Raw genomic sequence first — 72,089 nt, 5'->3', positions numbered from 1 at the left:
GCACCATTACAAACATGAGCACACAAGATTACTTAGAACAATAACAAAGTGTTTAAAGTCTCCCTTTTTAAAAAGGCAACATAGCAGTTCTTCTGCATTCACAGCAAAAACACTGGGAGGGTAGTTATTATAGGAAATATTAGTGTGAACCGCATACTAAAAAGTGGAATTTGCCTAGTAAGGCTAAATTCCTGGGTTGCTTCTGTAAATCTTCAGTTAAGCTTTACAAACTTGTTAATGTGAATGGTGAAGAACTGCTACATCTAAAGTAGCAAACAGGACGTAACGGTTAACATAGAAAATAATGTATGGATTTACGTCAACCGAGAAATCTTTTAAAACCAAATAAGAAATGCACCTTGAAAATTTTTATTTACCACTCTGAAAGAATTTGTAAACTGCATTGAGTTCCGTCTTAATACGTGCATCTGTAATATGTCTAACACACAGCAAAATACATTTAGCTTGTTCTGACAGAAAGACGTTCAGAATGTTCTACCAGGAAAAAAAATAAAATTACACAATTTCTAAACTCTGTCGTAAGGCACAACCATGCACATGAAACAACTATACCATGACAATTTAAGAAATTGACAATTTTTTCTTAACCGATGAGAATATGGACCTTCATATTTTTAAATGCCAAATGTGATTAATTTCAAGTCAAGTCAATTTCAACACAATAAGACCAATAAGCATCTTCACACTAGAACACTACCATCATTTCAACAACACACCTGCCTACAGCAATGTCAATGCACAACCTGAATAACATGGTTTATGATGCATTCACTATTGTCTCAATGGGGGTTAAAAATTCACATTCATCAAACAATTAATTTTTCTACACTCATTTATGATTACAAATGGAATTTACATTACATAATGCCCAATCCAAAAAGACAATACATCTTGAATTTCCATTTTTGGGGGGGGGGGCAAAAAACTGGTCAATTAGACAAGTTGTGATAAATAAGCTTGTATTTGCATAAAGCACCAAATCTGCTTTAAGTGACATATTGAATAATGAGGTTTGACCTCATATGAAGAAAATGACCCATAACATTGGCAAAATTAGCTTCAAGAAACTAGAGTACTAGTAGTATAAAAACTAGCAGCAAACCTCAAACTAAATTGACAAATCCTAATGTGCTTGAGCAAGTTACGAAATGCATAATGACTGTTAAAATACAGTGTTTCAATACACAAACCTTTCCATTAAAGTCAAATAGTTTTCAATGAAAAGCACTGGATCATATGCAGATACAAGTGCTGTTTTCTCTAACAGTGCTGGAGTTTATCACTGGTAAACAAGTATACACGTGGTGGGGGGGGATGAATAAAATTTAAGATCAGCTGTAGAAAAACAGACCATGAATAGTCACTTTGTAAGTTAAAGTCTTCACCTTTCCTGAGCACCTACCTGACCTCTGCTGGCTTACATCTAAGTATGGGAGGCGTCGTAATCCTGAAAGAAAGCAGAGACAGACAGAAACAAACAGCATACACACCTTACTCTCCAACTAACGGTGGCGATATTCCCTCTCACGCTCTCTGTCTCTCTCGCGGTCGCGTTCACGATGGCGGTCCCTCTCGCGGCTGCGCTCCCTGTAATAGTCCTCGTGACGGTCTCGGCTGCGAGATTTGTGCCGACGGCTCTTGTCACGAGAACGACTGTGGTCCCTCTCCCTCGACCTTTCCCGTCTGCTAAAAGAAACCATATTAAAAGACATTAAAATGGCATCTGGGAAAATCAAGCGATACAGACATGACATTAGGAAAGAAAACTTGAAATTTAACATCACATTTAAAGTACTCATTACCAGTATATCGAACTATTTGTATGTATAATCATAGACACCAGCAGAATGAGTCCAGACATCAGAATGTTCAGACAAAACAAGTTTTCTTCCAGTTTAGATTGGGGAATTAACTTGCGTTACGTGACTAAAATGGACATGAGTTTTATGGGAGAAGGGTTGGCACTTCTACATTACGGATGTGACAGTTGCGAAAGCAGCACTAACATGAAGGGAAAACCATCCAGAATGCTAAAACTTATAGACTTTGATCTCTGAGACATCTGTATATCCACCAAGGCTGCATGATGGATTGAAACAAGCCTAAAAAACTATATGGCATGAATACTAAACCGCAAAAGGCTGTGTTTTTAAAGTCTACATTCACCACATCAGACAGCGCTGTGCGAGCAAGTGGCGCCCTCTAGCGGAGTAAGTGGAACGCACTGAGCAGTGCAGGGAAGCATTATTAGATGATCTTTATCATATTACAATTCAAATCGCAATGTTTGTCAAAACGATCCCTTCCCAAATGCAGTCTACGAATGCAGTAGAGGTACACCGATATATCGGTTTTACAGATAAATCGGTGCCAATAGTTGCTATTTGGAAATATCGGTTATCGACAAATATCTATCCCAATAGTTTTTGCATTCCTCCGTGTTCCTCTGAAAATTATATTTTTTTAAATATAAGTGAGGGCATGTGAAGAAAAATTTGACTATATAGAAACGTCCCTCGTCACATCTTTTTTCCAACTTCATATTGTGAATAATAATATATAGGCTATAAAAAGCTTAATTTGTTAAATATTAAAGAGCAGTGTAACAGAGCCGAGTCTACATGATTTCAAAATAAGAGTCCCTGGTGTGTTTCAGGCTTGTTTACTGTTAAGTCTCATGTTATGCACCCAATCTTCTTTTCTGATTATTATTAGGATTTTGGTTGAAAAATAAACTAAATCTGGGATTTTATTCATTTTAGACTGGCCTCTACATCTGTGCAGACTAAGAATGTTGCAACATTCTATGAATCGATTTTAATAATGGGTTATCAGCCTTTTCCACCACCTAAGTTAACGTATCGGCAAAATCCAATTTCGGTCGACCCCTAAAATGCAACAGCTTGTAACAAGTAATAGATCAAAGCAAAAGTCAGCGATTTATCTGAATCACTGTGGCAAAAGAACGAGCGGTGGAGGTTTGTGACTCTCAGTATCGATATGATTTGATATGAAGCGCCTGCAATTGTCACATCTGTAATGCATTTTTATAGCTGTATAAAGTAAAAAGTAACCATTTGTTCATCATATGTAACGTTGACATTAGTTAGCTTTGTACAGAAAGTATAAACTAATGAATATTGTTTGAGTGACAAACTTAACCTCTAAAACATTACGGACGTGACAGCGCTAAAACAGCAACGAAGTGTGCATATTTTTCAGATAATATCTTGTCTTTCTGGAAAATGATTACTGTTAACAAAGTGAAACTAAGTCATTTGCCCCTCTTTTCCAAACGTAAAATATGGCTGTTTGAAAATGTTGTTTTAGAAATGGTGCACTCCTCATGTGAGGTGGATAAACAATGCCATTTCCAAAAAACAAATCCATTAAAAGCACTATAATACAGTAAAACAGACCTAAATGAACAATTCAAAAGGGGTTTTGTTCCTTTGCTTTAAACTATATTTTTCCATGGTATGGTTGACTTTTTTGTGGAATTGCCCATTTGCGACACGTAACTTCTGGAATAACAATTAAGTGAAATACTACTCAGCATGAAATAACATAAGGTACTTGATTATTTTGACCAATAATCCAAGTTCTTTATTTTGACAAATTATATTTTTTTGTCATTTGTGATTACTGAATATCTGGAAATCACAATTTTAAAACTCCCTGACATTTCCAGGTTTTCCCATGACCATAAGGATCCGGTCTAAAATCATTGGTTAGTATTTTTCCCATCCCTACATATAGAAGTACATACAGTAAATACAATCCTCCACAGCTGGTCAACAACTAAACACAACAGAATAGAAGTTTACCTGGATACAGACCCGTAGGATTTGGACTCGATTCCATGTAGACAGTCCTGCAGTGAACTGATGAGAACTTTACAGCGGTCATCAGCTGAAACCTTCGACTGCTTAATCAGAGAAATGGCCGTCACAAGAGTCTCTATAGCACTGCCATAATCAGCTGCAAACACACAAGTCACAATTATCAACCGCAGCAATACTAGGGCATTTTAATCACTTTGTGTGGCATTTTAGCCCTGTTTAATACCTGCACTAGCATCTGATACAGCCCTGGAAATGGCACTGCTGGAGATCGCTCTGTTGCGATTCATGATCTCCTCAAACTCTGCTTCGCTCAGAGGAGTGCGAGACGCATCCATGTCCCTACAAGAGAAAAAGAAATTGGGTTGAGCTGCACAAAAGTTAAATGTAGCTCAGCATTAGTCACTGCTGATCACACAAACTGAGTGAGAGAGGCCGTTAGTGCAGAATTACAATCACATCATGTGTTTTAAATTACTGCAGAGATGATGCACACTTGCTCTGTTCGCTAGTACTAACAGTACACATCACACTGTATCACTAACCCTTGATCACTTGTATTGTGTAAGTTCTGGCCAGAGTTTTTCACATCAACCAGCCCATCAACGTTTATCCAGGGCTCAAAGCCACATACTACAGGGCGTCTGAAGTTACTAAAGAAAGGCCAGATGGAAGATTCAAGGTCAGTTTTGGGCTACACCTCCACGTGCCGCAAACAGGTCACAATTCTCCAGTCAACAAGTGTTGTACACAATGTATTAGAGCACACATCCAATACAAAGTGAGTTAACGTGATTTGCCTCAGTCTGAACCTTTAAACTAATTTTTTTTTTTTTTACAGTATTATAGTTCATATAAATAGGGATGCAAAATTCCTGAGAGATCAAAAAGGCGAGAAAGTCAGGAGTATTAACTTACAGAATGATAAACACGGTGTTTGTCTCCTTACCTGCCACCAGGGCCATAATCACGGTCATATGGAGGCGGGCGTCCATACGGGTCGCCGGGTGGTGGGCCCCTGCTGTCGGAAGATGGCATGTTGTTGTTTCCGGGTGGTGGGAAAAAGGCTGGATTGACATGAGGGGCTGGTGGAGGCCCTCCAGGCGGGGGTCCCTGCATGTGAGGGGGTGGTGCGAGGCCAAGAGGGGGCCCTAAGGGACCAGGAGGGCGGGGAGGGAAGGGTCCTGGAGGGGGCGGGCCCTGTTGAGGGGGAGGGGGCCCAGGGGGAGGGCAGAATCCATGTGGGGGCGGGCCAGGAGGCATTGGACCCATTGGAGGTTGTCCAAACTGACCAGGAAACATAACTGGTGGAGGGGGGCGGTCTCCTCTGTTTGGGGGTCCGCCGAGGGGAGGCAGCAGACCCTGACCAGGTGGAGGGGGGCCAGGAGGTCCTGGAGGCCCAGGTGGACCTCCACCGGGAGGACGGGGTGGTCCTTGCATACCTAAAGCAAGCCAAAGTGTTAGTAATCTATAGAAGGGTTGGGCGGTATACTGATAATAAATGGTGCAATATCAGCTTGTTGATAATTTATGTACCATAATCCAGTATAGTGCAAACAGCTTAATTTAACAGGATGTGACCTATTATTAGATGAAATTAATGACAATTTGACAATCAAATTCAAATCCTGATATGGCCAAGTGTGATCACTGAAAAGCAGAAGGATGTCATTTCATTAAATATACAGTCTGCATGCGCTGCACGCTTCAGGATTAACAAGAGGTGCCACTGTGCTCTCTGTTATACTTTAGACACATATACAGGGTTGCTGCAGAGTTTTTAAAATCAAATTTAAGACTAAGACCTTTTTCAAGACCTGAACAAATAAAATTAATACAGTATCCCCATACCAAAACAAACCAACACAATCTCAAAATAAATCATGTATCACGGCACATATTCAGCATGGCCTTAACATTGCTTATCAGTAAAACACAGTGGGATATATGCAAATTGAAAATAAGACATGTTTTCCAAATATATATCACATTAAAATTGGTAGCCTATATTAAATGTTCCTAGTCTTTCCTTACTGTGATGGGGAGGGCTAGACAGGCTACAAGAGTCCAAACTGAATTAAATTCCACAGTCAGTTTACTGTGCAAACAAAATGCCAATAACCAGGGAGAACAAAAATAAATATCCATAGTGTGGAATTTTTACAGCTGAAATACACCGGGACTCTTATTTTGAAATCTGCTGCTCATACAAACAGATAAGGGAAATAAAATGTGCTCTCCTACAATAATCTACAACGCATTACAATATAAACAATTAAAAGAAAGCGTTGTCATATTTCATCAACACCATATCATCATCTTCAACAGTTGATCATTAGTGATCTCTATGGCCTAATGATTGTGAACTGCTCTGTAAAAGCTGGAAACACTAACAAGCCCCCGTGTGCATGAAGAAAATACAACAGTGCCACATTTTCACTCTGAAGGACTCAGCATATGCATTTAATTAAATCGTATACTTTTGTTTGATAATCACATTAGGTCGTATCACGATTCCTCTTTCCGACCCCCAAATTTAAGACCTGTTTAAATGATAATTAACACTTTTGTTGTATAATCCAAGATATTTAAGGGTGTGTTCACACTTGTAGTTTGGTTCTCTTGGTCCAGACCAAAAAAGAAAATGATACATTTAGTCCTGGTTCGCTTAGGGTTCACACTGGCATTTTTAACACCGAACCTAACGATACAAAACCATAAGGCATCAGGAAAAAGTCACAACCTGATTGGACAGCTTTTATGACGTATATTTTATGACAGAACTTGCCGATCATCCAAAACAATGCTGGCTGCTGGGCGAAAAGCACTCGTTAGATTTATATATGTATATATGATGGTATTTTTACCAGCTGAGAACAAACGAGGAGCTCATAAAATGTGTAAAGGAGTCAAAACAGCACCAGGAATCCCTCCGTTGCACACGAATTTTTCCCCTTTTTCTCCCAATTTGGAATGCCCAATTCCCAATGTGCTTTCAAGTCCTCGTGGTCGCGTAGCGATTCACCTCAGTCCGGGTGGCGGAGGATGAATCCCAGTTGCCTCCGCGTCTGAGACTGTCAATCCGCGCATCTTATCACGTGGATTGATGAGCGCGTTGCCACGGAGACATAGCGCGTGGAGGCTTCACGCCATCCACCGCGACAACTACGCTCAACTCACCACGCACCCCACTGAGAACGAACCACATTAAAGGCGACCACAAGGAGGTTACCCCATGTGACTCTACCCTCCCTAGCAACCGGGCCAATTTGGTTGCTTAGGAGACCTGGTTGGAGTCATTCAGCACGCCCTGGGATTCGAACTAGCGAACTCTAGGGGTGGTAGCCAGCGTCTTTTAGAAAGATGCCATCACTAGTATAGATTAGGGTTACCACGACACCAAAATTTTGCCCCGTTACCTCCTGTATCGATACTAAATCGATAATACAGCAACAGAGCCTCAGGTTACTGATGACATTACTCAGAAAAGGACTTGATTAAAATAACTGCATAAAGTCTTGCAGGTACAAATTCTGTGTTTTCCATTTTAATTTTACTGGATTCCATGTTTTATTCCCCAAAAAAAAAAATAAAGACAATTACAATTTTGTTTTTGGTCAAATAAAATGCTGCACCAACAGAGCTTCACAGTATACAGGAAACATTAATTAATAAAATGTCTGCTGATGTTCAGTACACTTGCATTTGTGATATTTCTTATACACAATAATAATGATAATAATAAAACCAATTGTTTTAAAATAATTGTTTTAAGTTGTGTTATTGCTATTTGAACAAAAATTCTATACAGTAGTAATATTTGTCACAGTGATTTTAATTTTATGCATCTAGTTAAACAGAGCTTTTATTTGGCGAGACTTTTAGGGTGTGTTCACACTTGGCAGGTTTGGTTAGATTAAAACAAACTCTGGTGCGATTGTTCTGTTAGTGCGTTTCATTTGAACAAGTGTGAACGCTGCCATCCGAACCTTGGTGCGCACCAAACAAGCGGACCGAGACTGCCTGAATAGTGGGTCTCGGTCCATTTCCAAACGAACTCTGGTGCGGTTCGATGAAAAATGAACACAACATGGACCAAAGATGTCTAAACGGACCAAAAACAGGAAGTCATTTGCCTAATACTGACCTCAAGCATATCTGGTTCTTCTCATCAATGGAGCTATGTTGCCCATTATAGTTCGGTACAGGCGTCAGAACCGCCGTCAGCCGTCCTTGCAGCATATCTTCGTTTGTGTGTGCAACGGAGGAATTCCTGGCGCTGTTTTGACACCTTTACACATTTTATTAGCTCTTCGTTTGTTCTCAGCTGGTAAAAATACCACCATATATACATATATAAATCTAACGAGCGCATTTCACCCAGCAGCCAGCATTGTTTTGGATGTTCGACAAGTTCCGTCATAAAAGCTGTCCAATCAGGTTGTGACTTTACCCTGATGCCTTTTGTTTTGTAGCTTTAGGTTCAGTGTTAAAAATGCCAGTGTCTGGGTAGCTCAGTGGTAAAGACGCTGGCTACCACCCCTGGAGTTCGCTAGTTTGAATCCCAGGGCGTGCTGAGTGACTCCAGCCAGGTCTCCTAAGCAACCAAATTGGCCCGGTTGCTAGGGAGAGTAGAGTCACATGGGGTAACCTCCTCATGGTCACTATAATGTGGTTTGTTCTCGGTGGGACGCGTGTTGAGTTGCGTTTGGTTGCCGCGGTGGATGGCACTGAGATTTGTCCTCCGCCGCCGAGGCGAATCACTACCCGACCACTAGGATTTAAAAGCGCATTGGGAATTGGGCATTCCAAATTTGGAGAAAAATGATGGCATCTTTAGTCACCATGAAATGGTGTTTACAACACATTCGACTTGTTCAATATGACATTTCCAAGGAACACAAAATATTCAACATGGAAAAACAGAGTGGGAATTGATTTGATCTATCCTGAATTGTGAAAAGTGGGCGTTACAAACTCATATATAAAAACACTTTCTAAATAAAAGATGACCTGTGTCAGTGTTTTAATGTGTAGTTGACTTAGGTTTGTTGTGTTTACTGTTGTAATGTTTTATGACGCCATTTGTCCAGGTCCCTCTCGAAAGGGACTAACCTGGTCAAATAAACGGTGTCCCAATAGAGACTTACCTGGAAAGTGTGGTGGAGGTCCACCAGGTCCAATCGGCCCCGGGAAACGGTCTCCTCCTGGACCAGGTGGGCCAGGAAAACGCCCTCGACCCCTGCCAGGAGGGAAACCACTGCGTAGCCCCAAACCTGGGGGCCCGGCCTTACCCTCTCCTGACATCTGCCCCGACTGTGTGCCTGTGTATGAAAACAAATCTTAATATTGCAAAGCGCAAAACACTGGTTTATCTAGAAAAAATAAAGAGTTTTCTTTTGTTAAATGGACAGAAGACATCACGTTCTCACTTTTTCGTGACTGCATCTCAAACTGGCTGAGCGACTGTTTGTTGCATGGGGTGACGATTGGGTTTTGTCCGTGCAGCTCCCGTTTAGACAGCAGATCCATCAACTTCCTTGAAGAAGCATCCGAACCCACACAGACAAGAGCAAACCTGTTAAACACAGAGAAGAGGATAAATGGTCCCAAGCCATGAAATTTCATTATTTTACACATTTTCCTCAATTCATTGATTAATTGGCCAGGCCAATCTATCGGCCTATCACTAATATGGACACCAAATGTTAATGGGGTGTAGGCACAGCTTTGTGTTCACTGACCCTTTAGACTGGCCGTTTGCTCTGTTTTCAAAAAACTTGAGCTCTAACACATCATTGATGCCTATCGAGCGAATCGCATCTGTCAAATCCTCATCTGTGGTCCACTGTAAATGGAGAAAAAACACAAAATGCCCCCAGTCTGAAGCTGAACTCTTTTTTTTTTTTTTTTTGGTTACCATGTTGCGCAAACAGGGCATGTAACCCAAACAGATTCAAATGTATATTTAATTATTTTATACCATACAGGACTAACCCATGTGAGGTTTCCTATGTACAGAGCGATCCTTTTGCCAGTGTAGGTGTAGACGACATTTGGTGGAGCCCCTTTGTTACTCTCAGCGTTCCCTGGTGTAGGCAGGTTATCCAGGTAATCGCGGTCCTCTGGTGCATCCCCATTATTGGCAGATGGTGAGATGACATCATCGTACAGGTCAATCTGCTCATGAACAGGATAATCTGATTCCTGTGACAAGAGAAAAACATGAATCAACTCGGCAGTAAAACATTATTCACACACAATGTCGACAAGCTCTAACATTTGCAATGCAAGCTACCTGCCTGGTCCAAAAAGGCCATTTATGATTAAGCTGCAAAAATATGGAGTTATACTTGTGCCACAATTCTGCGTGCACAAAATTGTAATTTGAGCGCACAAAAATGTTTCTGCATGCGCTAGAGTTGTAGCAGTATACTGGTTTCGCGGTATGAAAATTGACGGTTATCATACCATGTACATTTGCTTATCTACGGTATTGAGAAAAAAAAAAAATGCAACCGGATGGAGAATCTCACCTGCGCATCTCCTTCCCTCCTCGACTGTCAGTCAGACTCGTCAACTTGCTCCACACACACACGCAGAGGAGAAAATGTCAGAGAGAAGCGAGGCGAGGGGGTCTGACATAAGTGTGTGTGTGTGAGTTAAAGCAGTGTTTCTCAACTGACGGGTCGCAGGTCTATTCGGACTGGGTCATGGACAGCAGGGAAAGAACAATGACATGGTTCTCCCATTGAAGATATTTCGGCAGCTGTCCAAGTAATAGCCTATTTAGGACTGCCGAGGCAGATTTAATGATAATTTTTTATTTATTTTCAAAAGGGAGACTTTTATTTTTACACATACTTCAATTTTAAAAAATGGTTTCAAGTTTCAATTATAATAAAGCGTTTCTTCAACCAAAAAAACTCCTTTAAGGGTCATTGTAACTGATAATAATAATTGTGTACTACCGTATACCGTGAAACCATGAATCTCATACCGTTGCAACCCTAGCGTGCGCAAGATGATATTTTGAGCGTGCAAAAGTGGGTAGGAGGAGAAAGCAAACTTTATGAATTCTGAACAAATTCACATACAAATAATTAATTTTTAATTTAATTAATTTTAATTTAATTAATTAAATTAAATATATTCAAGCGCAAAACAGATTTTCATTCGCTAAAAATGAATTTATCTTTGCAAGATACATTACAAAATGGAGCTCAAGCACGTGCAAAATAACTTTTCGTGCTCTCAAAATATATCTTGTGTGTGCAGAAAATATTTTGTGAGCTCAAAATATCATATTGCATGTACAGAAAATTTTTGTGCGCTCAATATCATCTTGCACGTACAGAAAAAGTTTGGTGTACTCAAAATATCATATTGCACGTACAGAAAAACATATCGTGCATGCAGAAATTTTTTTGTATCATCTTGCGCGATAAGAATTTTTGTGCACTCAAAATACATCTTTGCGCATGCAGAATTGTGGCACATATATAACTCCATACAAAAACGGCTCATACGGAAATCATCATAACCATGAGCACATTTACATGACCACTAATTAGGATTATTTTCTATGAATTTTCCAAGCATGGACAGCACAATTTTAGAAGTCTTCCATGAGAGTGGAAACTCTACAGGTGGTCGGAGGGGAGGGATCTTAAAATAAGAGGGCTTGGTGACGTCAGCCGAAAAGAAAAGTCGTTTCGAAGGCAGAACAAGTTGATTTTGATGGAATATTACACAGACAAACTTGCGATTTTATTTCGAGTACTTTCGCTAACATGACGTCAGGTAGAAAAGTACAGAATGTAGTAGAACAGACTCCTATAGTAAATACAGAAAATTACATTGATGCCCTAATTTGAACCATTACTTTCGAAATTAATATGCATTTTTAATAAAATCGAAGACCAAACTGTACAAAAATAAGAGTCCTTATAAGAGTCCCTTGTTCTTCAAGAGCTGGTTGAAATCTGAAAAATTGTTGATTATAGATCCTTATTATTGATCTGTTAAGTTGATCAATCGCTAGCGGCCTGCAGGACTTGCGCGAGACAATAAACAACGAACGAGCGCACGCGATAGATTGCATTTCGCGCCACACACACACGCGAAAAATTGCTAATATTAACAATGTATGTAACATTGTCTTAGTGACTAATCATAAATAAACCGGATTACTATTATAACCCTAAATTTGCACGTAAACTCGGCTAGCGCAGCTAGTAGACGCCCCAACTCCCCAGACAGCATTGCATGCTAGCGCGAAGCTGCCTTTAAATGAATATGTGCACATTTAGGAGATTTAATGTGAGGTAAATAGAAGAGTTAAAAGTAAAACCAACCTGATTAAACTCTTCTTCTACATCAGCGTAAATATCGATGTGGTCAACACCGTCCGCCATTTTCAGCTTCCTCCTCCTCCTCCTCCTCTGTGCGTGTGAAGAATAGACGCCAACGCGTGAAGTAAGAAACACCAGCCAAAAACCACCGAGACGCGCCAAACGATTTCAAAATAATGGTCCGAACGTCCGTTTGAATTTTTTTATATATTTATTTTTTAAAATAGGGAGTGATTATCACCAATTACATCACCATCATCAAATAAAAATATTTCTAATAAAATATTAAATAATTACAAAATAATTATAAAATATTATTTATTTTTTTAAGGCTTTTGATTGTGTTTAAACAGTTTAGAAGTAGCATTTTGTAAATATTTTTAAAATAAAACACAAAAATAAAAAAAATAAAAAATACTTTATCAGCACCAAATCATGGATGAATATCTACAGTATTTTCTTTATATATTTATCCATTAGAGTTTTATTAGTTATTGAAGCACGATCTGTCACATTGATCGCTGCAAAAGTTCATGTTTGCATTCATATGTATAATGTTATAAGGCTTTCTTATTTATGATCAGTTTTGAGTGTTACTCTAACAAAGTAATTAATTACTAACTACTAATTACATCTTCTACAGTGTAATTAGTTTACTGTACTAATTACTCTGTCTGAAAAGTAATTGCATTACTTATTACCAATTACTTTCTAAAACCCTGATCAGCCTCAACCAGATGAAAAATACAAGGATAGACATGAAACTGTTCTTTTAATTCTTTCAAATAAATCAAATAAATTATTCATGAACTGGCCAAAGAATTTAAGGGGGCAGCATTATTTATTTAACGCAATTACGTCATAAGTAACTGTAATTAAATTACTGAAAAATTAAAAGTAATCCCTTACTTTACTTTTTTCAATGAAAAAGAAATGTAATTACAGTAATTAATTACTTAGTAATGCATTACACCCAACAATGTTTATTATATTTAATAATAACCCTTAAACGCATACCTCAGGGTCTTCAGAGACCTGGGACCTCATTCTACTCCCTTTACCTCATCCATTTTTTGGAGTTGTGCCCACACCTCTATAGCATTCCTCAATCTATCTCTCATAAATTGTGTAACACCAAAAAAATACAAAATAAATAAATGTCAAAATTGCAACAATTTATTATTATTATAATGGTTTAAGTACCAAAAGTGGTGGTGGCATAGTGGGCTAAAGCACATAACTGGTAATCAGAAGGTTGCTGGTTCAATCCCCACAGCCATCACAATTGTGTCCTTGAGCAAGACACTTAACTCCAGGTTGCTCCAGGGTGATTGTCCCTGTAATAAGTGCACTGTAAATCGCTTTGGATAAAAGCGTCTGCCAAATGCATAAATGTAAATGCAAAAGAATATTGGGTCTTTAGAGACCCGAGGTTTGTAAGGTATGTTTTTTCGCACTTCCATAAATTATATATTTCTTTATGATTATTTCATATCTATTTAAGTTTACTATCACATGATATCTATTTCTTTGTTTATAACAAGAGAAATGAGTACTATATTCATACAAATATATATTATATTACATTGATTTTTTGCACAACAATCAATTATCAACAATGGTGAATTATCAGTATTTTATATGCATGGACACGTACATATTTTACTTGTTATTTCTTACTCAAGGTGGCGCTGGTGTTTCAGTGATTGATTTGATTTACATTTGGCATTGCTAGCTGACATAGAAACAACAATTAAGTAAACTATAGCAAGTGTAACACATGAACAGTATGATATGACCTTTGTCATTTGGGTGTACTGCTGAAATAATGTAAGTTGTGTGTCTATTTAGACTCAATAAGTGTCTAAGAAAATATGTTTGTGTAACTTAGGTGTAGCTGAACTGTAGATTATGTGTAGCTCAATATGTGTTTGACAGCCAGTTTCATCTCATGAAATTTCAGAGTGAAAATAATGAATCTAGATTTGTCCTAATTTGTTGCATTATCTCTTTGAATTATGAAACATAAAACATCAAAATATATAAAAAATGATATTTTATTTTATTATTTGCTAATTGTCTTGAAAATATTTTGAAAGTGTGACATTATCTGAGCATTTTGTACATCAGTTTTTGATCTAAAGTTCCGAATATGTAAGTGTTTCGGAAAATTGCCATGCATTTTTCAAATTTTTAATTTTTACAATTTTTATTATTATTATTATTATTATTATTATTATTATTATTATTTTTTTAAGGATCCCCACACATTGTTTTAGAAAATAAATGGCATGTATTGTACGAAGCATTTTTCCTAGACTAAAATTTGTGCAGACTCTTAATTTGAAAAAACAAAACAAAACAAAAAATTCCAAACTTCCGCTAAAGAGCTTAGTGAAGATGACTTCACACCGCAACATCTGGAGGCTTTCATTGAAGAAAACACATTTTGTGCTTAATGGCAGTTAGATACAGTAATTCAGTTCAGTTCAAAACTGTACTCATTTTACAGAAACCAATACGAATATAACTCTTTATCCTCTTTATACTATGTTTAAGAGGATGGCTGAATTTGGTCCAGATTCAGGGGGACGGGTGAAGGTAGCTACAGTATCTTGTGGCTAATGTTTATGCCATTGTTTTGATGTGAAATGTTGTGGCAGAATTGATTATAGAGTCATTGATTTACAATAGCTATAATTTATTATGTAAACTTTCTCTCCAGGGAGTGACTATCGTGAAACCCATCGTGTTTGGAAACGTTGCGCGATATTTTGGCAAGAAAAGAGAAGAAGATGGTCACACTCATCAGTGGACAGTTTATGTGAAGCCCTACAGAAATGAGGTTAACAACTAACTAGTTTAATTTTAAGTGGTGCACATTAATATGAAGTCAGTAAAATAAAAATTTAAACTGATATACTGACATTTTTCCTTCTGAAATTTTCAGGACATGTCTGCTTATGTCAAAAAAATACAGTTCAAATTGCATGAAAGTTATGGGAACCCATTAAGAGGTGTGCAATTCAACATATCTAATAATTATTATTATAGTATAATCAGTGTTGGGTAAGTTACTCTAAAAAAAGTAACTAATTACTAACTAGTAATTGCATCTTCTACAGTGTAATTAGATTACTAATTACTCTTTATGAAAAGTAACTGCATAATTACTTATTACTAATTACTTTCTAAAACCCTGATCAACCTCAACCAGATGAAAAATACAAGGATTGACATGAAACTGTTCTTTAAATTCTTTCAAATAAATAAAATAAATTATTCATGAACTGGCCAAAGAATTTAAAGGGGCAGCGTTAAATTAGAAAACATATATTTTAATATTAGACGTTAAATTTCGATGTTAAACTCACTATTGTTTTAAATAGAATTGTTCTAGAGTCTATATACAGTATTTAACGCAATTACATCAGAAGTAACTGTAATTAAATTACTGAAAAATTAAGAGTAATCCCTTACTTTTTTTCTATGGAAAAAGTCATTTAATTACTTAGTAATGCATTACACCCAACACTGAGTATAATATCGTTGTACTGTCATGTTTTTGTTAATAAAACCCAGTATTCTTGTTTCAGTGGTTACAAAGCCACCGTATGAGATCACAGAGACTGGATGGGGAGAATTTGAGATCATCATAAAAATCTTCTTCATCGATCCAAATGAGAGACCGGTGAGAGGCGTTACATGACTTTCCTTCTCTCATTGAAAATGAATATAATTTCGGGCTTAACGGTCCATAAATGCAGAAGTTTGATGTTGTGCTATTGTTTTTGCAGGTCACCCTGTATCATCTTCTGAAGCTGTTCCAGTCAGACTCCAGCGCCATGCCAAAGAAGACCGTTGTATCTGAGTTCTACGACGAGATGGTGCGAAGTTGACCAGAGCAGAACAAATTGACAATACGGAGTAGCATACAATCTTAAAAGGATAGTTCACCCAAAAATGAAAATTCTCACATCAGTTACACACCCTCATGCCATTCCAGATGTGTATGACTTTCTTTCTTATGCAGAACACAAACGAAGATTTTAGAAGAATATTTCAGCTCTGTAGGTCCAAACAATGCAAGTGAATGTTGGCAAGAATTTTGAAGATCCAAAAAGCACATAAAGACAGCATAAAAGCAATCCATAAGACTCCAGTGGTTTAATCCATGTCTTCAGAAGTGACATAATAGGTGTGGGTGAGAAACAGGTCAATATTTAAGTCCTTTTTTACTATAAATTCTTCTCCTTGCCCAGTAGGTGGCGATATGCATGAAGAATGCAAACTGCCCAAAACAGAAGAAAGTGAAAGTGGAGATTTATAGTAAAAAAGGACTTATTATTGATCATATTGCTTCTGAAGATATGGATTTAACCATTGTTTGGACCTACAGAGCTCAGATATTCTTCTAAAAATCTTAGTTTGTGTTCAACAGAAGAAAGTAAGTCATACACATGTGGGATGGCATGCGGGTGAGTAAGTGATGACAACAAAATCTTTATTTTTGGGTGAACTCTCTCTTTAAATGGTGTTGGCTTTAAGGATGTATCTGTATTAAACATGGTGTACAATGACTGTTCTTTCTTTCTATGCAGATATTTCAAGATCCTACAGCCATGATGCAACAGCTTCTAAACACCACCAGACAGCTGACATTAGGCGCTTACAAACACGAGACAGAGTGTGAGTCACTTATTTACCTTTATAGCTCCTAATGGACAGCTTTAAAATGAGACAGTGTAAATACTAAGAGATGCATACCTAATAAATAGTACTTTTTTACGCTGTGACAATCATGATCTAAACATTCAACGTTCTTGCAGTTGCAGAGTTGGAATTGCGAACACGAGAAAAACTGGAAGCAGCGAAGAAGAAGACGAGTCTGGAGATCACAGAGCTGAAGGAGCGATTGAAAGCCTCCAGAGAAAACATCAACTTCCTCAAGGGAGAGATACGGAGACTGGAGGAGGACGACCAGATGAAAGAGCACTGAGGACTTTCACATCATCAAACATGTCTGTCCCGCAGCGTAACTGTGGACATAAAGAAGAAAGACTTAACCATCACTCTTGACGTTTGCGGGATTTGGTTGATAAGAGAAAACATTTGTGGGATGGATCATTTCAGTTTTGTGGTTTCAAAAAATAAATTTGTTCGTGAATGTGTCATAATATGGGATGGCCTTTTTTTAACCACAAAAACAAACTCTGAGAATTCATTGAGCCTTTGAGTTCACATCCACTTGACATAAGTTAATTTTTGTATGAATAAAACATTTTCTTTCTTATAAAAGTTGTTTTTGTTCCTTGTATTTTTCCAGTTGAATTTTTTCCTTGATTCCCAATGGGGGGGATGGGTACGTGAAAATAAATCAGAAATCAGAATGAAATTTTTTGCCAAATATGCTTACACACACACACACACACACAAGAATTTGTCATGGTGAGAGAAGCTTCCAGTGCAAATGCAACCACATATACATACAGGTGCATCTCAATAAATTAGAATGTCGTGGAAAAGTTCATTTATTTCAGCAATTCAACTCAAATTGTGAAACTCGTGTATTAAATAAATTCAGTGCACACAGACTGAAGTAGTTTAAGTCTTTGGTTCTTTTAATTGTGATGATTTTGGCTCACATTTAACAAAAACCCACCAATTCACTATCTCAAAAAATTAGAATACATCATAAGACCAATAAAAAAACATTTTTAGTGAATTGTTGGCCTTCTGGAAAGTATGTTCATTTACTGTATATGTACTCAATACTTGGTAGGGGCTCCTTTTGCTTTAATTACTGCCTCAATTCAGCGTGGCATGGAGGTGATCAGTTTGTGGCACTGCTGAGGTGGTATGGAAGCCCAGGTTTCTTTGACAGTGGCCTTCAGCTCATCTGCATTTTTTGGTCTCTTGTTTCTCATTTTCCTCTTGACAATACCCCATAGATTCTCTATGGGGTTCAGGTCTGGTGAGTTTGCTGGCCAGTCAAGCACACCAACACCATGGTCATTTAACCAACTTTTGGTGCTTTTGGCAGTGTGGGCAGGTGCCAAATCCTGCTGGAAAATGAAATCAGCATCTTTAAAAAGCTGGTCAGCAGAAGGAAGCATGAAGTGCTCCAAAATTTCTTGGTAAACGGGTGCAGTGACTTTGGTTTGCAAAAAACACAATGGACCAACACCAGCAGATGACATTGCACCCCAAATCATCACAGACTGTGGAAACTTAACACTGGACTTCAAGCAACTTGGGCTATGAGCTTCTCCACCCTTCCTCCAGACTCTAGGACCTTGGTTTCCAAATGAAATACAAAACTTGCTCTCATCTGAAAAGAGGACTTTGGACCACTGGGCAACAGTCCAGTTCTTCTTCTCCTTAGCCCAGGTAAGACGCCTCTGACGTTGTCTGTGGTTCAGGAGTGGCTTAACAAGAGGAATACGACAACTGTAGCCAAATTCCTTGACACGTCTGTGTGTGGTGGCTCTTGATGCCTTGACCCCAGCCTCAGTCCATTCCTTGTGAAGTTCATCCAAATTCTTGAATTGATTTTGCTGGACGATCATAAGGCTGCGGTTCTCTCGGTTGGTTGTGCATCTTTTTCTTCCACACTTTTCCCTTCCACTCAACTTTGTTAACATGCTTGGATACAGCACTCTGTGAACAGCCAGCTTCTTTGGCAATGAATGTTTGTGGCTTACCCTCCTTGTGAAGGGTGTCAATGATTGTCTTCTGGACAACTGTCAGATCAGCAGTCTTCCCCATGATTGTGTAGCCTAGTGAACCAAACTGAGAGACCATTTTGAAGGCTCAGGAAACCTTTGCAGGTGTTTTGAGTTGATTAGCTGATTGGCATGTCACCATATTCTAATTTTTTGAGATAGTGAATTGGTGGGTTTTTGTTAAATGTGAGCCAAAATCATCACAATTAAAAGAACCAAAGACTTAAACTACTTCAGTCTGTGTGCATTGAATTTATTTAATACACGAGTTTCACAATTTGAGTTGAATTACTGAAATAAATGAACTTTTCCACGACATTCTAATTTATTGAGATGCACCTGTACATACAAACATATGCATTTAAACATATATACACATATAGTGACATAAAAATAAGATAACAGATAAAAAAAAGAGAAATATACAGTGGAGCAATAATGTTGAATATTTTATATACAGTTATGTGCAGGTGATGTATTGAAGAAGGAGGTAGGATATGTTAAATAATATAAATGAAATATGGATATAAGTTGGAATGGATGGACTGAATATTGCACATGGTTGTATTGACAAAAGGAAAGTATTTGGGGGCAGTTTTAATTGTTCATGAGGTGGATGGCCTAATGGAAAAAACTGTTCCTGTGGATGGCTATTCTGGGGCTCAGTGATCTGTAGTGCAGGCCAGAGGGCAACAGTTCGAAGAGGAAGTGTGCTGGGTGAATGGGGTCAAGAGTGATTTTACCAGTCCTTTTCGTCACTCTGAATGTGTACAGTTCTAGCAGGGTGGGTAGGGGAGTGCCAATAATCCTCTCAGCAGTCTGAACTGTCCTTTGAAGTCTTCTGATGTCTGACTTGGTAGATGAACCAAACCAGACAGTTATAAAAGTGCAGAGGACAAACAGTAGTAGATTTTGCTATGCTGAACTGAACAAAATCACATTTATGTCCAAAAATAAAAATAATCAAATTAAGGATGGGTAAAATGATTGATTATCCAAATAATCGCGATCTACATTTGAATAATCCCAAAATCGATCTTTTACCCTATGTGATGTTTGGCACAGAGATCTTTTCACTGCATGTTGAGAGTAAAAGTTTGGTTTGATTGGTCTTGTGCAATGTGTGTCCAAAGACGAGAACCACGCAATCCATTTGTCATTGAATAATGTCTATTTTAATACCATTTCTGTTTTTATAGTTGCTGATCAAACACAAAAAAAGACATTAATAATAATCAAACATAGTAGGGATGCACTAAAGAAACAGTGCGTGTTCTCTCTTGTTAATATGTGCTCACTGGCTGAACTGCAGCTTTTCTTAAAGAAACAGTACCGTTGTAGCTCTTGTTCTACATATCAGTGAAAATACTTGTAAATTATGCATGCAAACAATAAACATGTAATAAAACATACAGTATGTATGCAATATAATATATGCAATTTCAAGACATTTTTACTGATGGAACACATGGAAGTTGTACATTTATAAAAAGCTAAATAATTATGGAAAACTAATGATAAAATGAAATTTGTAAAATTAATATTTCATAATGTACTAAGTTAGAAGGTCACCTATATAATTAACAGCATTAGCTAAGAGACAATTTCTTTAATATGCAAGCAAAATGGACATTATTACTAAAATATACTGGAAACATCAATATTCATCATAATGTGGGGTCTGGATAGCTCTGCGAGTATTGACGCTGACTACCACCCCTGGAGTCGCGAGTTTGAATCCAGGGCGTGCTGAGTGACTCCAGCCAGGTCTCCTAAGCAACCAAATTGGCCTGGTTGCTAGGGAGGGTAGAGTCACATAGGGTAACCTCCTCGTGGTCACAATTAGTGGTTCTCGTTCTCAGTGGGGCGTGTGGTAAGTTGTGCGTGAATCGTGGAGAGTAGCATGAGTCTCCACATGCTGTAAGTCTCTGCGGTGTCATGCACAACGAGTCACGTGATAAGATGTGTGGATTGACGGTCTCAGAAGCGGAGGCAACTGAGATTTGTCCTCCGCCACCCGGATTGAGGCGAGTAACCGCACCGCCACAAGGACCTACTAAGTAATGGAAATTGGGCATTCCAAATTGGAAAAAAAAAAAAAAGGGTTCTATTTAGAACCTTTTAGGGGTTCCAAATATGAAGCGAGCAATAGAACCATTTTGGGTTCTATATGGAACCTTTTCTTCTAAGAGTGTTGCCTATATGCTGGTTATGATCAGTATACACTGTTAACAGTACTGTAAGTTGCAAGACCATTTGATTACTTTCAGTCAATGTAATATTCTTAAAGGTGCAATATGCAATATGTTTTTTTTTTGGGTTTTTTTGTCAAAAAAAAAAAGAGCCCTTCTTGGACTTCCTAGGTTGCCTATTAAAGTCTGTAGACTGAAGGGAGCAGAAAATCCAAAGGATGTGACGTTTATGAGCGCTCCTGAGAGCCTTGCCTCAGTGCTTCTCTTGCGCTATTCAACAGCAACAACAAACTGCAACACTAGGTAACGTTATCTTAGAGATGAGATCCAGCAAATGTCCAGAGTAAGCCAAAAAACAAACCAAAAAAAAACATCTATCTACTGAATCCCGACAGGCTAAGCGGGAAAGTGATCGTGGTCGAGCGAAAACCAGAGTGAACATCGGCAGGGCATTTGATTCCTGGAGGGACCGTCGTTTTGATCCGAATTTTGGGGATCAAAACCGACCCTGAATTGGCGTTCTTCTTATTAGACAGGTAAATTTACATAAGTGCAAAGCATGTGAAATACTGTGCCATAAGGATTGATCTGTGTAATCCTAGCTAACTTGATCTTGCCTGCTAACGCTAACGAATTGCTACCTTGCTTCGTAACTTTCAAATAATTTCAACGAGCTTCTCTTTATACTAAAAGTCAGGTATGCAGGATAAATTTAAGCAAATACGCCGGTTTCTTGATCGTAGTACAACATATGACATACAAAACATACAATAGTGCAACATAACAGTAAACTGTCTGGTATAGATCAGTAGTATGTAGCTGTATGTGTGTATCAGTATGCTATGTTAGCTTTAGTTTAGTCTCAAAGTTTGTAGTAAAACAATCATAACTGTAATTTTAATTATGCTACCTCATCTGTCAGCATGATACCGGTGGATCACGTTCAGTCTCTTTGTACGTTACGTCATTGTTTTGGCCGATGCTCGCTCGCTCACGTCCCTATGGAGTGTGTGCATGAGCGCGAGCAACAGGCTGCAGTTCACTTAACGGCCACAGGTGTCACTGATAACAATGGTTTCTGAATCTTACATACTGCACCTTTAAGGAAACAGCTTCTCTCATTTCTTAAATAATAATCAAAAGCAACTTGTAGGTGATTTTAAAGTCAATTGGTGGCAAAATAACACCATCCCACCACAACATTAAAACCACCTGCCTAATATTGTGTAGGTCCCCCACGTGCCGCCAAAACAGCGCCAACCCGCATCTAAGAATAGCATTCTGAGATGATATTCTTCTCACCACAATTATACAGAGCAGTTATCTGAGTTACTGTAGATTTTATCAGTTCAAACCAGTCTGGCCATTCTCTGTTGACCTCTCTCATCAACAAGGCATTTCCGTCCACAGAACTGCCGCTCACTGGATGTTTTTTTGTTTTTGGCACCATTCTGAGTAAATTCTAGAGACTATTGTATGTGAAAATCCCAGGAGATCAGCAGTTACAGAAATACTCAAACCAGCCCATCTGACACCAACAATCATGCAACGGTCCAAACCACTCAGATCAAATTTTTTCCCCAATTCTGATTTATCTGTTGATGTGAACATTAACTTAAGTTCCTGATCCGTATCTGCATGATTTTATGCACTGCAGCCACATAATTAGCTGATTTGATAATCCGATGGATGATTGTTGGTGCCAGACGGGCTGGTTTGAGTATTGCACTGGTAATCGAAATGTCCCCTGAAAAATATTTGATTTAATAAAGCATGACAAAAAATTCAAGCTTCAATAAAAATAACAAAAAACACACCTACAGATTCAGTAGTAAGCATATAAAAACTAAGCATTGATATAGATTCATTGTTCACCAAATAATGATAGATTTATTAAGATATTACAAAGACAACAACGTGCTCTCCGCCATGATTGTTGTTTTGTCATTAGCCCCGCCCTAACCTCTATGGAGTTATACTTATGCCACAATTCTGCGTGCACAAAATTATATTTGAGCGCACAAAAATTGTTTACAATATTTTGAGCATGCAAAAAGGTATTTTGCACGCAGAGTGGGAGGAGAAAGCAAAATTGAAGAATTCTGAGCAAATTCACATTCAAATAAACTTTCAAGCGCAAAATTGATTTTCGTTTGCTCAAAATGAATTTATCTTTGCAAGAAGATACATTGCTTTAAAAATGGAGTTCAAGCGCACGCAAAATAACATTTTGTGCACTCAAAATATCATCTTGCGCCTGCAGAATTTTTTTGTGCACTCAAAATATCATCTTGCGCATGCAAAATAACTTTTTGTACACTCAAAATATCATCTCGTGCATGCAGACATTTTTTTGTGTGCTCAAAATATCATCGTGCGCATGCAAAAGAACTTTTTGCGTGCTCAATTTCATCTTGCGTATTGCAGAAAAAAAATTGTGCTCAAAATATCATCTTGTGAGTGCAGAAACTTTTTTGTGTGCTCAAAATATCATCTTGCATGTGCAAAATAACTTTTTGTTTGCTCAATTTCATCTTGCGCGTGCAGAAAAATGCTTGTCTGCTCCAAATATCTTCTTGTGCATGCAGACATTTTTTTTTGCACTCAAAATATCATCTTGCCCGCGCAAAATAACTTTTTGTTTGCTCAATTTCATCTTGCGCGTGCAGAACATTTTTGTGCGCTCAAAATTTCATCTTGCGCGCGCAGAATTGTGGCACATATTTAACTCCATAGCTGCTGGCCTGAAACAGCTGTGACGTATGGCTCTGCAGATGGATACTACTGAACCTTGTAGGCTTATTTTTGGTAGAGGGGTTCTGGTAATGGGGCAGCTCTCTTTCGCTCTTGGGCCTGATGAGATTCAGAACGGAGCTGCTCGAGCTCACATTGGATCTGTTGCTGTTCATCAAGCGAAATTAGAATTTATTTAGACAAAAATCACAACGAAAACAACCAGGCTTCACAAATCTGTCGGAATTACCTTTTAAAGTGTTTTCCTCTTCTTCTTTTTCCTGTTTCTGGAGTGTGAGCGATGGAGAGATGGATAAGTTTAGCTGTTTTTGGTCAGTGTGAGGGAGTTTCATACGGGCGATGAGTCCTGTGAAGAGATTTTACACATCTGACTGGAAAAACACGTTTACTGCCCTCATCTACACACATGATATGACTATAGTAAGTACGCATTTACTTCATATTTCATAACATTAAAACCGCTTTGCAGTTATTAGTTATTAGCTGGCTACGTAATTAGCATAGTAGCTTCGCTTACTATTATATAATACAAACAAACCAATACTTGGGGCTTATATCATATTTTCTCTTTTGGGTCGGTTAATTTGGTACAAAACAGAGATTAAAACTTATATTTTCTGTAGTGTAAGAAAGTACGACGCCGGCGTGTTAAAGCATGTGTGTTTCAATAAACTCAGTGAGTTACACAGATTTTATCAAAGTATACCTACAAATAATAATAATAATAATAATAAAAAAGGTTTGGTAACACTTTCTATGAAGCCTATATTTATAATGCATTGTAAAGGCATTATAATGCATTAGTAATGACTCATAATACACCTTATAACATGTTGTAGCTTCTCATAAATTACTGTAACCACCATTATAAAGCGTTATAATACTTACCTATTCATATATTATAATGCATTATAACACAAGCAACATCCAATTCTATCTGCAGAACTTATAATGTATTATATATACAGTGTTGGGTGTAATGCATTACTAAGTAATTAATTACTGTAATTAAATTACTTTTTCAGTGAGAAAAGTAAGGGATTACTCTTAATTTTTCAGTAATTTAATTATAGTTACTTCTGATGTAATTGCGTTTAATACTGTATAGACTCTAGAACAATTCTATATAAAACAATAGTGAATTTAAAATCAAAATTTAAGGTCTAATGTTAAAATATATGTTTTCTAGTTTAACGCTGCCCCTTTAAATTCTTTGGCCAGTTCATGAATAATTGATTTGATTTATTTGAAAGAATTAAAAGAACAGTTTCATGTCTATCCTTTTATTTTTCATCTGGTCGAGGTTGATCAGGGTTTTAGAAAGTAATTAGTAATAAGTAATGCAATTACTTTTCATAAAGAGTAATTAGTACAGTAATCTAATTACACTGTAGAAGATGTAACTAGTAGGTGGTAATTAATTACTTTTTTAGAGTAACTTACCCAACACTGTATGTGTATATATATATATATATATATATATATATAATAGGTATGCTTTAAGTGACAAAAGCAATGTCTTAAAAATATCTTATGGACGTTTATAAGTGGTTATAAGACATTACAAGTCATGCTGGAAGTTATATACATTACACACGCAAAAAATACAAAATATCACACATTCAATGTAAATTTTGAGACATTAAGAAAAACACTTGTAATGCTACAAGGTTCAAATATATCAGGAACTCTCATTCGAGAAAAAAAACAAAATGTGTGTGTTGATCACACATGTAGCCAATCTTCTTGGGTGTAAAACACACCCAAGAATGAAAAATAAAGAAAAATCAAATTGATTCTATACTGGACTCTATTCAATAAACTTTAATGTTTGTGCATCTTATTTTATAAATACCTTCCATTATATACATTTGACTTGTAATGTATTGTATGTTACAAGTTTATGTTATGTCTGTTTATAAGAAATTGCTTTTGTAACTTTACTTTTATATGATCACGTCATAAAGTCTTTTGACTGTTTACACAATACAGCATTTATACGATTAACTTTATTAACTTCTGCTGCGTTAAAATTGGATGTTGCATGTGTTATAATGCATTATACTCTAAAGTATAACTATGAATAGGGAAAGTCTTATAACTGTAGTTATAATTATTTATGAGAAGTTATAACTTATTATAAGGTGTTTTATAAGACATTATGAATGCAGTATAATGCCTTTACAATGCATTATACATATGGGCTTCATAGAAAGTGTTACCAAATGTTTTAACTAGTTTAGTGTAGTTAACTTGATATAGGATAAGTGATGAAGTCTGGAGTATTTCTTTATGAAATTGAGTTTATGTAGAAGATGTTTCAGAAGATCAGTATTGCTTACAAACAGAGGTTAAATAAGTCTAAAGTGATTTGGTGGTTGTATGGCATTATGGCGAATAGCTGAAGGTTTGGTGGGTTGGGTTGCCATCATAACCCACAAACATGTTTAACAGTTGTTATATTATACAGTAGTTCTGTATATTAGAGTTATGTTTAAAGGAATAGTTCATCCAAAAATTAAAATTCTCTCATCATTTACTCACTTTTTTATGACTTTTTTGCTTCTGCAGAAAACAAGATTTCTAGAAGAATATTTCAGCTCTTTAGGTCCCTTTCAATACAACTGAATGGTGGCCAGATCTTTGAAGCTCCAATAATCACATAAAGTAAGCATAAAAGTAATCAATATGACTCCAGTGGTTTCATAAATGTCTTCTGAAGCAATGCAGTCACTTTGGGTGAGAAACAAATCAACTGTTTCTACAAATCTCCACAATTATAGTAAAAAAGGACTTAAATATTGGTCTGTTTCTCACCCACACCTATGGTATCGCTTCTGAAGTTATAGCTTTAACCACTGGTGTTGTGTGGATTACTTTTATGCTGCCTTTATATGCTTTTTGGAGCTTTTAACTTTTGATCACCATTCACTTGCATTGTATGGACCTACAGACCATTCATTATCTTGCTGCTAAAAACATGTTTGCTTTTTAAAGCACAGTTCCATTCACATTAACTGGTATATACACATTTTGTTGCATTTTAGCAATCTTTTATTCAACATTTCTTTATATATGTTCCATCTAATGACATGTAACGATGCTCAGTATCAGTGTACATTTAAGTAGTACTAACAGTCAGCTTTTATCGGTGTGATTCGTAACACTCCATCACCAGCATTCATTCTCGGAGCTCCTTAAGGATTTTGTGGTTTCAAGAAACCAGCCTGAAGCCTGACAATGCTACAGTAACTGTTTAGCCGATTCTTACCTGTTGACCCAGGTGGACATGCCCCACATGACCAGGATTGTCCAGTTTTCATCCGTTCTTGGAAGTTCAGCAGCACTTTTGAGCAATGCAAATATTCAGTTTTGTGAATTCTGAGTAAATAGTGTGAAATAAGTGTTCATTTAAATTGAGCAATTTGGTGTACATCGCATTTGCACTCATTAATTTGTTTTATCTATCAGCATTATATTGGCTATCGGCTACCCTACTTTCTACATGGTGATAGCGGCATCCAACCACTAGTAATTAATACACTGACTGGAGACCTGCCCGTAAAAGAGACCTTCTTATAAGATTGATATGCTTGTCTAGATGGCATGGAGCTTATTAGTACACATTTGGCACGTTTTTAATGGGTGTGGTGTATTTTAGGTCACATCTGAAGTAATGGCAGTTAACTAAAATGATTGCACTTAAGTGAAGAACCTTTGGGTGTGATGACAAAGAAAAACCACAACCTTTTTTCACACTGATATGTGCTGTTCAAGGATTCTACATGTCTGAGTAGAAACATAAAGGTAAGTGGCTTGGGGGCAACTCTTCATGCTACAAATGTGCTTGTGTTGATAGATGTGAAGATTAAGATGGAAAAGCCAGATAGCATGGCTACAGATCATAAGAGTAGTCCGTTAACAGTGTGCAGAATACACAGTGTAACACATGCTACCTCAGTCTGTGTTTGTGCTGTTTGTCCAGTGACTCAGCATTGCCTTTATGTTTCCCGTTATTACATTTGACATTTTCTCTGGCACAGTTCACATCATTTACTCTTATCAGCAGAAAGATGCTTGGAATGCATTAACTTGTCTATATTAATTTAGCTATTTGTGAACGTTAGAAGTAAATGTTTATGACTGTTAAGCATTTAGTAGTGTTGTGTGTCAATTACTGGTTGAGTGATATGGGTTTTTCAATTGCAGATACTGATATCTAGAGAGAACACTGACAAATGGTTGATGTAATGCTGACCTGTAGGCTACATAATGTTGTAATTACAGTAAATAAGATCTACACAAAATTGCTGAAATGAAACAAGCACTACAGTGGCAAGAAAAAGTATGTGAACCCTTTGGAATTAACTGCATTTATATATAAATTTGTCTTAAAATATGGTTGTACATATTGAATACATCGTTCAAACATTTACAGTATAGGTTGGAAAAAGTATGAACCCCTAGGCTAATGACATCAACAAAAGCTAATTAGAATCAGGAGTTCACAAACCTGGCATCCAGTTAATAAAACGAGATTGGAGGTGTCGATTAGTTTGCTATTCACAAGAAGCATATGGTGACGTGGACCATGCCTCGCAAAAAAGAGATCTCAGAAGACCTACGATCAAGAATTGTTGCTTTGCATAAAGCTGGAAAGGGTAACAAAGTTATCTTGAAGAGCTTAGATATTCATCTGCACAGTTAGACAAATGGTCTATAAATGGAGATGATTTAGTACTATAGGTACTCTCCCTAGAAGTGGCCGTCCAGCCAAGATGACTCAAAGGGCACACCGCAGCATGCACAAAGAGGTAAAAAAGAACATAGAGTGAATGCTAAAGACTTGAAGGAATCATTGGAACTGGTTTACATCTCTGTTTATGAGTCTACCATATGGAAAACATTAAACAGGCATGGTGTTCATGGCAGGACATCACGAAGAAAGCCGCTGGTTTCCATCAAAAACATTGCTGCACGCCTGACGTTTACCTTGACACTCCACAATGCTACTGAGAAAATATTTTGTGGACTGATGAAACTAAGGTTGAATTGTTTGGGAAGAACACGCAGCATTACGTATGGCGTAAAAAGGGCACCGCATACCAACATGAAAACATCATCCCAGCGGTGAAGTACGATGGAGGGAGCATCATGATTTGGGGCTGCTTCAAGGCCTGGATCGCTTGCCATCATTGAGGGAAAAATTAATTCCCAAGTTTATCAAGATATCCAACAGGATAATGTCAGGATGGCTGTGCGTTAGCTGAAGCTCAATAGAAGTTGCAGCAGGACAATGATGAAGTAAATCCACTACAGAATGACTTCAAAAAAAGAAAATCCACCTTTTGGAGTGTCCCAGTCAGAGCCCAGACCTTAACCCAATAGAGATGCTGTGAAATGACCTCAAGAAAGCCATTCACACCAGACGTACTAAGAATATGGCTGAGCTGATCAGTTCTGTAAGGAAGAATGGTCCAAAATTCTTTCTGAACGTTGTGAAGGTCTAATCCGCAGCCACCGGAAACGCTTGGTTGAGGTTACTGCTGCCAAAGAAGGATTGACCAGTTAATAAATCCAAGGGTTCACTTACTTTATCCACAGCACTGTGAATGTTTAATGACATTCATTCTGTGAATATCCAGAGGGTTTCCATACCATTTCTTGCCACTGTATTTACTAAATATTTATTAACAATTAAAATTGAAAACAAATTATTTTCCTTTGACAATGCTGTCGATAGGCTAGATTTTGGAACTGGCACTAATAGAATAGCCACTTTGCACATGGATTGTTGCTTATGTTTTAGCGATGATGATTTTTTTTTTTTTGGTAAACGGAACTCACCAGGAACTTGTTAATGGTGATAATGTTGTGTGTGTGTATGCATGGCAGAAATATATTTTTTTCTACTCAGATTAAAATGTATCGGATTTTGAGACCATTCTGAGTTCTGTAGAATAAAGGAAGAGTTGTGAAGGGCGTCCAGGTCTTTTCAGTGGCTTCAGTTTGCAGTGAAATAGCATCATTTAGCATTTCTGTCATTCTTCGATCATAATATCCGTGTTGGAAGAATTGAGCTGAATCATCATCGGAAGAATCATTCAACAATGAGACGGAGAGCCAGAACCATTCATCACTTAACCTTCAGTTGATATCTCACACTCAACTCCTTGGAGCCTTTTAAGGGGGTACCTTAGGCTTCAGGCGTATGAAATGTGAATAACCCAGCCACAATTTACTTTACCTGGCATTAAGTTATAATGGTTCATAAATATCCTTGAGGCAATGTAACGCTTGGTATGTGCTTTCTACACTGCTCCCAGTCGTGATGTTTCGTTCGTGAACATAACAGTCTTTTTGGACAAATGTGTTAAGCAAACAAATCGTTCTTGTTCACCTCCATACACCAACTCATATTTCTCGTTCACTAACATCTCTCCCTTTTGAATTCAATGAGCTGTAGTTTGAAGCACGAGACCACTTTAGTGGCTTTTCATGCCTGTAAAGACTGACTATAGCACGAGCCAACAGCATTCGAGTGCGGGCTGTGAAGGAGCATATCATTTATTTGACCCACTTAACAACTGCACCCTTCACTGTAGGAGAGAGGATTAGGATCTGTTGACCGACTGAAGGAGAGGAGGAGATAGTCCTATGTCAATCGTTTACTTCGGTAATCTCGTTCCGGGAGAGAAAGTGGTTGGATGAATTATGAGTAAAAGTGACTGATGACTTTACAACGACATCAGGATGCAATTGATAATTATTTATAGTCTAATATTGTTGTCTTTTTGTATAGTCATGCACAGCAGTTCACAAAATCATAGCTATGCTTTGTTGTCATTTGTGGGGAAAACGCTTATGATACTTAACCACACTCTGATTTGTAGATATGCAAATTTAAAGTATAATTGGACTTGTTTCTTTTGTGAACGACTCAGTGCTTTATCAATTGTTTAATGACTCACTCAAAACACATAAAAGACGTTTATTTGATGCCAACCACTGGTGTCACTGGGGGCTGAGCCCCCCTACGACTGAGATCCTAGAATTGCTCCTGGTTTATGTTATCTATATATATATTCATGTTTAATAGAAATAATGCAAGTTATTATCTGCATTGAGGCATTTCATTATTTCATTATAAAAGCTCCCAGTAAATAAACATACACATGACAAGGCGAACATGAATAACCCAAGGTCTTTTTAAACTATTCCTCCACTAACACGCGTAAATAGGGGTCCGGCTTTGCGGGCTCATGGGCGCGCGCACAACAGTAAATATACCACTGCTGAAAAAAGTCCAACTGTGATCATTGCCACAAGATTTTGTTACAGTATTATTATATGTGTCATTCTCTGGAAATGTTTCTGCATTAAATAGCTAAAATGTTTTATTGCAGACTACAGCGTTCAGTGTAATTCGACGCTGACATCACCAAGTGGGAGTTTAAAATATGATCCTGGATTCAGTGCGGCTTAACTCTCACCGGGTCAGCTGTGAAAAGCACACAGGGTCAGCGGCTGCCCTCTTTGTCCTCAGTGACTGAGCTGAACCGTGCTTGATATCTGTATTTCAGATGGATTCTCTTGAGCAATCACTTCTCTTTATCTCTCTCTTTCTTTCCCTCCCCCTTCTCTTGTCCTCTCTTGAGAAGGATCATGCAGCGAGGTCGGCCGCTCGCTTTCTGATCTTGCGCCTCCCACACAAGCTTAAGCTTGTTTGCTATGTGAAGAGCTAATAGCCTCTATTTCATAGTTTCAACTGGGTGAATCTTACAAAAACATGTCCAGGTCACATTTCTAGGGGCTTTGAAATCGGTTTTATTTTTTTAACAAATTCCGTTTTATATTTTCCTATATTCCGTGTTTCCCTTTCTTATTTTTCTGAATTCCATGTTTTTAAGGTTTAATTTTACAATTAAAAAAATGTCTAATCAAAGGAAGGCATAATACTTAAATTAAAATAGAACATTTAAGTATAGAAATATTAATTTCCAACATAACATTGCACTATTTTTATCAAATGAAGTGCTTCTATCTAAAACACAACATTGGAGTTATTTTGCTTAAAATATAATTTTTAATGATATTATTATTACAGTGAATATTACATTTTACTATACAGTAGGATTATTGTAATTTTTCAATTTTATACGTCCATTTAAATTGAGCTTTTATTTTTGTGCAAAATCTTTCAAATTCTGTGAAATTCCGAGTTTTATAGGTAAATAAAAATTTTATGACTGGATTCTGGAAATCCGTTTTTTTCCACATTTGCCCAAAATAAAAATATAAAAAAAATACATATTTGGCATGGTGTCAGTAAAGCCAATTTTAAGGACTTTTACAATTAAAGCACATTTTCCCTCAAATTCTATTACTGTAAAGCCATTTTACTTATATATATATTTACTAATTAAATGATTGTAATAGTTATTTTTACTGTTGGATAATAATTGTTATTACTTTTTTAATTTTGGGTGAAATATAGCCTAGACATGAGATTCACCCCAAAGTTTCCTTTTAAAAATATTTTTTTTTAATTGAAGGCCTGTATTAGATGTTATTTACATTGTTTAAAATTAATATAATGGAATGCATTGGATAGTCATATTTAATTGAACAAGTTTTAAAAAAGGTAACATCTTTAAAAGGGTGAAAACTATATTAACAGGTTTGAATACAGAGATTTTTGAAAGCTATATATCGGAAGGCAAATACTTCATTGTAATACTACATTGTAGTAAAAGTTCCAAATTTCCATTTACACAAAAAAACAAAACTATTTTACCACCCCCGCTCTGACACGATGTCTCTCTTTCTGGTGAGTTAAAGTAAACTTTGGCGGGCTTGTTTGATGTGTGTGAGTCGCTCAGCATACACCAGCTGGCCATACTGGGAGTGCTGGGTTACCAGGGTGACACGACAGCGTGAGGAAGAACTCTCTCTCTTTGTGTATACCAAGAAAGCACAACATTAGTGTGCGCACTTACTGAAAAGCTCTCTGCCTCTTACCCATCCCACACACACACTCGAGTGGGATCTGCTTTTACACATATGGCTGATCATACTTGCAGTGTAATTATAGCCAAATAATGTATCATGCTGTTACTTACTAGGGTATTTCACCATCTGAAATACTGTATTGGCCCAAGTATTGTACACTAGGGCTGAACGATTATCTATAATCAGTGATCTGCAGGGTTTTGACGTCACATTTAGTATCGGCTCGGCTAGCCTGGAACCTTGACCGAGGTGGTACTAAAAAAAGTACCAGGTACCAGGTACTATCCACAGTGGAAAACCCCCCAAAAGCGAGCAGAGTCGAGTCGAGCCGTACCGTGCAGTGGAAAAGCCCCACTACATTGATTTGTTGACACGTGTTTAAAACCGGTACTGTCTCTTTAAGAGAATTCGGCATTTCTGTAAACAGTGTCTATAAATGAGCGCATTTTAATGAGAGAGACTTGAATGGCTTTATCTCATCTGTGCTATGCCTTATTACAATTAAATGTTTATTTCTCTTTACACTTGTGAAAAAAAAAAAAAAAAGGTTCTTTAGGGTTCTATATACCTGTATAACCCTAGAGTTCTTTACTCCGCTCCAAAGAACCCTTTATGCCAAAAAGGTTCTATTTACAAAGGTTTACAATAAAAAATTAGAACCCTTTTTGCACAAAAGGGTTCTTTAGGCTAACAATTGCTTAATGTGAGAATGTATGTACAGTATATGTATAATTTACATTATTAAAAGTTTTATTTATAAATAGTTTTGAGCACTATACTACAATGTACTTCTTCAGCTTTGGGTTTGATTAAAAAAAGGATAAATGACAGATGATCAGATCCCATATCCTTTCTCTTTAAGATGACTATTTATCTCAGTATCAAAATGCAGTCTATGGTACAGTCTATTCTTTTTTTTTCCAATTTGGAATGCCCAATTCCCAATGCGCTCTAAGTCCTCATGGTGGCGTAGTGACTCACCTCAATCCGGGTGGTGGAGGACGAATCTCAGTTGCCTCCGCATCTGAGACCGTCAGTCTGAGCATCTTATCACGTGGCTTGTTGAGCACGTTACCACGGAGACGTAGCGCGTGTGGAGGCTTCACTCTATTCTCCACGGCATCCACACACAACTCACCACGTGCCCCACTGAGAGAGAGAACCACATTATAGCAACCACGAGGAGATTACCCCATGTGACTCTACCTTCCCTAGCAACCGGGCCAATTTGGTTGCTTAGGAGACCTGGCTGGAGTCACTCAGCACGCCTTGGATTCGAACTCGTGACTCCAGGGGTGGTAGTTAGCATCTTTACTCGCTGAGCTACCCAGGCCCCCCCAGGTACAGTCTATTCTTGACACATAATTCAACGTTTACCAGCCAGTTGCCAAATATATTCATTTTTAGTCGCATAGTGAGAAATTTAGTTGCAAATGCGTGTGATTTAATTTATAATTTTCTTTATTTATCACACATTATACATTTGCACATATACAGTGAAATTCTTCTTTTTCACATATCCCAGCTAGGCTGGGGTCAGAGTGCAGGGTCAGCCATGATACGGTGCCCCTGGAGCAGATAGGGTCAAGGGCCTTGCTCAAGGGCCCAACAGTGGCATCTTGGCAGTGCTGGGGCTTGAACCCCCGTCCTTCTGATCAGTAACCCAGAGCCTTAACCACTGAGCTACCACTGAATTCCTCTTATTGTTGTGGTGGGTTGCACGGAGTAAAAGGTCGAGCCATGGCTTTTGAGAATCGATATTGAATCGACTAAATAAAAATAAAAAAATTATCAAAATCTTTTTTTTTGTTTTTGCCCAGCCCTAATTTCAAGTGCATTTTTTTGTCCAAACATTTTAAATAATGGAGGGATTTTGTCCCGAGCCCCCTTAATTTCTGACCCTACTATATGGGCATCCAAAAACTCCACCACCTCCCTACTTTATCCTCTGCTCTTGATAAAAACCCACTTCCATCTTTCTCTGATAATAAGAGAATGTGCCCATTTCCCCATCCACTCTGAAAGTTTATATTGAGTGTCTAATCAATAGATCAGATTTGTTTCTTTCCTCTGGTGTTTTTGAGGACAAACCCTTAGTGAGAACTAGGGCACTTAGGCAAATGCTTGTCTGGACAGTTTCTCTGTCAGAGCTATTAAAGTTTAAATAAATCTTTGTCGTAATGAGTGGGTGTGCCGTGGTGCTTATTCATCATGGAGTCAAGCTGTCTGTCATATCTACAGCCCTCCTTTGGAAATAGATGGTTTAAAGCAAGCATGAATTTCTGCATCCTATTTTTCCAAACCCCGAAAGCCCAAGAAACCAAACGTTAAATAGTGTTTACATTCCAGTGAGAAGGAAAGAAGTGTAGCTTCATTTCTGAGTTGGGACTCTGGATGTAGCGTTCCATAAGGAAGAGTGCAAGAAAGGAGTTATTGGAGGGGAGATGCAATGGGACGTGTTTTTTCCCAGGGTTGGAATGCCATGTTCAAAGGTGTGGGGTTAGCTCATGCTAATCCTCGACTCATGACTTTCTACCATTATTTGCACAGTGCATGTACAGTGCACATCCAAGTGCCACATGAAAGTGCACCGTACATCCACGTATAAAAAAATCTAGAGTTGCCACAAATACGCCACTCACAATTTTCACATGCTAAAGAGCTTTGCGGCAAACTCTTCATTGTCGGTTTGCTGCAGGTTCACTACTACCGGTGAAGAGCTTAAAACTTCTGTCAAAAATTTGTGGCGAATAATATGCTCATTTGCATGTGAAAATAATAGTGGCGAACAACCATCAAGTAATTATTTCGATAAGTCTTATAACACAGTCACAGTTCTTGGTTCATTTCGTCAGACATCACAAAATGAAAGAACCAGAGAGTCATTCCTTCAGAAGTAGCACTGTATTTTTTGCTTTGAAGATTCAAAAGTGTCATTTGTTCGTGAATCGGACTACACTGAACATTGACTACGTTTACATGGACACCAGAAAGTGGCTTATTGTGAGAAAGCAGCATTCCCCTTTACATTCACTGTATAAGTGACGTACACTTTACTCCCGTATATATGTGGCTCAGTCAGTAAGCAACTTTCTCATCAGCAACGTAACTTTCCCGTGACGCTTGTGTAAATAACAAACGTGGGATCCATAGAAGACTTCACCATTTTATTCTCCATTGCTTCGCTTTTATTTCTAGATATTCCAGAGCTGTTGCTGTGTTTGTTTCCTTAACTTTCAGTCGCCATATGCAGGGAATTGCGCTGCAATGGTGATGTTTCCTTCTTACATAAAACTCCGGGATTCCCTCATCGTACGAGCGCATATAAGCGAACGTGTGGGACTGTCGATATTTTACAGTGTGTGTGTAAATGTACAAGTATAGTTTATAGTAGAGTATGTGCTTTTCCCACTGTAGTCCCAAAAATGTTGAGTTATTTCCGCTGTGTTGACTTGTTGTTGGGCTCCATCCTGTGAAGTTTGTTCTGGGGTCTGTTCCACGCTCATGCGCACTACTCAAAAACTTCTCAAGGAGAAACCTAGGTGTGTTAAACCGCTTTCTCTTAATCCCTTAAATGGCATAAGGAAATCAGCGTTCTCATATTACATGCCATTTCAGAACGCTGCTTTCTGCAAAAACCCTGGAATAAACCATTTTCTTAAGTGCATGTAAACGTTGTCAGTGGCTACGTTTACATGTATACCAATACTCTGATTATTGCAATAATGTATGTAGAGTAGCAATATTCATGGATAGCAGTGGTATTTGGCTGAACTCGTGGTGAAGCAGCTCAGACTATGAGCCCAGGCCAGGGGCTGTCTAATTAATAATAACTTCAAAAGCATATTGCGACACCTGCTTTCTGTTAAACTGTATTTGTTGTGCTATGTCTAGCCTTTTTTAGCACAAGAATGTGATCGATCTAAAGTCATAGTATTACAGTGAGGATAAAATGTTTGAATTGAAATCAGATGCGTTTCTGATTTGTTTATACGTTTCTCTCGGCAGATATTAATTTGCTTTCTCACGTCACTAGCTTTAAATATGTAGCTAACGAATGCATAAACGTGACCAGCTGGATATAAACTAATGCGAACAGATGGTAATAGATGGTAACAATCGTGACATTTAAACATTTGGGTAGGACATGTATGTATTTTTGTCACATTGTTCTAACCGCTTGAGGTTAGCTTTAATGTTAGCATCCTCTCAGCCTTGTCGGCAAACATACTGCTGCTCTCTACTAATGCAGAATCTAGTCAACAAATTAATTACTTTATAATGATATGACAACGTGTACTGTAGTGTACTGTTTTCTTACCTTTTCATTGTTGATGTTTTAAATCCGCATCTGAAGTGTTTCCGCTCCACGTGTCAAAACAAACACCACAAGGCATCAATGAAGTGATGTATAAATCTCATATTGTATAAAGATAGCGGACCCTTCCCAGCCGATCCAGCACCGGACACAACAGGGTGGATTTTTGCCCATAACCGATAGTTCCAGAAATCTGTTATCGATGCCGATTAATCGGCAAAACCGATATATTGCTCGACCTCTAACTCGGAATACACGCGATGGATGTTGTTTTTCGCCCACGAGCACAAGCTCATTTTTAAAGATGTGTTTCCTTCCCATTATTTTGCGGCATATGATCTTTTTATCTCACCAACATTGAATTTAGACTGCAAACGGACATTCACAACTCGGGCAAAATATGTTTTCTTCTGCCATGGGGCTGTAGATGGGGGGAGCACCACCGCTGGAAAATGGTGCATGGAACCGCCATTTTACATGAAGCCCAAAAATAAGTGCTGCTTCTTATTTGTCATGAGGTTTTCAAACCTGTACTTGAATGGAACATGATTTGTCTGCAGCACTGGTGCAGGCGCACTTTGGTCAGAGTTGAAGAAATGCGATTAAAGCATTTGCATGCCAGTATAAAGCGATTAAAATATGAGTACTCCACATATCTTACTGCGATTGTCATGACTCTGATTATAAGCATAATCGCAATATCATAATCACAAAATTCTGTTTACATGAGCCACAGTTAAATCGTAGTATTGCCTTAATCGCATTATAATCGCATTATGAGGGTGCATGTAAACGTGGCCAGGGTGTGCTTCATGCTGTGGATTCAAAAGAACACATACACACACACAAAAAAAGAAAACTTCTTTGCCTGAACTTCATTCAGTCGTGGAAAGTGGTTCCACATGTTTAAAATGAGTTTCCTTAATGTAAAATTACTATATAATCTCAACACAAATACGTTGTGTAGAAAGAATCTTGCTGAATTGGATCAACTCTTATCTACAAATTTAGATGTGTCATTGTAACTCAAATAAATCTCTTTTATTTCTTTATTTACTAACTAGTGAAAGTGAATGATCGCATGCTAAATACACACTGGTTTGATGCACCATAGAGTCTAGTTTAGTAACTATGCTATGGTTACGCAGCAATTGCTCAATGAAGCCAGCAATCAATTTCATGTGCAACACCTACCTGTCCTCATCATTAGCTCAAGCTCCACTCTTCACCATGATGGTTTCCCCTTTGGCTGATTTGTTTCTTGTTCACCATGCGCCCCACCGAGAACAAACCACATTATAGCGACCACGAGGAGGTTACCCCATGTGACTCTACCCTCCCTAGCAACCGGGCCAATTTGGTTGCTTAGGAGACCTGGCTGGAGTCACTCAGCACACCCTGGGATTCGAACTAGCGAACTCCAGTGGTGGTAGCCAGCATATTTTACCACTGAGCTACCCAGGCCCCAGGCCGATTTGTTTCTTGAAGGCAAGAGAATCGCCTGCTTGCATGTGAAGCGACTGAGACATGTAAACGACCAGTCACAGTTCATTTTTTGTTATGTACCATCGTGTTACTACAATAATAGACTGGTGTGCAACACAGTCTCATTTAAATGGTCCGCATATCAGAGCTGCGGCAGATGTGTTTGATCTCATAATGTTAAAGTGCTCGCCGGTTTTATTCTCTCTCCTCTCAACAGTTCCCTGTAACTTTTTACTGTCTTGTCTAATGATAAAAAGGCAAATATCAATAAAACTAATATCATATACAGTCTGCAAATATGCTAATTTCAAGTTTAAACAGATGTAATAAACCAACCTCACAAAACTTGAGCAGATCCAGCATCCTGTGGATCTCTCATTTATTTACCTCTGAAGCACGTATTCTATCAGCCCCTCCTCATCAATTCCCTGTTAATTTTAACGTTCCTTTCTTATGATAAAAGGCAAATATCAAAAATACTCCTATTATATACCTTTGCAAATATGCAGATATCTCGTTTAAACAGATGTAATTCACGAACCTCACGAAAATCCAGCGTTTTCTTCCCGTCGAGCGCTTATCTAATATCTTCCTCCAAGCGTGTATTCTATCAGCCAGAATCAAAAACTTCAGGATGAGGATCAAAAGTTCCTCTGATTCACAAATCATGATGGTCAGTCCGTGATAATCCAAGCAGGCAATCCAGGCCTTTTAAATGGTCAGGAGATTGCTGCTCGCACTGGATCTGCACGAGCACGTGAGAGCAACTTCAAATTTAAAGCGCTTCACGTGCGCTACAAGTAAATGTCATATTCACTGTGCACTGTATGTACAATTGGTTTGATTTTGTGTTTTTTGAGAAAATGCGATTGCTAATGTGGACATGCCATCTGTGGTTGCTGGACTACTGTTTTGTGTGAAATTGAGTAAACATAGTGCTAAATAAGCTATTTTATGTTATGTTACGTTATTTACTATATTAAATTGTGTGATATATTGGCATTGTATCGGCCTATCGGCCACCCTGCTCTCTGGATATCGGCATCAGCCATTTAAAAACCCATATCGGTCGACCAGTAATGGTAATCCCCAAAACTCCAACACAACAGAAACTTAAAACAAAACATGAAACACTAACAAGTATACCCCCTCTATATTCATCATGCACAAAAACACATAAAAGTTTCATAAGTTGAACAAGCAGCAAAAATCATTTTATTTTTATTTTTCAGTGTAAGAGTCATTCATTTGGGAATTGGACTACATTGGTCACGCTGTATGTTTTGTGCTGCTGATTCAATAGTGGTGTTGCCGTGCCGGAAACACTTGTCAAAGGATTTTATCAAGGTGTTGCATCTGTTCAGAACTTGTAAATGGAACCGAAGTCATGACAAACATACGGTTCCGGTATATACTTTTTTAAAATGCTACCGGTTCAGAATAAGAACTTTCTTCAGAAAATATAAAAATCTAGTTTTTACTGGAGACACAGAATAATTTTATAGCCTCTAATTCTGCTCCTGAATTCCATGTTATTTGTGCAACAGATATAAATAGTCATGCTGGAATTTGTTATGAGTGTTTTAAAATAGGAGGCATGGCATGCATTGTAACAGCACATTGTAATGTGACACTACAATTCTCAGTAACTCATCAGAGTTGTGGGACAGCTAATAAATTTATATGTACAAGTAAAATGCAAATTGGCAAGATGTTGAACAAAATTGCATATGATGGCATCAAATGGCTGTTAATATGAGCTCTAAAGTGCTAGTTAAGAGCCTTCTCTTGACTCACTTTTTCCAGCAGAGCGTTTATACTATTAGAATTCTTTACAAATGCAGCATAACACTTCAGTGCTCCAGTGACCCCACACCGTTCCCAGAATGCAAATCCAGTGAGTCACAGATTGGCTGCTGTTTGACAAGCCTCTGCAGAACCAATAGAGAAGGAGTGGGCGAGCGAAAGAGAGAGATAGAAAGCCATTTTTTTTTTTTAACCACCTCTGTATCCACACCCTGTGCCCTGTGGAATGTGAACATTGTGCGGGGGAGAGACACAGTGGCTTCAGCCATCACACAGTTTGCAAAACACTCATAACCCTCGTCTTTGGGTGTCTGTTTAGGGTGATGATGTCAGAGGAGTGCAATCTTAACTGGGGCAATTCCCCTGTGGTTTTTAATTAAAGTGTTTGGTGAGTTGTCCATCTTTCCATGGAGGTCTTATGTACAGTACGCATGTCTCATGACTAATGGTCCCCAATATGGGAATTTTTAAGGGCCAATAGGACTGCACGAATATGACAAAAATCATAATTGTCGGTTATTTCCCTTGATATTGTAATCGCGATTATTAATGTAGATTAACAGAAGTTATATTAAATACTTATTTGTTCAACTTCATGCCATATATTTTTATGTAGGCTACACATTCAAAACAAGCTGAGATCTGTTGAGCTTAATTACGTTATGCTGTTATTTACTTATACATCAGTAAATGAACTTCTCATTGGCCAATGTAGTTGCATGACAACACTAAATTGTTATTCGTTTAGAATGCTCTCATTAAAAACTAAATTAAGCTACACTGCACAATAAATCACTATTTTACACCGTGTCCACATTTTGTTGATAATAATGGGAGCGTTGTTGTTTTGTCGCGTTGCTCGTTTGCAGTGTATTTATTTTACAGTCTACATTAAAAGTGAGCTGCGCGCCATATTACAAATCCAAAATAATTCCAAATTAGCGACTATGCTTTTCACTTTTGTTCTAAAGCTTCTTTGAGTCTTATGTGATGTCTGAGCTTTAGACTGTTTAAAACTTGCGCATTGGGATCGGTTGTCATTTCTAATAGGACTAATTGACTAATTTAAGCATCTCTGATTCGCCATTTCATTGCTGACATGTCTGGGATTGGTTAGAATACTTAACCACCGCAAAACATGTTGTGAAAAGAAACCTTTGATCCAAAAGGAGTAGACTTGATGCCAGTGCTGATACTGTTATATAGAGAGCAAGGTGGCTAATGGACAATATAATGCCAATATATCTGATTCAATTTAGCAAATACGATTTACACAAACTTGGGAAGATTGCCTTACACACTATTTACTCAATCACTAAAAATATATCTAAAAACATTAAATCTGCTTTATTCACTGGCAATAGAGCGCAACAGTTTGGTTCCGGAAGTAAAAATCCCATTCATTTATCGCATAGATGAATTGATTTTCAACGATAGCTTATAAATCATTAAAGACAGACCTACCGTGAGCTACGAGGTTGTTCATCGATGGTATATACTTCCGTTGAAGCCATCTGTCCACGTTATTTCAACTTCATTGTTTAAAAATCATGTTTGATAATGGAATACATGGTAAACAAATACATTACCCATGGTACAGCAGAGAAAGATCCACCAATCAGAGAACTACAGCCAACAAAACCCGCAAAACGTGCCTCGGAGCGACCGCACGCTCCCATGACGCACTGTGAATGACGTAATCGAGTCGATCTCCCTTCACCCTTAAACCACTTACTGTATATATTTGTACATATCGGAATATTTTGCAATAAACATAAAATAGATTATTTCTATACTTATAATTAACAGACTTAAATTAATATTTTTATTTATTCTCATCGTTTTTTATTCAATGACATCATTCGCCAGTGCTTCATGGGATTGTAGTCTGTGCCCTCATGAAAGACGGTAAGTACATAGTTTGTACCTTTGTCTTTATGTCCGATTTTCAAATATTTTTTGCCTCAAAACAAAATTTGTGTTGTTGTGATTCACCTCAGAGCTGCTTGGTTTGGTTAATGGCTCACAACTCTTTTATGAAGGATTTAATGAAAAGTCTATGGAAGAAATGAATGGGGAAAATACTTCCGGTACCCAGACATCTGAAAAAGTGGGCGGGCACTGTTGCGCTCTATTGGAATGACCATTTCTGTTAAACAACCAAGCGGGAACAATTATTGGCCAATACTGATAAACTCAAAATAGCCTAATATTAGCATCTGAAACAACTTTACTGTTAGGTATGGATGGATGATACCACTTAGTTTATTTTTGATCCAATACCAATAATTTCAAGTCCAATATCGTCCCTTGGAGAATTGGTAATATATGTACCATTTTTAAAGAAAACATGAGTGAGCAGGCAAAACACATTTCTTTTATTTCTTATGGGATTCATATTCAACTGTAGGTTATAACAGAATGGCACAATCATAAAACAAAACATGGCAACAAAGAAAAAAATGAAATGTCCCCTGTACAAAAGTCTGCATTCCCTTAGTTCTTAATACTGTGTATTGCCCCCTTTAGCATCAATGACAGCGTGCAGTCTTTTGTAATAGTTGTCTATGAGGCCCCAAATTCTTGCAGGTGGTATAGCTGCCCATTCGTCTTGGCAAAAAGCCTCCAGGTCATGCAAAGTCTTTGGTCGTCTTGCATGAACCGCACGTTTGAGATCTCTCCAGAGTGGCTCGATGATATTAAGGTCAGGAGACTGTGATGGCCACTCCAGAACCTTCACCTTTTTCTGCTGTAACCACTGGAGGGTCAACTTGGCCTTGTGCTTAGGGTCATTGTCGTGCTGGAAAGTCCAAGAGCGCCCCATGCACAGCTTTCGTGCAGAAGAATGCAAATTGTCTGCCAGTATTTTCTGATAACATGCTTCTTTCATCTTGCCATCAATTTTCACAAGATTCCCCATGCCTTTAGAGCTCACACAACCCCAAAACATCAGTGAGCCACCACCATGCTTCACAGTGGGGATGGTATTCTTTTCACTATAGGCCTTGTTGACCCCTCTCCAAACATAGCGCTTATGGTTGTGACCATAAAGCTTTATTTTGGTCTCATCACTCCAAATTACAGTGTGCCAGAAGCTGTGAGGCGTGTCAAGGTGTTGTCGGGCATATTGTAACCGGGCTTTTTTGTGGCATTGGTGCAGTAAAGGCTTCTTTCTGGCAACTCGACCATGCAGCTCATTTTTGTTCAAGTATCGTCGTATTGTGCTCCTTGAAACAACCACACCGTCTTTTTCCAGAGCAGCCTGTATTTCTCCTGAGGTTACCTGTGGGTTTTTCTTTGCATCCTGAACAATTCTTCTGTCAGTTGTGGCTGAAATCTTTCTTGGTCTACCTGACCTTGGCTTGGTATCAAGAGATCCCTGAATTTTCCACTTCTTAATTAGTGATTGAACAGTACTGATTGGCATTTTCAAGGCTTTGGATATCTTTTTATATCCTTTTCCATCTTTATAAAGTTCCATTACCTTGTTACGCAGGTCTGTTGACAGTTCTTTTCTGCTCCCCATGGCTCAGTATCTAGCCTGCTCAGTGCATCCACGTGAGAGCTAACAAACTCATTGACTATTTATACACAGACACTAATTGCAATTTAAAAAGCCACAGGTGTGGGAAATTAACCTTTAATTGCCATTTAAACCTGTGTGTGTCACCTTGTGTGTCTGTAACAAGGCCAAACATTCAAGGGTATGTAAACTTTTGATCAGGGCCATTTGGGTGATTTCTGTTATCATTATGATTTAAAAAGAAGCCAAACAACTATGTGATAATAAATGGCTTCATATGATCACTATCCTTAAATAAAAGACAGTTTTTTTGCATGATCAGTCATATTTTCAAAATCAATGCCAAAATGTCACAATTTCTGCCAGGGTATGCAAACTTTTGAGCACAACTGTATATATATATATATATATATATACAAAATTGACTCAACGGTGCCGCGGCATTGCGTTAGTAGATTGAAAAAATTCCGGGTCAAAAGACTACTCCTTGTTCTGGCGACCATACGTATCATCATCACTTATTTCAGATGGGCATACACAGAATCCTAAGAAAGATAGGTGGGCATATGGCGTGTGCCAGCGTATGCCCTGCCTAGACTACACTACTGTCCAGAAGCTGTTTCTCTGATTTTCTATCATTACCTCTACAAGGCACTGAACCCTCTTGTTTGAACGAACCTTGTGATGGTGCAAGCACTTGTCTGCTTGTGTCTTTCAGCATGCATGTTAAGATGAGCGGAAGAAGAAATAGTTCCCATCCTGCACAAGTATTTGCTAATATAGCCTAATCCTTTTTATTTCACTTTGAAGCTTATGATTATTGTTCATGGTAACCAAATAATAATATCCCTAGTTTTAAATTGTTAGAATCGATAGTTTTGATACAACATCAGTATCGAAAGTATCAATGCTTTATGATCGATCCGCCCATCCCTACTGTTAGGCAGACCGTGGACATCACAATGTCCTCATTTTTTTTAACTCGTCCCCTCCAACCACCTGTCACATAGAGACCAATCAATTCCATATGGTTAAAATGAAGTCATATCCTAAATTTTGTTCTTGTTAAATATCCTTTTTCACTTGGAAATGTTAAATTATAGAGCTGTTTCTTATTTACTTTCAAACGCTACAAATCAACATGATTTACAGACGCCATTGTACGCCTAATAATGAACTCTTATAACAGCAGCTTGGTTTCAGCGTTTTTCCTCTGTCGTTTTAAGCACAGGAGTCGTGTGACCTTTCTGAGTTTAGATTAGTGTTGTAATATGAGTCCCAGTGAGGCTGAGTCATGCTCTGTGGTTTAGCGGGATATTGTAGGCTAGTCATGACCTCCCTCATTACGTGGGGTGATAATTGCCCAAACATGCAGCAGGAATGAGTGAATCTCGACGTTCAGAGCCAGAGCCGCTGACTGATCCGACCAGATCTGCTGCCGTACGGATTCAAACACTGACTGAGTTAGGGAGGTTGTGGGAGCTCTGACTAGATGGATTTGGTGAGTTTGTGGTGGGCGTTTGCTGTGAAACTGTTGTGGGCGTGTTGATGATCGTCAGTGAAATCATAATTGGCACATTGTGAAACTGATGTTATACAAGAGTGAAGTTCAGACTACAGTAATCAGAACACATTATATCTGTAGTGCTGCCTTAAATGGATAGTTCACCCAAAAATTACAATTCTGTAATCATTTACTCACTAAACTCTTATGACTTTGTCACCCTTCACATTTATTGTATGGACAATAGATGCAATGAATGTGAATGGTTACTGAAGCTAACTTACCGAACATCTCCTTTTGTTCACAACTGAAGAGTTTAGAACATCATAAGGGTGCATACATATTTTCGGAGAACTATCCCTTAAAAGTTGGAGTCTGCTTTATTGTTTACAATAGCTAAAGTGTTCAGCCCAAAAATGGAAACAATTATTTCATCATTTAACTCTCCCTCATGTTCTTCAAAATCCGTGTGGAACCCTTAAAGGAATATTCTGGGTTTAGTACAAGTTAAGCTCAATCGACAGCATTTGTGGCATAATATTGATTACCACAAAAACTAGTTTTGACTTGCACCTCCTTTTCTTAAAAAAAAAAAGCTGGTTTACAGTGAGGCACTTACAATTAAAGTGAACTGGGCCAATCCGTAAACGTTAAAACACTCACTGTTTCAAGACGTGAACAATATGTGTGTTAACATGATTTTAGTGTGATAAAGTCACTTGCTAACCTTTTCTGTGTAAAGTTATTGCCAATTTACAACTTCGATTGCATGATGGTTTCAACTAACCCAACTGTAAAAATGACGATTTAAACAACTTTACAGCTCAAATAATACACAGATTTTAACTTTGAATTGAGTGCTTTTATAGAATTATAAGCTTCACATTTCTGCCTTTAAATCCTCCAAAAATTGGCCCCATCAACTTCCATTGCAAGTGCCTCATTGTTACCTCGATTTTTGCTTTTTTGTTTTTTTGGATTTTCTCCCCTTTTCTCCCCAATTTTGAATGCCCAATTCCCAAAGACCTCGTGGTGGCGTAGTGACTCGCCTCAGTCTGGGTGGCGGAGGATGAATCTCAGTTGCCTCCACGTCTGAGACCGTCAATCCGCACATCTTATCACGTGGCTCGTTGAGCGCGTTACCGTGGAGACCTAGTGCGTGTGCTAGGCTTCACGCTATTCTCCACGGCATCCACGTACAACTCACCACGCTCCCCACTGAGAACGAACCACATTATAGCGACCACGATGAGGTTACCCCATGTGACTCTACCTTCCCTAGCAACCGGGCCAATTGGTTGCTTTGGAGACCAGACTGGAATCACTCAGCATGCCCTGGATTTGAACTTGCGACTAGTCAGCGTCTTTATTTGCTGAGCTACCAGGCTCCACGATTTTTGCTTATTTAAAGAAAAGGACAGACTAGTCAAAATAATTTTTTTGGCTGAAGTTTATGTCATTATTCACTGAAAATCTGCAGACTATTGGAATACACACTCACCCCTCTCTTGCTCTTGTGGCCTTTCTGTACATGATATATCTGTTTGGGAGTGTTTCTATTAGTTGTTCTAATTGCTGGATGTCCAACTGCTGGAATGCAAACAATACGTGAGCTGTGGTCACATGACCTCCATGTACCTGGGCAGGTGGGACACGGCATTTACCAGTAATCGTCCCTCCACTCTTAGCCCCACATACTTCAGTCATTAAATATAGAAGAAAAATGAAGCACTGCAGGGTTAATTTTGCATAAAGGAGGTGTGACCTGTAACATGGTGTCCAGACGGAGTCGAGATAAGAAGGTCATGAAGCTCACAGACTACTTGTTGGATTTAGATATTAATTAAATAAGTTCGTTGTGACCCACCCTAACACCCCCACTGGTGAGTGGTGCTATTACAAACTCACAATGCAAAATCCGAAATTCATCTTTCTTTTTACTACATAGGGAATTGTATTTTAAGGGTATGCAGCTTTACCATGAGAATTGTGCTATTGAAATAGAAGCTGAAAAGAGAAGTATTGTAAACATGGTGACTGTGAATCATGTATTTGGGACATTGTAAATGATCTAGAAACACTGAAGATGTAATTTATGGCCCAGGTGGCCAGGTTTTAGCAACTGTAGTGTAGTCAATTATTTTATTTTTTATTTAATGTAAAACCGTAGAATTTTCCTTGGAATGTTATAAAATGGTCTGATATCTGAGTGAATCAGCGAGCCGTGTGTTTCCTGCAAACTAGAGCAGAGCTTTACTGGAGCTCATTAATTATTCATGTTTCATACTCATGAGGAGACAAAATGAACTGTGCTTTAGGTCATGCTGCAAACCCTTCTGTTGCGTTGTTTGTTACTATAAAAATAGAGTTTGACACATAAAAGAGAAATTTTTTTTTTCCCAAGTAAGGGGCCATTTACTTTAACATATTGCTGCAGAATGGAGCAGAACACAGGGGGTCTCGAGCCATATTTTTAAGCTGAACTTCTTACAACTTTACATGCAATCACAATGTTTAAAGACGTCCTTCTAGCACAGGGGTCGGCAACCTAAGGCACACGTGAACAAAACTAAACAGTATTAAAGTGTGACGAGGCTGCGGTATAGTCAGCAGAAGAGTGATTAAGCCATTCGCGCATCACGAGCCGGCGGCGCAAATCAATTCGGGCAGCGGTGAATCCCGCGAGTAGACACATCCACTTTGCTTTGGTCGTGCTGCGCAATTGAGCAGATGAAAACCTTCATTTTCGTGTTTTATTTGTTGCTTTTTGCTTTCAAAGCAACACATGATGTAAATAAGAAGACCATTATTAATCCTTGAGATTGTCAACCCTGCATACACCCTCAGTAGAGCGCAACTGTGTAGAAACAATATATTTTACGTTTATTGCAAAATATACCCATATGTACAAACAAGTAGTTTAAGGGTGAAGGAAGACCGACTCAATTACGTCATTCGCAGTGCGTCACGGTCGCTCTGAGGCACGTTTCGCAGGTTTCGTTTGCCACGGTTCTCTGATTGGTGGATCTTTCTGTGCTGGACCATGGGTAATGTAGTTGTTTACCATGAATTCCGCTATCAAACACGATTTTTAAACAACGTAGTGGCTTCAACGGAAGTATATACCATTGGATGAACAACCTCATAGCTCACGGTAGGTTTGTCTTTAAAGGTTTATAAGTTATCTTTGAAAACCAATTAGTCTATGGGATAAATTAATGGAATTTTTTACTTCCAGAACCAGACTTACCGCTAAATAAACCACATGGTGATGGTGACTCTCAAAACTACATTAAATGATTAAAAGATTAAATGTAAGCGAGTATTGATGCTGACTACCACCCCTGGAGTCACAAGTTCGAATCCAGGGCGTGCCGAGTGACTCCAGTCAGGTCTCCTAAGCAACCAAATTGGCCCGGTTGCTAGGGAGGGTAGAGTCACATGAGGTAACCTCCTCGTGGTTTCGATTAGTGGTTCTCGCTCTCAGTGTGGCGTGTGGTAAGTTGTGCGTGGATCGTGGAGAATAGCATGAGCCTCCACATGCTGAGAGTCTCCGCGGTGTCGTGCACAACGAGTCACGTGATGAGATGCGCGGATTGACGGTCTCAGAATCGGACGCAACTGAGACTTGTCCTCCACCACCCGGATTGAGGTGAGTAACCGCGCCACCACGAGGACCTACTAAGTAGTGGGAATTGGGCATTACAAATTGGGGAGAAATGGGGATAAAAATGTTTTAACGCACATCGCGGTGGGCCTAGGTAGCTCAGCAAGTAAAGATGCGACTCCAGGTATGGTAGTCAGCAAGTTCAAATCCAGGGCGTGCTGAGTGACTCCAGTCAGGCTTCCTAAGCAACCAATTGGCCCGGTTGCTAGGGTGGGTAGAGTCCTCCGCCACCCGGATTGAGGTGATAAAAATCCACAAAAAAATAAAAAAAATAAATCTGAGTCAAAATATAAATGAAACCTGGAAATAAAGTTTCAGGATTTTGAACAATTAAGGCTATGGCAGTAAATGAATAAGAAATATTTAAGATTCCACACAATTTCTTGGTCACTTCTCAAATAAACAAATTTGCGACTGTGTCAACTCGCATAGAAAAATAAGTCGACACAGCCATTAACCAGGAAAATTTTAAATGGCACTCCATGTCAAACAGGGTTGCCGACCCCTGTTTTAGTGTGTGTTTACTAGGGAGTTGTGAGACTAGTCGACTAAACGGTTCTGATGCTGATAGTCGACACTGGAATTGCGAATTGGTCAATATTTTTCCCCATTAAACTGTTCAACATTTTTCCCCATTTACGTTTGGCTTTATATTACAAAGGCTGCGCTTAAATTACCGTCATGCTAATGTTACACATTTTCAATATAATTAATAATACAAATATTATTAAAAAAGAGGATATCTGGAGCAGACGTATACAAAGTTTCATTTCACCTCAAGCTGAAAATGTCCTCTAGCAAGACCAGCAATGTAGCTATAGAAATCACCTTTGTTTTCGCATTTGAGTCTTCTTTAAATCTGTGCGTGCTTGCAAGTTATTTTCCAGTCGAGCGGGCTGTTTCAATCGCCTCAGGTGAGTGAGGTCCCATCTTTCACCAGACCATGCTGACATGTTAATTTTGTTCATCAGCTTTTTGTGTAAGTAGCCTAGAAAATGAACGTTTTAGGCTAGGTATGCCATTTTTTTATCCTGCTGATCAACAAGGCTATTTTCAAAAATGTGCCGATGGCTTAACTGGTTAAACTATCCTTTATTCTGTGTGCACGTCATGTTCAGAACAATACATTAGGTTTATTTCCACATCTTATAGCTATTTTGTTTTTTTGCACAGTAACTGTTATTGGTTAACGTTTTTAACCGAACAGCTGTTGTATTACTGTACATCATACATAGGCTAATGCAAGTCGTGAAATACGCGCAACTTTTCAGCGTATTTTTTCTCTCTCGAATATTTGGCTTACCTGTGAATTATTTTCAACAAAGTCCTGACTGTTTTATTATGTTAAGTAACTTTTACTTTTGATTACCGTTTAGAACTGGCCATTAGGGTTGCTACTGGTCCTGCACTATTCATCCAGTTGTTTTCAATACTTTTGCCTGTATTCACTAACGTTGATTCATTAAATACATGTCATGTTCTATATTTAATGTAGCCTACAGTTGTGGTAATGCAAGGCAAGCACATCGCAGGTAAATGCCCCATTTTCAGCTGAATGTTTTTTGACTGTTTTCTGAGGGATTCTTTCTTTTTAGATTAGTTGACTCCAAAGTTTTCCTTAAACGTCAGTCAGATTAGTTGTTCTGCACATCCTTAATGTTTACCTAGAACAGCAATTAAAGAATGAACATTCCCCAAGTCTGTATTGTAATTTTAAAATATATGGGGGCTATTTTTAAAGTGACATTTGTTAATTTTGTCATGCTCTTTATGCTAAATATCTTGTTTAAACCGATGAAAATGGTACTGTTATATGTTAATGTTTATAATATTGGAAGTTTTTCTTGAAATGCTAATGTAAAAGAAGTGTGTGTGTGTGAGATAGATGGTAGAATGTGTTCAAATTCAAGTGCGCATTAATTATGAAAGTGTACGGGGCAGCCGTGGGACTCCATCTCTGGACTTTTCTCACGCAGCCTTGACCCACAACTGTGGTTGATCCATGTGTCTCTGATCTTCTGTCCTTTACGGTGTAGAAACGGGTGCGTATTTGTGCTATCAATGCAAACAACAGGGAGGAACTTGAACCTAAGTTCCTAAATTCACCTGGATCTCCCTCTCTCTCTCTCTCTCTCTCTCTCTCTCTCTCTCTCTCCTACAGGAAGCTGATCTCTCTCGCTCACACAGACACACACACGCTGGAGATGTTGAGGTGTGACAGCAGTGTGTGTTGATGGCTGGACGTAGGTGAGCACTTTGCTGGCCTCTGCTGGAAGTTTAGAGTAAATGCAAATCTATAAATCGTCTATAATGTCGCTACACCTCTCCATCTCAAGCCCTTCTCTTCCCTGTCCCTCACTCCCGTTTCTAATACGCAGGGGTCCAATGGTGTGTTGAAGGCGCCATGGGGAGCTGCTGTAGCTGTCCCGAGAAAGAGATCATCCCTGACAACCATCACAATAAATTCAAGGCGAGCATCTCTCTCTCTCTCTGTCTCTCTGCACTAAGAGCTTTATCTTCCTTTCACACATATACTGTGTAAAACAGCTGGTTGATGTCATGTGCTGAAATAAAAGTTCCAGATCATTAGTGTCCTAATAAAAAACAACAAGCTGTTGTTGTGTTCTAAGAAGGTGTGACACTTACAGTACCAAAGTGTGTTTGTTACAATACTGAATACTACATACACTACTAGGGCTGTGTCGATACAATCAAACATCGATATATCGAGATACTTTTTCTCACAATATTGTATCGATACATAGATCCATGGATCGTGATATATCGTGATATTTTCAGTGCACTCAGAGACACTTCTACGAGGCACAAAAGAGACTAAAACTGATGGACATGCTGGACCTCACTCATGCGTTTGGATCTAGGGCCGGACAAAAATATTGATTTTCTACTTAATCTTCATTTGTACGATCCCAATGTCGATTCTTAAAATGCCAAGATCGCTCTTTTTTTCTATCTGAAATCCCCAACAATTTGATGTGCATAAATACTTCCCATTTGCTTCAAAAAATGTCTGTGATTAGCCACTGGCTGGTAATTTTTTAGATTTCACTCACCAGTGTTTGAGTGGCATAGAGGTTCAGCACCAAGATATTTTCCCTGCGTGCTGAGAGTAAAGGATTTGACACTTTCGGTGTAATGTGAGTCCAAAGACAAGATCCAAGCAAACCATTTGTTGTTTTATAATGTCTCTTAATATCCTTTGTTCTCTACAGTCAGTTATTTATCAAAAACAACAAATCAGAAACATTTCATTCTAATCACACATAGCACAGATGCTGTAAAGAAGCCATTCGACCAAACAAACACTAGTGTCAAAGTCCCTGCCACAGGTCTTAAAGAGACAGTACCGTTTTAGCACTTGTTCTACATATCTAAGTAAATACTTGTAAATAGTACAAATTAGGTATGTAAACAACAAACATGTAACAATATACTGTATATATGCAATATAATATATGCAAATTCAATACACCATATTTATTGATGTAATATATAGACTAGATTTTTAAAAAAAAAGGTCAAATGTCACCAAAATGATGAAAAACTAATAAAATACAATTTGTAAAATGTATATGTCCGTAAATTAGAAGGTCCCCTGTATAATGAATAAATAACAGCATTAGCTGAAAGATAATTTCTTTCATACTGTATGCAAGCAAAATGGACATTAAAACGGAATTATACCCAAATTAATTTAAATTAAAAGCTAAATTGAACCATGATATCGTGATGTATTGCGATATATCGAATCGTGACGTGTATCGCAATACGTATCATATCAAATAGTCATGTGTCATATGCTGTTGGAAAGCTCTCAAAGAGTAGAATACAACCATCCTATTTGTTTTACTCACAGACAAAAATATAGTGAGTAATAGCTAAATATATGACTTTGACAATTACGGTGCATTCAGAAAGTATTCAGACCCCTTCATTTTTTTTTTTTTCTACATTTTGTTTTCTTGCAGCCTTATGCTAAAAAAATTTTCACATCAATCTACACTCCATACCCCATAATGACAGGGCAAAAACCAGATTTTTGATAACTTTGCAAATTTATTAAAAAGAAAAAACTGAAATATCACATTGACATAAGTATTCAGACTTTGCTGTGACACTTGAAATTTAGCTCAGGTGCATCCCATTTCTCTGGATCATCTTTGAGATGTTTCTACACTTTGATTGGAGTCCATCTGTGGCAAATTCAATTGATTGATAGCTGAAAATGAATATCAGAGCAAAAACAAGCCATGAGGTCAAAGGAACTGCCTGCAGAGCTCAGAGACAGGATTGTGTCGAGTCACAGATCTGGGGAAGGCTACAGAAACAATTTGGCTGCATTGAAGGTTCCCAAGAGCACAGTGGTCTCCATAATTCTTAAATGGAAGAAGACTGGAACAACCAGGACTCTTCCTAGAGCTGGCCGCCCGGCCAAACTGAGCAATCGGGGGAGAAGGGCCTTGGTAAGAGAGGTGACCAAGAACCCAATGGTCTCTCTGGTTGAGATCCAGAGATCATGTGTGGAGATGGGAGAAACTTGCAGAAGGACGACCATCACTGCAACACTCCACTGATCTGGGCTTTATGGCAGAGTGGCCAGACAGAAGCCTCTCCTCAGTGCAAGACACATAAAAAAGCACCTAAAGGACTCTCAGACTGTGAGAAACAAGATTCTCTGGTCTGATGAAACGAAGATTGAACTGTTTAGCCTCAGTTCCATGTGTCATGTCTGGAGGAAACCAGGCACCGATCATCATCTGCGCAATACCATCCCAACGGTGAAGCATGGTGGTGGCAGCATCATGCTGTGGGGGTGTTTTTCAGCAGCAGGGACTGGGGGACTGGTCAGGGCTGAAGGTAAGCTGAACGCAGCAAAATACAGAGATATCCTTAATGAAAACCTGGTCCAGAGTGCTCAGGACCTCAGACTGGGCCGAAGGTTCACCTTCTGACAGGACAATGACCCAAAGCACACAGCCAAGACAACGCAAGAGTGGCTTAGGGACAACTCGGTGAATGTCCTTGAATGGCCCAGCCAGAGCCCGGATTTGAACCCAATCGAACATCTCTGGAGAGACCTGAAAACGGCTGTCCACCGACGGTCCATATCCAACCTGACAGAGCTTGAGAGGATCTGCAGAGAAGAATGGCAGAAAATCCCCAAATCCAAGAGTTGCAAAGATTGTCACATCATACCCAAAAAGACTTGAGGCTGTAAACGCTGCCAAAGGTGCTTCAACTAAATACTGAGTTAAGGGTCTGAATACTTATGTCAATGTGATATTTCAGTTGTTTATTTGTAATAAATTTGCCAAGTTATCAAAAATCAGATTTTTGCTTTGTCATTATGGGATATGGAGTGTAGGTTGATGTGCAGCATAAGGCTGCAACATAACAAAATGTGAAAAAATGAAGGGGTCTGAATACTTTCTGAATGCACTGTATATTGGTATTGCTTATATGCCACGTTTGTGCTTATAACTTCACGAAAAATAAACAGAACATAACATATCACATACCATTACTTAGAGGAGGCGATTATCTTTCAAACGAGCCCACACACAAGGTAATCAGATGCGACACGAAGCACAATGTTACATATGGCCACCAGGAGATGGCGCCAAGTACATGACACAGACTCAATGATGACTCAAATGACACAGAATGAAACTCATTCTGTGAAATCTCGTTACTAAAATCATGTCTGCATGCTATGAATACCTTTAGTCATTGTTGCGTTTGCATGTGTAATTAGTTCTTATGTACAATTATTATGTTTTATTTGTTTGGAGAGGCTTCTGGACACATGGAGACGTTTTTGGACACTATGATAAATAATTTTGTAATGCTATAACTTTTGATTGCTTTGTCATGTCAACACAACATTTTTCACAGATACAGTTGACATGATTGGGAACAAAACAAAAGCAGTTTTTCGGAGCCACCTTATTTACACCCAGAGATACATAATGCCAAATAAGACAAATAAGGAAAAAAGTAATTTTTTTGCTTCATTTATTTTGTGATTTTTCAGCAGTTTCTTAGGCTGAGAGTCTCAGAATGTATCATAATCTATATCATTAAAAAAACTGAAAAGTTTTCTTTACAATGATACCAAACACTTGACGCTCCTTGTTTTTTTGTGAAGTTATAGTAAAAATTAATACATAGGAAAAATGTATAATTGCCTAAGAACAAAATAGCTTAAACACGAAAAACATCCAGTGTGTCCAAACTTTTAAGTGGTAGTGTATGTGTACACAGTGAACAGATTCTGATTTCAGCAGTCATATTAAGAGTATTAAATTGGGTTTAGAAGTGTGTAGAGCCTAAAACCGGTGTGCTGTGTAGGTGATAAATGTGGACGATGATGGAAATGAACTGGGCTCGGGCGTGATGGAGTTAACCGAGGAAGAGCTCATTCTGCACACGCGCAAACGAGATGCTGTGAAGTGGCCCTACCTCTGCCTTCGTCGCTATGGCTACGACTCCAACCTCTTCTCTTTTGAGTGTGGCCGGCGCTGCCAAACCGGTCAAGGTGAGACTTTTGATTCTCATAGTCACTGTATAACATGCTTGACGCTCATTCTCTCTCTGTTGGGCCCAATTCTGCTTTTACTATACAAATGTTTGCTTGTTATATTTATTTATAGTCATGTCACTCTTCTCTTCTGCTCCTCTCTGTGTGACAGATTCCTGGTATGTTCAACATTAATAAAGATATGTTACTGTTATTAAAGGCATAGTTCACCTCAAAATGAAAATTCTCTCATCATTTACTCACCCTCATGCCATCCCAGATGTGTATGCCTTTTTTTTCTGCTGAACACAAATGAAAATTTTTAGAAGAATATTTCAAGGGGCCTGGGTAGCTCAGCGAGTATTGATGCTGACTACCACCCCTGGAGTCACGAGTTCGAATCCAGGGCGTGCTGAGTGACTCCAGCCAGGTCTCCTAAGCAACCAAATTGGCCCGGTTGCTAGGGAGGGTAGAGTCACATGGGGTAACCTCCTCGTGGTCACTATAATGTGGTTCTCGCTCTCGGAGGGGCGCGTGGTGAGTTGTGCATGGATGCCACGGAGAATAGCGTGGGCCTCCACACACACTACGTCTCCACGGTAACGCGCTCAACAAGCCACGTGATAAGATGCATAGATTGACGGTCTCAGACACGGAGGCAACTGAGATTTGTCCTCCACCACCCGGATTGAGGCGAGTCACTACGCCACCATGAGGACTTAGAGCGCATTGGGAATTGGGCATTCCAAATTGGGGAGAAAAGAGGAGAAAAAAAAAGAAAGAAAAAAGAAGAATATTTCAGCTCTGTAGGTCCACACAATGCAAGCGAATGGTGACCAAAACTTTGAAGCTCCAAAAAGCACATAAAGGCAGCATAAAAGTAATCCATAAGACTCCAGTGGTTTAATCCATATCTTCAGATTGGTTTTGGGTGAGAACAGACCAAAATATAACTCCTTTTGCACTCTAAGTCTTGACATCAGCAGTCTCCTTGGCGACCATGATTTCAAGCTTGATTACACTTCCTCACACCATCTAGTGGTCTGCACATGCATCAAGCACTAGGATCAAGCTTGAAATCATGATCGCCAAGGAAACGGCTGATGTCAAGACTTAGAGTGCAAAAGGAGTTATATTTTGGTCCAAAATGTATTGGATTGCTTCAGAAGTCTTATAGATTACTTTCATGCTGCCTTTATGTGCTTTTTGGAGCTTCAAAGATTTGGACACCATTCACTTACATTGTATGGACCTACAGAGCTGAGATATTCTTCTAAAAACCTGTGTTCAGCATAAGAAAGAAAGTCACACATTTGGGATGGCATGAGGGGAGTAAATGAGAGAATTTTTAATCTTTGGGTGAACTGTCCCTTTAAATCATCCATGCTGAGCTCCTTCCCTTCAGTACAAATTGGTGCGAATTTACTAAACAGTTTACAGTTTACTAAACAGTGCAAAAACATGCATCTTATCCACTAAATAGCGGCAATCTAGTTTAGGAAGGGGTATTCAGTGCTAAAACTGTGCTGTGTCTTGAAAGTAGATGGTAAAATTATTATTTTAATAATTAATAAATCAAATACATTTTTAAAATGGCATATCAAATGAAACTAGAGACTCTACTCTTTTGATTCAGAAAGGTTTTAATATAAAAACGTAATGAAGTTTCGTACCAGATGTAGTTGTGTTGCCGTTTCTCCCAAAGACAAACTCAGCTGTGATCGGCACCATGTTGTTGTGTCACATGACTCGGTGTGTCAAAAGTTTAACCCTTTAATGACAGCCTAGAGTCTCCTGAACTGAGATGAGTCAGTTTAAATAAAATGAAATTATGCATAGCCTATAAAGAACCCAAAACGTGTAATGTCCTCGTATGTGGACGCATGGTCTCAGGAGGTTAAAAGAGTACATTTTCTGTCGATCATTTCAGCAGTATTTCATCAAATAATGATCAATTGATGGAAAAGACTGCTATAACCTGTTATAACCATATATCGAGATGTGCTATAGATCGTAATTGCACTTGCAAATTGCATTTAGCAGCGATTTTGTTGGTGCATAATAATTAGCGCATTTGCTGGGTGCAGTTCATTCTTAGTGAATTCCCCCCAAAATGCAAAATGACTTTCCTTTTCGGCTGATATCACCAAATCCTCTTCTATTTCACACCACCCACCACATAGAGACCATATACAGACCTGAAGGATAAAATCAACTCCTATCCTATATTTTTTTCTCGTTTAATATTTTATTTCAGTTGTTATTAATGTACATAACATTGCTAACACATGAAATGGGTTGCAAACGTTTCATGTTGACAATACTGACTGTTGTGGTATCTGTTCGTGTGTGTTTTGTTGGTGTTGTTTACTCATAACCCTCTCTCTCTTTCTCTGCAGGTATATTTGCATTTAAGTGTGCACGAGCTGAGGAGATCTTCAACATGCTGCAGGACATCATGCACAACAACAGCATCAGTGTTGTGGAGGAACCAGTGCAGGAGCCAGAGCTTCCAGTCACACCACACACTCCCACCAGTAAGAATATATGCATAAACACACTTCTGCCCTCACGGTTATACTGACCTTACTAACACCATAACTGCTCTTTCCTTAGCTCCTGGTTACTCTGTCCCAACGGTAGCAAATGCAATCGGACGTTACCCGTCATTTGGCGACAGCTCCTCGCGGCCTTCGAGCCGTCACCCGTCAGTGGGCAGTGCTAGGTTACCATCAGTCGGGGAGGAGTCAACACACCCGCTACTGCTAAATGATGAAACGGTATATTTTTGTGATGCTTTACTTTTATTTAAGGTGTGCTGTTATATTCTAAGCATTTATTGCTTACATAGCAGACGATAAAACAGGTGAAAAAATTTATAGACTAACTGTACATTAAAGGGGGGACACAAGCTATATCTAGAGATGAACATATTTGTATACAAAGGATTTGTTGGATTTTGTCTATGACAACAATGACGAGACAAAGAAAAATTGCGCCATGGCAATAATCAAACTGTTTTAATTAAAACATACTGTTGATGAAAATATGACAAGAAAAAAATAATACTGCAATATATTAACAATACATTAACACTAGGGGGCCTGGGTAGCTCAGCGAGTACTGACGCTGGCTATCACCCCCGGAGTCGCGAGTTTGAATCCAGGGCGTGCTGAGTGACTCCAGCTAGGTCTCCTGAGCAACCAAATTGGCCCGGTTGCTAGGGAGGGTAGAGTCACATGGGGTAACCTCCTCGTGGTTGCGATTAGTGGTTCTCGCTCTCAATGGGGCGTGTGGTAAGTTGTGCGTGGATCGTGGAGAGTAGCATGAGTCTCCACATGCTGTGAGTCTCTGCGGTGTCATGCACAACGAGTCACGTGATAAAATGCGCGGATTGACGGTCTCAGAAGCGGAGACTTGTTCTCCGCCACCCGGATTGATGTGAGTAACCGCGCCACCACGGGGACCTACTATGTCGTGGGAATTGGGCATTACAAGTTGGGAGAAAAGGGGATAAAAAAATAATTTAAAAAAAATACCCTACCACTGTATTTATTTATTAACTTTTTTAAAGAAAGAAAATCTAGAAAGAATCGATTGAAATAATCCAGTCATACTATGCTGGGGATTTCCCCGTTTAAGCTGCGTGCAATTAACTTTACTAACGGGTTAATTACCTCACACATCCTATATATGTGACATTAGTCAGCTATATCCACAACATAAACGTAATATCTGCACAGACAATGAAGCCATTGAGCAGCTGAACTTAAGAGAAATAAATGACAATGCACATACACAAATTGTATGGTGTCCATTTATATGAGTGTTTACGATAATCCTGATGACTCGTTAACAGAGAGAGAATAATGAACTTTAAACAGCTGTAATAATGCATTAAACCAAAATGAAGCGATAACCAGCATGTAACGAACATTAAACAACAAATACAAACCCTAATCTCAGTATACATGGTGTAATATTTATTCTAGCAGTCAGACTGCTAGTGCAGCGGTGGTTTGTGTGTGTTATGTATGTGTGATTATGCGCGTCTCGAGTCACTCTTTAATATAAATGTACTGTGTTAGGTTGTGTTTGGACTTGTTTTAATTGCAGTGCTGTTCTGTAAGGAACTATGTGCTATTTCCCACATTCTGTTTAGGTTTTGTGAATACGTGAAAATGATCGCCCCGAAGTAACATGCATACATGTTTTTGTCGCGTTTTCGTTTATTGCCTCATGAACCAAACAGAATATGGGAATGGCATGTTACTTACAGCAGATGACTAAAACCAGCCAGTAACAACGTGCAGAGATGTTGAAATAATCCTCACAGAGCAATATGAGCTGGTCTTTCATTCACACAGACACGTTCACTTGCGGCTGCCCGAGTGTCTGCCTGAAGGAAAGACGCCGCAGGCAGTCTGAGATTCTCAGCCACAAGCAAATAAACGTAACACATTATCGGCAGTAATTCCATTATTGGTGCGATAGTAATATTTAGATTTTCCCGGTTTTCGCCAATATATCGTGCATCCCTATAATAAAACTGGTGGGCTCTTTTAACCTGGGCCAGTAAGCAACCACTCAGAGTACCCTAGCAACAACATAGCAACACCCTAGCATTTAGGCTCTGAGTTTTGCATGGGTAAGCAGCACTACTATTTCATATTCTTCTTCTTTTGATAAATATTTAATGAACTATCTTTGCAGGTGCACACTTATGTCAACACAACGGGTCTGCAAGATGAGCGGCGCTGTCGCAGCAGTGGCCACGCCCCTCTGGAAATACAGACGTCCAATTCAGAGGGCGTGATTCCAGCATCGCCCAATGAGGTAGAACCGCAGGTGGTTTTGGAGCCAGAGAGTGTTACGTTTGTGTTAGGCCCCACCCCTGTACAGCGACAAATGCTGCTTAAAGAGAGACCGCGAGAATTCAGCGAGCAGGAGTTAGGTGCGGTCAGTTCTAGTATAAAACATGCTGGAAAGACTGTAAATGGCTGCGCGGGATCCGGGACAGACTGCGACACCGGTTACGACAGCGACGAGCGCAAGGAGGCATCGCATGAGCAATATAACGGAGTGGCCCCTCCTAGACGCAACAGACCCCCAGTGCCTCTACCTGACACCCACAATGCCAATAACTCCGCCCAGAGGCGGACTGCACTGCTCAACTATGAGAACTTGCCAGCATTGCCTCCCGTGTGGGAGACTCGCAAACCTTACAGCGAGGCAGAGGATGAAGAGGAACTCAAGTCGCCCTCTCTCAACGGATTTCATCTGCCACATTCCTTCGACCCCCAACACAACTACGTCAACACAGAGAACGTCACGGTGCAGCTCAGCGCGCACAACCTCCAAAGTTCCAGCGCTCAACCTACAGTCTTCAGTTTTGACCTCCGAAGGCTCGGGGTGGGCGACCCACTCCGGCAGCTCAACTACATTGAGGTGGAGATGGACAAAGTATCGGACTCCAGTGGGCCTCAAACCCCGAAAACGCCCACCACGCCCTTACCGCCAACCCCTACACGGCGGACAGAGCTGTACGCGGTTATAGACATTGCACGCACGGCCGCTATGTCCAGCCTGCAGAAAGCACAGCCACGTGACGACGGCACATCCAGGAAAACTCGACACAACAGCACGGACCTGCCCATGTGATTCGACCCGGCACTGATCACTGCTGCGGTTCTTTTATGAATTCAGTAATAAAGTTGCTTTTGCTTGTCCAATTGAAGAAAATGAAGCCTATTTTATGACCATTATGATTTTTAGTATTGTGACATAATTTTCATGACAATTAAACACACTTTGCCCCGGGGCCTGGGTAGCTCAGCGAGTAAAGATGCTGACTACCACCCCTGGAGTCGCGAGTTCGAATCCAGGGCGTGCTGAGTGACTCCAGCCAGGTCTCCTAATCAACCAAATTGGCCCGGTTGCTAGGGAGGGTAGAGTCACATGGGGTAACCTCCTCGTGGTTGCTATAATGTGGTTCTCGCTCTCGGTGTGGCGCGTGGTGAGTTGTGCGTTGATGCCGCGGAGAATAGCGTGAAGCCTCCACACACACTAGGTCTCCGCGGTAACGCACTCAACAAGCCACGTGATAAGATGCACAGATTGACAGTCTCAGACACGGAAACAACTGAGATTCGTCCTCCGCCACCCGGATTGAGGCGAGTCACTATGCCACCATGAGGACTTGGAGGGCATTGGGAATTGGGCATTCCAAATTGGGAGAAAACGGGAGAAAAAAACAAAAACTTTGCCCCCCTAAATTCCAATTTTCCATTATGCATTGGGATATTTTTGTTTGAGGGTTTTTTCGATTCCTATTTTTCTCAGTTGTGATTTAGATAGATTCTCCTGACTATATAATACAGTATTTTAAAATATTTTTTCAATTTAAAAAAAGTGTAAATTATAGGCATTACATTAAATACTACCATCGTGAATAAATACTTTTTCCACTCCAAAAAAACCACAAAAAAAAAACCAAATATATATATTAGTTTAAATAATAATAAATTGAAAGTGGTACAATAAATACTACCATCTTGAATAAATACTTTTTACATTTTTTTTTTTTTTAATAAGCATAAATTATATACTTCCAATATTTGTTTTTCTAATTTAAATAAGCATAAAGGCAGTACAATAAATACTACCATTGTGAAAAATTACCTTTTCAATTAATTTTTTTTTCCCAATTTAAAAAAGCATACATTTTAAGGAAATTAAAATGTATATATATATTTTTTTTGCAGTACAGTAATGAGTAATTTATTTATTTTATGTTTTTGCATTAATGTCAGTGTGGGGGTGGGGGGGGGGGGGGGTCTTGTGCTTAAATGTCATGAAAATAACAATAAAAACACTTAAAATGAGCTTCATTTTCTTTTTGAAACATATTTCTTTTAATTTTGAAGTGAAATATGACATGTTCTTTACAGGTTTCACGATATTCGCCCGCATACACAGTAGATGTATGTATACAATTTACTGATTTGCCTACATACGACGTATTTGCCACAGGTCTGAAATGTACAAGTGAAACAAATAAACGCTCATTAAAGGTCACGTGACGTAAAGGCAGGTACTGAACGGAAAATAACACGACAGGTATAAATGAGGAAGCACAACGGTTTTCCAGACCTCATTCACAAATGCTGTGATGTTTTCTCCTTTTTTGATGTCGAAGTGTTCGAAATAAAACATTTAGTTACTTGATGTAATACACTCATTTTGCACTTGAGAGCAATAAATGATGCTCACGGTATTTTAGAATCACACGGTACACTGCAGTCACTTTAAATGCTCATTCTTACTCCATAACCCCTCTGCTCTCTGAATACGCCTGCTAAGACAAGTGTCTCCGCATGTGTTTTAGCTCTCCGCTCACATCTGTCGACCAAAGACACACTCACTGCCCTGTTTGGGTAGACTCCAATCCGGTAATGTCTTTCAGAGCAGGACTTGGTGAGATGTTGCGAATCTCATGGATCCCTTTTGGGCAGGAAAGGCTTATCAAGTGCATCAGTATGATAGTTGGATCATTGCAACAATGTGAATAAAAGTATTTGGCTGTTTTCAGAGGGAGAATGTATCAGGTGCTGTGTGTGGAATCTACCTTCATATGCATCACTGTGTCTTACAGGCAAATGTGGTTGTATCATTCAAAGCAAGCGTGAATGTTCTTCTTAAAGGTTTCCAAACAGACTGCAGACTGTTCTATACATCCTGTTTATATTGTAAAGTTTATTTTATGCTCTAATTGCATTATTATCTTGTTATTTTCTACCATTTTGAGAGAGAGTGTGCAAATATAGGAACATTTACGTGTACCAAACATTCATTAATTTTAGAAACAAATGAGTGCTATCGATATAATTGTAAAAAATGTAGATTATTTGCCAAATCCTTTTTTCATGGATGCAAGAAATTGAGTGATTGATTCAAATGTCCCTCGTATGGGTTGAGTTTTTTTTATTTTTTTAGTTAAGATGCATTGTGTGTGAGAGGTAACATTCCTATGCGAGTATTCCACAATTTATGGACATTGTATGGAAACTAGTTTTGATATTTCTATTTGATATATTGGCAATTGATATCAGTTTAGCAAAAATGTTTGTATTTTTTAAAACAAGACAAATTGTTTTTTTATTTTGTGATATGTACACCATTACATCCTCTGCCATTCAGTGCCAACTCTATTTTTGTAGCATGGCAAAAAATCATTAAAAAGCAAAACTTGGGTCTGTTTTCACTGTTTACAATGAGATAAATAAGTATTTGTATTCAATTTTTACACTTAAGCACTGAAAATAATTTGTACACATTGTGTTACAGAGGCATGGAGATACAAGCGTAGTTGTTTTATGAATTATATGATTGCTTACCATTTCTTTTAGGGTCATTCCGTGTCAACTCAAATAGACGTCTCGGCTCAATTTTGTTTTTTGATCATTTTATTTATTTTTTTACTTGTGAAAGAAATACATGAAGGATGATTTTGATCAAGTGATGAGATTAAATGCCATTTAAAATAAGTTGACTCTAGCACCCCTAGATGGCATATATGCCAATCATGTGAGTCTAAAAACTGAGAGAAAAAATAATAATATTTTTGGAGTGCCTATATCTCCAGAAGATCTAAAGGTGCAAGGAAATATATGCAAAAACTGTTCCTACTCGCTGAAAGATATTAATGAAATAAGTGTCGTGAGGACTCTGTAAACAACAAACAAAAAAATGTCTGCGGGCCGTGGTCTCTGATGCTGTCTGCCTGTCAATCATTTTGCACGTTCTTATAGTATTGTAGTTGCAGCACATTATTGAGGCTTAATGCCATTTTTATGCCATGTTGCTCATAACATTTGTCAGTAGAGGGCGCTATTTTGCTGCTGTTGGTTCAATAAACTCATTTGGTGTCTTTGGAGTGCAGGGTTTTGGAAAGAGGTGGCATGGCTAATCCAGTGGCTCAGTCTCGTGGAAGTAGAATGGTCAAAATTGCTTAAAGCACCTTTAAAGGTATCTAAATAGCTTTACTTTACTTTTTGCATCTTTATTTTTAAGGCCCTATATGGTTAAATCCCTGAAATGTGAGGCTCTCACTGTGGCTCTTTTCATAAATTGTAAAATTTGACCCTTTTTCAATGGTCAAAAACCAAATGGTATGAAGCTAGTTTTTCACACTCCAACTTTGGAATAATACCTCCCCAAAAGTGTCCCCCCACCCCACTGCCCCCCCATTTTTGGACTCACACCATTGGCATAAAATGCAATAAGGGGTGCTGACCTGATTTTAGTAAAAGACCTACCTATCTCTGTGTACAAATAAAATAACGACGCTGCCACCTTTCTAAGGGGATTTTTTTTATCTGTAGTTTTGCTCAAAATCATGGGTGAAAATTGTCACTTTGTCCCCCCTCTACAAAATAATGGATTATTTAGTAAATATTGATCCATGGAATTTAATATTTTGGCTTCCATCATAATTTATATTTATCTTTCATAAAAAAATTCAGCCAGAGAAGTTTCTGAAATGTAATTGATTTGACATGAAATAACCTTTGAAGTTTTTCAACATTTTTATTCATGAATTGCTTTTTTTGCAATTCATTTAAATAGTGTTAGTGTTGTGTAATTTTTTAAGTGAAAAGTTAGTTTTTAAATTACAAATATTTCATGAAGTCTCTCCATTAATATTAAGCCATAACTGCATGTTTACACAAGAACAATTGTTTGAAATAGATGAAGTACACTGAAAAAAAAAAAAAAAAACTGTTGGTTTAATTCAATTGTGGACATTTGTTCAACACAATGAAAATGAGTTTCTTTTATATAAAATAAAAAATTAGGCTCTACTCAAATACTCCGTGTAGCGAAAACCTAAATTAATTGAGGTAACCTAACTTAGATTTGATCTGTTCAAATAACTCAATTGAACCTTAGAAAGGCATTAGCATATTGTGTGTATATATATATATATAGATATATATACACAGTACTGTGCAAAAGTCTTTGGCACATAAGATGTTTCACAATAGCATTTGTCTTAAGATGGTTATTTATATCTTCAGCTTTAGAGTGTCAGTAGGAAATATAAATGTTAGACTCCCAATCATTACTTTTGCAAATAGAAAAGATTAGAATAGAAGAACAGGGAGCCCTGCAACAGATGGCATGGCCCCCACAGAGACCCCCACTGAACATCGAGTCAGTCTGAGATTACATAAAGAGACAGAAGTAATTGAGACAGCCTAAATAAATAGAAGAACTGTGGTGAATTCTCCAAGAAGCTTGGAACATCCTATCAGCCAACAACCAAGAAAAACTGTGTCCAGGTGTACCAAGGAGAATTGGGGCTGTTTTAAAGGCAAAGGTGTTCACACCAAATATTGATTTAGCTTTTTTATGTTTACTGGACTTTGTATGACATTAAGTGATAAATGAAAAATATTTATGTCATTATTTTTTAAGACATCCTCACTATGCAACATTTTTCACAAGTGCCTAAAACGTTTGCACAGTACTGTATATCTTCTTGTACTGTGTGACAAGTACAGTGCTGTTGAGAGTTTAAAAGGTCCCCAAACAGTCATTTTGATGAGCTCTCAGTATTTGCTTCATGAGAAAAGCAATACACACTGATTTTCTTTAATAATGTACACAACCTTGACCTAATCATTGGCTCCAATTTTCTCCACAGTGGTAACCTCCAAAAAAAATCAAATAAATAAAATTAAACATGACAGAAACTCTTATAAATCCCAAAATAACAAAACATTAAACACTAACAAGTCTCCTACTTGTTTCACTTTGTGTAAACATACATTAAAATAACACTTAATCTTAAATTTTACTCTTCCAAATCCATTCCTATGCAAAAGCATGCTGGGAACTGGAAATCCTCTGCCCGGCTTCAGCAACACATTTATGCAATAAATATTATTCACATAGTCCCAACACAATTGGATTAAGTGAACATGATGGACTGTACACAATTAAATTAAGTTGAGACCAAATGCTGAAGAGTTAAGATGCATAAGTTAATTGAGCAAACAGTAAAAATCATGAATTAATTTCAACATTTCGTAGCAATGTGATCATATCACTATTTCATGACTTTGTTGAACATCACTGGGACTTTACCCAATATAAACATGTTCTCATCTCAAACATAAATGTATTAAGCTGATTTCAAGTGTACTGTTTTAGTATTTTCATTACAGCTTGGCGCTCCTTTCACATCATCTCAACAACCTAATTACACTAAAAGTAAAACTGCCCTCTTACAAAAAATTACTTTGATTATTTAAGGATTTTAAACTAATAAATGAGGTAATAAAAGTTCAACAAAACACTCACTAACCTTAAGTTAATGCATGATTTTCTGTAAAGCTGCTTTGGATGATGTGTGTTGTGAAAAGCGCTATGCACATAAAAATGACTTAAGACAATGAATCTATTGTGCAATCCATTGAACAACTTCCAACAGAGCCAAACAGGTGTTAAGAGTTACCCTTGTCCCTTGTTATCAGATGCCAAATGGACAGTTACAATACTCTCCAACAGATGGCAGTCTTACACACTAAATAAAAGCACAGCTTGTAGAATGGTTTAAAATGAATGGCATACATGTTTAAAACCATTTGTTATGCTTAAATGTAATAATAATAATAATAATAATTAACTGACTGTTATTATAACTGGTTATTTAAAGTTTATTAGTGAAATGGATTAACATTAACATCAGAATTAAATGCCACAAAGTTGAATAAGTAATCTTAAAACATAAAACTATGCATCATTTAGAAAAATGCACACCACCAAAGAATAGCACCCTTACAAACCCCCGAGTGGATACAAGCAAAACTGGTCTCCAAGCTAATGATGTTCAACCATTAGGCTATGGTTGCAAACCAACTGATACAGTGTCTCACTTAGTATTGTTACTCACCAGAGGTTTACTTTGATATTCTGTGTCGCCTCCTGATGTGTGTTGCTTGTAAGTGGCAGGAGTCAGAGCAGAGGCTCATGGGTATCTGTGTGCAGTGCTCATTATCTCTGTACACTGTTGCTCTCACTGTTTGATCAATGCTCAGCTCTGAACATGTGTTTGTGCATTCATTTCTGATGGTGTCTCAGTGTCTTTCATGCTGTCAGAATCATGTGGGGTGTTTTTGAATCTGGACTTCTGTATTACTGAAACACCAGCAATGGCCGTGATACAGGTATGTAAATAGAAACTAACATAATGCAAAAGTACTTATTAAGGAATATTCCAGGCATCAACAGCATTTGTGACATAATGTTGATTACCATAAAAAATAATTTCAACTCGTCCCTCCTTTTCTTTAACCTAATCAAAATCTGGGTTACAGTGCGGCACTTACAATGGAAGTGAATGGGGCCAATTTTTGGAGGGTTTAACCTCGTGCGCCCCTGCGTCCACATGCGTGGACGTTGTATTTTGGATTCGCTATATGCAAAGCATAATTTCAATTAATTTAAACCAAATGAATACTGTTCACAAGACTCTAGACTGTCATTTAAGGGTTAAACTTCTGGTGTACCGATTCACGTGACACAACAGCATGATGTCAATTTCCATGAAGCGCTTCTACAGGCGCAGAGCCAACAAAAGTGCCTCTGGTAAGAAACCTCTAAGATTGTTTTCTTTGAAACCTATTTGTGTGTAAAGAGGAGAGTCTCTAGTTTCGTTTGATATGCCGCTTTAAAAAATGCATTAATTTTTGGCGTGTCAGCGCCCTGATAAACATGATGTCCACATACGTGGATTTTGAGACATTATTCCCTCAAAAGTTGAAAAAACATGTTAGTTATTTTGAATAAACATTAACACATCTGTGGGTCATTTTGGTTCATTTTAACATAAATTTTGATATATTTTATTTGATCACTGTACAATACGGTCCTATTCATTTAACATTAGTAAATGCATTCCTATATTTACTGTGCATTATCACACTGAGAATCAATGGGTTCATCCAAAAGCTGATAAATGTTGCTTTCAGAGGCTTTATATGGAGTTAGGATGAAAATAAGGTGCATTTCGAACTGTTCTGAGACCAGTGCAGACAGACAGCACACTGGAGGTTACTAAATAGGGAGCAAGGGAGCATCCTATATCTCTCTATGCAGTTAAGTGCATTCACTCCTAAAATCTGATCAAAAGTTCAGTTTCAGGCTGCAGATGATGTTTGGATCACTCAACATGTTTGACAGACATGAGACAATGATAATCAGTACATAGATTCAGAATTTATAATGTATCATTTTATTTTAACATGGTTTTCAGTGATTGGATGATGCTGGACATTACTTTGAATCTGAATTAATTATGCTAATTTATGATGTAATGTCCGTATCATCTCAAAAACATCAATAACCAACACTCCTGAAAACATAATAAACAGTTTGGTAAGTAAAAATTCTGACTTTCTATAGCTTGGTATTATTTAAAATTTCACAACTTAGTCCCGCTGTGCACATATGTGGACATTACAAATAAAAAAGGGAATTGGAAAATGCACACAGCAGTCACACTCGGGTCTCAGGAGGTTAAAGGCAGAAATGTGAGGCTTATAAATTTATAAAAGCACTTAAATTAAATCTACTGTTAAAACTCATGTATTATTTGAGTTGTAAAGTTGTTTAAATCATAATTTTTTACAGTCATTTTGGGGTTTGTTGACATTACATTGTCATGGCAACAAAGTTGTAAAATTGTACTTTACACAGATGCGGTTAGTAAGTGATCTTATCACACTAAAATCATGTTAACACGCATATTGTTTATGTCTTGTGGCTATACCTTTGAAATACTGAGTATTTTAACGTTTGCATATTGGCCCCCATTCACTTCCATTGTAAGTGCCAGATTTTTGCTTTTTTTAAATTAAAGGAGGGATGAGTCAAAATACATTTTTGTGGTAATCAGCATCATGCCACAAATGCTGTTGGTTGAGCTAAACTTGTATTGAACCCGGAATATTCCTTTAAGTAACTTTCTAAAACACTTTTCACAGAAACGTTTTTCTTTTTTTCGCTTGACAAATTCCATGAACATCGAAATTCAAAGAATTTCCTCCTTGTTCATTGTCGCACTCAACTCGTTAGCGACTCATTAGTGACTCTTCAGCTGTCACAGAAATGCAAACAGACGTACTTATGAACATAATTAATTTGTAAAATGTTTTAGACATAAATAACACTATATTTGAAATTTGTGTAACCCTAGAAAAGTACCTAAAAGTAATTAAACAGATAATAATACATTCCAATTTACTTTTTTTACGAGAAACAATTTTGATACTGTGTTGGGTCGCCAGTTGATGTTCGATCATGTAAAATCTGGGTTCTGATGTAAAACCAGTTGAGAAGCACTGCTTTAAAGCTCCAGAACAAGTTGTTCTCTGAAGCGATTCTTCTCCGCTAACGTGATTAAGTCCCTTCAGTCCCTGCTGGCTGTTCTCTCTTGACTAACTCTCACTTATGCTTTTGTTGTGGTTTAGTTTATTTCCCTGTAAGTCAGCCCTGGAGGAACTCTATCTTTATCCAACACGTGACCAATTGCCTGAACGAATCGCTGTTGCTCAAGCATTACAATCAGGCTTCATTCTTGTTATCTTCTTGCAAGGGGATGGGAGAAGCTTACTGATGACAACACATGAACACAAACACAAGGGAAAATTGGCCTGGCAGTTGTCATTAGCTCTGTCATTTGCATCTAGCTGCTGTCTACATAGACAGCTGCCTTCTAAGGCAGCATACTAACTGTCATGGAACCTCACAAGTCAATGCTTTGGAGCGCTCTACATAGGTAGCAACTCTGCTAAGGTATTGTGGGTGGTTACTATGTGGTTGTTAAGGTGTTCCGAAGGGTACGTTAATACGTTGCTATGTGGTTACTAGGGTGTTCTGGGTGGTTACTTGGGTTTTGTAGGTGGTTGCTAGGTGTTTACCAAGGTGTTCTGAGTGTTTTTTAGTATTTAGTTATACGGATAAATGTGCTGTAAGCGATTTTTTTGTGGAAAGGTTAGTAAAAATTTTTCCTACTTCCTGAAAGATATTAATGAAATAAGTATCCTGAGATATCTCACTGGTCTCTGTGACAGCTCTGGACTCTGTAAACAGCAAACAAAAATGTGTCCGCGGTCCCTGACACTTTCTGCCTGTCAATAATTTTGCGCGTTCTCATAGTATTGTTGTTGCAGCAAATTACTGAGGCTTCATGCCATTTTTATGCCATGTTGTTCATAACAGTTGTCAGTTGAGGGCGCTGTTTTGCTGCTGTTGCTTTTGACAACCATTATTGCTCGATATCGGTGTCAATAAAGCTCATCTGGTATCTTTGGAGTGCAAGAGGGGGCGTGGCTAATCTAACCGCTTACAGCACCTTTAATAGGGTGTTCTGGGTGGTTACTAGGATTTTGTGGATGGTTGCTAGGTTGTTTATTACTAGCCCAATTCTTACATCTGGGGCCCCTTTTTCAATACAAGTCAACAGAAAAGTGCTATATAAATGTAACATTCATTCATTCATTCAATAGGGTTTTTTGCCTCTTTTTATTGTCAGCAGAGAAATAAGTCCAATCGGCTAAACTGAAATTTAATATGGTTAGGGTTTTGTTCAAATATGAAGGATACATGTGATGTTACCTTATAGTTTGGCCAAAACCAAGTATGTTAGAATGCAGCATAATGTTGCTGCCTTCCTTTTGGAACTGCTTTCAAATCTATGATGTCTTAAAATGCTGTCTAGATCTCACTAGTTTTTTGAACAGAAGCAGAACTATTTATCTGTACTTGGATAACACACTAAACTCAGGTTATCTTCGTGAAATATGTATAATATATGTCCTCTTGCATGCACACTGAGTTGGCTTTTACCCAGTGTGTAAATTTAACCTTCATGAAGGTGTCCTGGGCTCGTTCTGTGGGCTCGCTGGGCGTCTAGACACCCCGTCTCATTCGTCTCTGTTGAGGAACACTATTTGTATGCAAATGATCTGGGCTTGGAGGCTGAATCGGACTCATAATGGGCTTCCGTGGACCATCTATCATCATGGGAGCCAAACTTTACACTGCATGCTCTACTTAGTATATGATCTGTATATCATAACACACCCCTTGATAACGGCTGACTGTGTGGTATAGAGGAAGAGTGTTTTTTCAGGAATACAGAAGAGCAAATGTTCATGATATCACACTTAAAGCACACTGGGATTGTGAGCAACACATTTACTGGAAACATAACGATAATCAGACAGACAACAAATGCTTTAGAACAATACAGTGTGAAGCCCATTTAATCGTAAGG

General features: G+C 38.4%; 3 protein-coding genes across 8 annotated transcripts in view; 2 read left to right on the top strand and 1 right to left on the bottom strand.

The window, feature by feature from the left end:
• cpsf6 (cleavage and polyadenylation specific factor 6) overlaps nt 1-12,323 on the bottom strand; it is a 24,803-nt gene extending 12,480 nt beyond the window's left edge. For 2 of the 6 annotated variants that reach the window (XM_051688961.1, XM_051688962.1), the window contains exons 1-10: nt 12,221-12,323; nt 9,861-10,070; nt 9,608-9,711; nt 9,296-9,441; nt 9,014-9,187; nt 4,813-5,305; nt 4,409-4,516; nt 4,090-4,205; nt 3,849-4,002; nt 1,512-1,707 (exon numbers count right to left, since the gene is read on the bottom strand). In XM_051688961.1, coding sequence (XP_051544921.1) covers nt 1,524-1,707; nt 3,849-4,002; nt 4,090-4,205; nt 4,409-4,516; nt 4,813-5,305; nt 9,014-9,187; nt 9,296-9,441; nt 9,608-9,711; nt 9,861-10,070; nt 12,221-12,280 — 1,749 coding nt within the window. In that variant the 5' untranslated portion in view covers nt 12,281-12,323 and the 3' untranslated portion in view covers nt 1,512-1,523. The remainder of the gene's footprint in view (nt 1-1,511; nt 1,708-3,848; nt 4,003-4,089; nt 4,206-4,408; nt 4,517-4,812; nt 5,306-9,013; nt 9,188-9,295; nt 9,442-9,607; nt 9,712-9,860; nt 10,071-12,220) is intronic. The other 4 variants (XM_051688964.1, XM_051688965.1, XM_051688966.1 and 1 more) reach the window with 4 other exon arrangements.
• Nucleotides 12,324-14,594: 2,271 nt separating this feature from the next.
• On the top strand, nt 14,595-17,554 carry yeats4 (YEATS domain containing 4). The gene is made up of 7 exons (XM_051688973.1): nt 14,595-14,818; nt 14,943-15,062; nt 15,168-15,234; nt 15,814-15,908; nt 16,015-16,104; nt 16,819-16,906; nt 17,047-17,554. The coding sequence occupies exons 1-7, from the start codon at nt 14,768-14,770 to the stop codon at nt 17,214-17,216; spliced, it is 681 nt and encodes a 226-aa protein (XP_051544933.1). The 5' UTR covers nt 14,595-14,767; the 3' UTR covers nt 17,217-17,554.
• A 6,406-nt stretch (nt 17,555-23,960) lies between these two features.
• frs2a (fibroblast growth factor receptor substrate 2a) lies at nt 23,961-62,459 on the top strand. Its single transcript, XM_051688970.1, has 7 exons — nt 23,961-24,308; nt 51,365-51,450; nt 51,582-51,673; nt 55,576-55,762; nt 58,144-58,281; nt 58,361-58,524; nt 60,458-62,459. Exons 3-7 carry the CDS (start codon nt 51,608-51,610, stop codon nt 61,403-61,405), a joined length of 1,503 nt encoding a protein of 500 aa, XP_051544930.1. The 5' UTR covers nt 23,961-24,308; nt 51,365-51,450; nt 51,582-51,607; the 3' UTR covers nt 61,406-62,459.
• Nucleotides 62,460-72,089: the final 9,630 nt, after the last annotated feature.

This window comes from Myxocyprinus asiaticus, chromosome 45 (genome assembly GCF_019703515.2).
Source record: "Myxocyprinus asiaticus isolate MX2 ecotype Aquarium Trade chromosome 45, UBuf_Myxa_2, whole genome shotgun sequence".
In the NCBI taxonomy this organism is placed as follows: domain Eukaryota; kingdom Metazoa; phylum Chordata; class Actinopteri; order Cypriniformes; family Catostomidae; genus Myxocyprinus; species Myxocyprinus asiaticus.
Note: the sequence above shows the minus strand (reverse complement) of the source record. Positions and strands in the feature narration are given on the sequence as shown.

What these genes read in the sequence shown, in the direction of transcription:
- yeats4 (XM_051688973.1), top strand. Translation starts at nt 14,768, where the DNA reads ATGTTTAAGAGGATGGCTGAATTTGGTCCAGATTCAGGGGGACGGGTG. An exon ending in TGAAGCCCTACAGAAATGAG is followed by an intron (nt 15,063 to 15,167) that starts GTTAACAACTAA and finishes TGAAATTTTCAG; the next exon opens with GACATGTCTGCTTATGTCAA. An exon ending in TTATGGGAACCCATTAAGAG is followed by an intron (nt 15,235 to 15,813) that starts GTGTGCAATTCA and finishes TTCTTGTTTCAG; the next exon opens with TGGTTACAAAGCCACCGTAT.
- frs2a (XM_051688970.1), top strand. Translation starts at nt 51,608, where the DNA reads ATGGGGAGCTGCTGTAGCTGTCCCGAGAAAGAGATCATCCCTGACAAC. An exon ending in GCGCTGCCAAACCGGTCAAG is followed by an intron (nt 55,763 to 58,143) that starts GTGAGACTTTTG and finishes CTTTCTCTGCAG; the next exon opens with GTATATTTGCATTTAAGTGT. An exon ending in CACACCACACACTCCCACCA is followed by an intron (nt 58,282 to 58,360) that starts GTAAGAATATAT and finishes CTCTTTCCTTAG; the next exon opens with CTCCTGGTTACTCTGTCCCA.